The 62,500-nt window shown below is 43.4% G+C and overlaps 2 protein-coding genes across 3 annotated transcripts in view; both read right to left on the bottom strand.

Annotated features, from left to right (window-relative positions):
* Window positions 1-6,619, bottom strand: part of LOC143284108 (uncharacterized) — a 29,925-nt gene extending 23,306 nt beyond the window's left edge. For both annotated transcript variants that reach the window (XM_076590753.1, XM_076590754.1), the window contains exon 1: window positions 6,431-6,619. The gene's annotated coding sequence lies outside the window, so the exon portion shown is untranslated. The remainder of the gene's footprint in view (window positions 1-6,430) is intronic.
* Window positions 6,620-21,404: 14,785 nt separating this feature from the next.
* On the bottom strand, window positions 21,405-57,175 carry LOC143283873 (arylsulfatase J-like). The gene is made up of 9 exons (XM_076590253.1): window positions 57,029-57,175; window positions 38,306-38,427; window positions 37,352-37,587; window positions 36,852-37,035; window positions 35,024-35,138; window positions 34,007-34,241; window positions 26,874-27,023; window positions 21,968-22,064; window positions 21,405-21,669 (listed from the first exon to the last, which is right to left on the bottom strand). The coding sequence occupies exons 1-9, from the start codon at window positions 57,161-57,163 to the stop codon at window positions 21,405-21,407; spliced, it is 1,539 nt and encodes a 512-aa protein (XP_076446368.1). The 5' UTR covers window positions 57,164-57,175.
* Window positions 57,176-62,500: the final 5,325 nt, after the last annotated feature.

The following is a 62,500-nucleotide window of genomic DNA, read 5'->3' as shown; positions in this document are numbered from 1 at the left end:
GTACACCGTTTTATCTGTGACATACCTGTGACACACGCATACGTGTTCAAACACACACACACACACACACACACACACACACACACACACACACAAACAACGCCTGGTATAAGAAAAGAGGGAAGATCACATGTCAGCCGTCGCTTTCACCAACCAACTTGTGTGGCTTTCAAAACAGACCAAGTTTCTCACTGGTTTTGCTTTCTTTGTCAATGGAGTGTAAAAGTTATTCTGCAGATCTCTCGCTCTCTTTTTCTACCCCCCCCCCCCCTCCCCCTCTCTCTCTCTTTCTCTGTCTGTCTGTCTTTTTTCTCAAACAGTACTCTCTAGCATATGCTCTGTGCCTCTTTCTCTCTTTCTCGACCTGTCTGTCCCTGTCTCTCCCTCTCTCTTCTCTCCAGCATACTCATTAGTTTTGTGTTCGAATTTACACACACTTCGTGCGTGTGTGTATTCATTCGTGTGTGTGTGCGTGTGTGTGTGTGTGGGTATGTGCGTGCACACGCACGCATGTCCGTGTGTGTACGCGTGCATTTGTGTCGATCATATCGATTAGGAAAGAGTGTCCACACCTTACAATTGTATCGACTGGGAGAGAGAGTGTTCACCCCTTAGAATTGTATTGATTAGGAGAGAGAGTCCACATCTTACAACTGTATCGATTAGGAGAGAGTGTCCACACCTTACGAATATATCAATTAGGAGAGAGAGAGAGAGTCCACACCCTACAATTGTATCGACTATGGGAGAGAGTGTACACACCCTACAATTGTATCGATCAGGAGAGAGTGTTCACACCTGCACTGTATTGATTTGGAGAGAGTGCGCCCACACCTTACACTTGTATTGATTAGGGGAGAGAGTCCACACCTTACAATTATATCGATTAGGAGAGAGAGTCCACACCCTACAATTTTATCGAGAGAGAGAGAGAGAGAGAGAGAGAGAGAGAGAGAGAGAGAGAGAGAGAGATGGCAAAAAAACTTTCTTTCTTTATTCTTTTCTTTTTTTTCCGTTGGTTTCGCATCGTTTCGTCGTCTCCCCTCCCTGTCTTTATCCTCATCCCCACTTACCCCCCTCCCACCCCAACCACCCCCCTCTCTGACTGTCTCTGTCTCTCTTTCTCTCCAATTACCAAAACTCTCATTCGACGCTATATTCTACTTACTGTATTCATATATAACCCACCTACAAACATCCCAGAATGTCCAGCAGTATCTCTTCTCACCACCACCACCCTTCCCTCCTAGCCCCAACGTTTCGTTTGACGTTTACATCTAACCACAGCCGAAGATTCATTCAGCAGTAACACACCACACACTGACCACTCCTCTCTCCCTGAGGGTCAAGAGGCGTGACCGGTCAGACTGGCCACCAACTGTGACACACTGAAAGGATCGTCCACTTCGGCCCCCGCTCCCAATCCACCCACCCCACCCCATTCGCCCACCGCCCACACACACCCCACCCATTAAAATATGTGGCAGTATGTCAGTGAATGTAAACCTCGTATTTACTGATTTCATTTTTTTTCTTGTGTGTGTGTGTGTGTGTGTGTGTGTGTGTGTGTGTGTGTGTTTCTTTAGTTCCAGATTCAATGTAGTGTCAAAGATGCAAAAGGATCCATACCACGTTATGCAACAACTGGGTTATGTTTTTCAGTTTCAGATACTCAAGGAGACGTCCCTGCGTTCGGACAAATCCATACATGCTATAACACATCTGCTAGGCAGCATAACCCAACGCGCTTAGTCAGGCCTTGCGATTCTAAACACTGACTGGCATAAAACATCGATACAAACTGATATGAAATATACAAAGCAAACAAATTCAACTAAATACATGAAAACATGAAAAATAAAAGACACACAAAAGACAAAAAAATAATATATATATATATATATATATATATATATATATATATATATATATACAGATACACACACACACACACACACACACATATATATATATATATACATAGAGATACATAGAAAGAGATTATATATATATATATATATATATATATATATATATATATATATATATACGGGGAGAGAAAAAGAGAGAGAGAGTTGTAGGTAGGCAGATATGGGTATAAGGAGGCATATTGATACTGTACAAAGAAAGAAAATATGCTTTGGTATAGATTTCTTATTTACGTCAGATGACAATCAAACCGTTTCCAATGTTGTATAACATTCCAACGCACATTAGCTAAACTAAAATTCGTACAAACGACAAGAATATCAAAAAGCTACTGCAGTCAGTGAGTTATACTCTTTTTTCAAACACCATGACAGTCAAAAAGCGCTGACTCTTCACACACACACACACACACACACACACACACACACATACACACAAACGCGCGTGCGCGCGATGAAACTAAGTTTCAGCTTCAATTCCTCAAGGACGCGTCACTGCGTTCGGACAAATCCACATACGCTACACCACACCTGCTAGGCAGATGCCTGACCAGCAGCATAACTCAGCGCGCTTCGGCCTTGAGTGAATGCATACTTATTTGTGTACCTATCAGACTGGAGTGGATTTCTTCAACATTATTTTGCCAGAGGACAACACTCTCGTTGACATGGATTCTTTTTCACAGTGGACCTCGGTTTACCGTCTCATCCAAATGACTAGACGCTGTTTGATTTTCCAAGTCAAACTTGGGAGGCGAGAGCGGGATTCGAACCCAGACATTCACGGTCTCTGTGTACTGGCAGATGAGCGTCCTAACCATTCTATCACCTTTCTTCTAAACAAGTGAGTGGAATCAAATGTTCCACTGTTTGCCATGCGTTCCCCCGTTGGTTAAGAAGTATGCTACGGAAAGAGAAGCAAACACTAGCGCTGCAGGAACATAGCGAGGAGGGGTGTGTGGGGGGGCACAGTGTAGGCTCTCTGGTCAGTCAATATTGACCCTGGGGACACGGTCTCTACAATATCTCCACAGCACAGAGCCCGCACAACCATACACACGAGAAGGATGACAGCGCCACAAGTCGAGAAAACAATGTATGTATATATGATAGTCAGTCGTGTTCGACTATGACCATCAGAACAGCAGAAGAGGTAACTGCTGTCCCGACTATCTGGGCTAGAATTTGATAATAGTGGAGGGTGTCTTGCCAAAGTTACACACCCATTCTCTTGGCCAAGAGGGTTTTAGGGCTGTCGGCGTTGGGATGGTTCCCAAAGGCCAGCTAGCTCCCAAGGCTGCAGCTCTAAGAGCCTGTGCAATTTTACCCCAGTTTGCGTCAGTCTTTCACAAAAGACTAAGCTGTAAATGAATTCCCATTGCAATAGAGAAACCATTAATAATACAGCTCTCACTTTGCTGTTGGCCCAACTGTAAACTTATGCCAGTCTGTGATATAAGATGTTGAAACAATGACCGCAGTGTTTGCTCCAGGTGTATTGACATAGTCCGTTAAGTTCATCTCAGATGGAGCGACGAAGACAAGATACCAACGTGAAAAATGAAACAACAGCAACAACAACAACAACAACACATGTAATCATCATCATCATCATCATAATGATGGTGATGATGATGACAACAACAACAACAATAATAATAATAATAAATAATGAGAAGAAGCAAAAGAGGAAACAGAAGATGCAGAAAAAAAACATTCTTCTATTACTAGTAGTAGCACTACTACTCCTGCTGCTCCTGCTATTACCACTGCCACCACCACCACCACTACTTCTACTACTGCTACTAATGTATAGCGATGCTCACACCCCACAGGCACTGAGCCCTTGCCGTTTACACAAAGCAAAAAACAAAACAAAAAAAAAGACAAAATACCAACAAAGACGTACTCCTGAACATATAAGCATCAAGTCCACAATACAAGAACAATTGCGTGCACACATAGACACGTGAACAAAGCAAACACACACACACACACACAACAACAACAACAACAACAACAACAACAACAACAACACACAGATGGCAAAATGTGTTGGGAAGGATTTTCAAATTCTGAACTGGGGGGACTCAAGTGACACACTAAGAAGGGTGCTTTGTTCGATACTCGTATAAATGCGCCAAGATAGGAAACAGAACGCTAACCTTGTGTGATTTTTTGTTTCTTCGCGGAATTATCAGAGCTCTAGTGACCCAACAGCTGAGCGTAGTAATGTACGCGTTCCGGCAGCAGAAAACACAATCGCCATTATCACCACCTTTTTGTGATAAATACACTTTATATTCGAGGACAGTAACACCATCAGACTGGATATAGGATTGCAAACTAAAACGGGTTTTTTTTAGCGATGTTTAAGGGCAGACTGTTTTCTATGAGACAAGGAGAGGGGTGAGGTGTTCGGTCATTTGTGTATCGTCCCTCACATGTCACAGTCGAGAGCATATATATATGTTGTTTTTGTTTTTGTTTGTTTCATCCGTTTTTTAACAGCGGGTCCTCAATCTTTGAATGCTTTTTCCTGTATCAACTACAAAACATGTGGCGTTGTCCAAACAAACCTAACATAACCCATCAATACAACCACTGACGAAAAAAGCTTTACGAGGATCAAACGAAATGCTGTCATCACCCCCTACTCTCATTCCCTCTCCTGCCTCGTTATGATGGGTGTGTGTGTGAAGAAACAAGCCTTCAGACAAAGATCAAACGAAATGCTGTCAACACACACACCCTCATTCCCTCGCCTGGCCAGTTATCATCATCTTGATCACGATCGTTATCATTTTGTTTGGCGACTCGTCCATGACCAGTGTAACATCGTGACAATCAGGTTGTCATCACATCACATGGTCGTGTGTGTGTGTGTGTGTGTGTGTGTGTGTGTGGTCATGTGTGTGTGTGTGTGTGTGTGTGTGTGTGTGTGTGTGTGTGTGTGTGTGTGTGTGTGTGTGTGCCTGTGCCTACGTGCGTGTGTGTTTCTCCAAACCTTCGATGGAATCATATTGTCAGCCATGTCTTTATAAATGATCTGATAACGGGGTTGTATTCACAGCTAAATGGATCATCGTCACCATCATAGCAGCAGCAGCAGTGGAAGAAGTAGCAGTAGCAGCAGTAGCGGCTGTAACTGTAGCAGTAATATAGCATCGGCAGCAGGACGAGGAGCAGCAGCAGAAGTACTTATACGATTAAGGTTCGGTTCATATTCATCAAAAAAGTGATATCAGCTTCACGCTCATAACAAGCGACCATATCAGCCACAAGCAAACGACCAAAGCGATAAAATTATGTACAAATGTATCCCATAACAAGTGCAAAAGAATAGTAGAATGACAGTAAGCAAACACACATATACATTCTCACACACACACACACACACACACACACACACACACACACACACACACAGAGAAAGAGAGAGAGAGAGAGACACACACACACACACACACACACACACACACACACACACACACACCGACACTGACAGTTTTACAATCTAACATGCAACAAACGACAACCATTTATGGATTATTATTTCCGTTTACAGGCACTGGGGTAATAGATGATTTTTTTTTTAAACTGGGCATGAATTCCTAACTGATATATATTCATAAGCGCAATGTTTACCTGCTACAACAAATGACACACCTTGACTAGGTGATCATGATGATCTTCATGACAGGTCACAGATGATAGCAAGTTGTGCGATCTACACACACATTTGGCAGGCGCGTGCCAATGAACTGCCATTATAGCTTAATGACGACTGTGCCCTCGCTAAAACTAATCATAACCCCTGACAATCAGATCTAGTTTCAAGGTGCTAGAATGATCCATATACGCTACTACGCCACACCTGCTTACAAAAAGGGAGAAGATGCCTGGCCTACACTAAACCAAACGCGCTGGAAAGGCCAGCCCAGCAAACTCTGCGTTGATCAAGTCGTTAACATACAGTGAAATAAGACAGATAAAGAAATACGCGCACGCGCGTGCGTGTATGTGTGTGTGTATGTGGGGCGTGGGAGGTGGGGGTTGCGTGTACGTACATGTGTGTGTGTGTGTGTGTGTGTGTGTGTGTGTGTGTGTGTGTGTGTGTGTGTGTGTGTGTCTGTGTGGTGATACACCGGTAATCGAATGGCAAGAAAAGATATATAAAAAAAATCATGAGCTACAAGGACACATGTGTCACCCTACCTTTCAACAAACACAAAGCCGCTGGTAGATAACTGGTATTTTGAAATTCCTCTAAATCTACGAAAACTCAGTTCAGAAGATATTTGACCCCAGGCTAAGTGGTCCAAAGACAGATAAAAATAGAAATAAAATAACGAGAAGTTTACACATGGGTTATATCCTGACAAACTATGCTATGAATGGATACAAACTGTATTCGCCGTAGCCGAAACGTTGAGAAACAGCACACAAGTTAACATCAGAATGAAAACAAGTACTCAAACATGAATGAAGGCTTTCCTTACCTGACACAATGTGTCCTCACCGCAACGAGAAAAACAACATTAAAACTTGCACAACTCCGATTGTGATCACAGCATATTGAAAGACATGCCACGACGTCAGTTCGCGTTGTACAGTCCTTATTTTCTCTTTTTTTTTTCGTTCAGATTTGCGGGTGGGTAGCGTTCAACGACACACACCTCCAAACTCCGAGCACAGTCAGACCGGTTTTGTGTGCAAGGCAAACGCTGACGTCACGGGCCCCAAACACGAGCAGACGACTTCCTTTCAAAAGCCCGTCAATTGAAAGCACACACACTCACACACCCCGTGCTAGATTTTAAAACAATAAACGCAGTTGGCGACTTTTTTTTTAGATATCGTTTTCAGTTGTGCGAGTTCCAAACAACTGTCGATGAAAAAATATAATAAAAGATAAGACTCATGACAATCATTATTTTTTTTCAAAGCATTCCAAAAGACTCATGGCACGTTTCAAAACAGCACCCTTGTATTTAGTCTTACCGAAGAGGGGGTTTTTTTGTTTGTTTTTTAGGGGCTGGGGAGGGGTTGGCTTGCTGAGAAAATTGAAATAAAAATGGGTCAACCTGCCACCAGCGCTGCCGAGGCTATTGTGATACACACACGGTGTGCGTCGACCCGCGACCACCCGAGCTGAAAAATCGCCCTGTCTTGTTGACACGTTAGTCACACAGTGGGAGACACACGAAAAGTGGTAGAGGGGTGGGGGTGGGGTGGGGGGACAGGAGGGGGGGATGGTTGCCGGAGGGGGCTGTGGGGTTGGGGTAGGGGGGTGGAGAGGTGAAGGTGGTTGGCGTAGTGTTTTCTAAAGTTGTCGCCCGTTGTCTTTTACCTACATTTTTGTTTTTGTTTTGTTTGTTGTTATTGTTGTTGTTTTTTGTTTGGGATTTTTTGGTCATTTTCCCCTCTCAGTTGCATTTCTTTTAATTTCAATACAATAACCCCCACCCCCACCCCACCCGCCGCACACACACACACACACACACACACACACACACACACACACACACGCACGCACGCACGCACACACACACACACACACACATACACATGCATACACACACTCTCACACTCTCGCACGCACACACACACACACACACACACACACACACACACACACACACACACAGTGACTTTATTCTTCTTTCTTACTGCTCATTCGTTTTCTTCTGATATACCTATATTTTCCCCATGTCTGTCTGGATGAGAAAAAAGCACTATAATTATGGGCTATATGTTTTATTACCCCCAGTAAATACAAACTCATTCATGAAAATAATAAGAATTTCTTCTTTAGTTATCCCTCCCCACCCCCCACCCCTCTCTCTCTCTCTCTCTCTCTCTCTCTCTCTTTCTCTGTGCGAAGAGTAGGAAGAAGACACGGGAGAGGGGGGTGGGGAGTGTAAACGCATCAAAAGTATGCATGCTTCACACGGCCGTTTGGGTCTGTCTTCTTGGCCACACTGTCCAGAACCTCACGGGAACGTATTATGAGGGTATGGGCCTGGGCACACACACACACACACACACACACACACACAAACACGCGCACACACACACACAAACACACACACAAACACACACACACACAAGCCAACAAAGATATCCACACACACACGCAAGCTAAAAAAGACATTCACGCGCGCTCGCACACACGCATACACAAACACACACACACACACCAGAGAAGTCTGTAACCTCAAATCTTTCGCTCTATACATGATAACTATACCAACCACAAAGTGAGTCACCGCCACCTGTTCTCTACACGGCCGAAGTTTCAAGGAGGTAGTCAGGGCGTGCGGGCTGATCCATCTGCGCTATACTGCATCTGGAAAAGAAATGAAATAGATGAAAAATAAAAGGTGCAGATGCCTGGCCTTCGCATAAACAAAACGATCTGTAGAGGACTTGAGTTCGAACATTGGGTTAGAGATATATACGCCGGTAGCACTGCATAGCGTTCGTGTAAACTTCTCAATTGAGGACCAATATGTCAGTCATAACACAACGCACTGTTGAGGATCAGGTTGTCAGTCATAACCCAACGCACTGTTGAGGATCAGGTTGTCAGTCATAACCCAACGCACTGTTGAGGATCAGGTTGTCAGTCATAACCCAACGCACTGTTGAGGACCAGGTTGTCAGTCATAACCCAACACACCAGTGAGGCCTTGAGGATCAGGCTGTAAGTCATCACTTTGTATACATGATTTCGGCTTTGTTATTTTGGTTTTCTTATGTGAAACTGAAAACAGTTTTGTTCACTAAACGCAACCGCACCATTGAAACGTGACGTGTTTATAAAGAATGTACCATTTGCACGCTCAGTTGATGCCATACTGGTCTCTTTTCACTGAGGCTCAACACTGAATAGGTTAAACAGCCTAAATATCTATCTTTGAGCGTTAAACAGCAATCAATCAATCAACCGTTCAGCCCCCCACGCCCCTCCCACCAATCCACCCCCTCTGCCTGTCTTGTATATATATATATATATATATATCACAAGATCACGATGCTTGGTGAGGTGGCACACAGTTAAATTCTATATAGGACAAATATAGACATGCATAAGCCATTTAGCAAATTTGCACACACACACACATATATATATATATATATATATATATATATATATATCTGACGCAGCACACGAAAATCCGGCTACAGTCGAATCCAGCGATTCTTCGCTGTACAGAAAACAAGTCGTTAGGGTCAAAATCATCAAGATCGGGATTTTTTTTTTTTTTTTTTTTTTTTTTTTTAATAAATATCGCATTTTCGAAGTCTTATCTTTGCTGTCGGTAAGTATCTTTGCACAAAACACCCTGGAACTGTAATATTTTCAATGTTTTCAGGTGCATGCTGCGCTTGTCAAAACCATGTAGAAAAATAATGCACTCTTTTGTCCTATTTCATTTGCATGCTTAAAGCAACAAAGACGGAGAAATTCCAGTCTGCGAAGTCATAAATAAACATAAGCAGTGAACAGACATTGATCGTCTCCCCTAGACTTTCCGAATCAAGACATCGTATGAATGTAGTCGGATTTCAACGGTTTCACTGGCTACCCTCAGAAAGTTGCAACTTTAACCGGGTCCCATCGATTCTTCGAATTTAGCTAAGTTTCCGACTAAAAGTTCGAAAAAAATCAATTGTTATTGAAAGTTCAGGCTTTCTGTGGAATGTTTTAATTGATGTTATTTCATTCTGTGGTGTGTGTGACTCACAAAAGTTCATCAAAGGATCCATGTGTTCATGATATCGACGCAACGTGAACAAATATGGCGTTTTAGAAAACATCATCTGCAAAGCGGCTCGCAGCAATTCTCAACGAATCCCACCAGTTAGGTTGTGAAGTGAAAGCATGAGCTTTTGCACGCATGAACTGTGACTATCTGAACATATACAGGGAATAGGCATCTCGACATTTTCCTCGTTTGGCTACAAACAGCTATGAATGTAGGTTACCCTTCACGCACTGGCCGCATCGCTACAACTGCAGATCTAAATGTTGTCTTTCCTTTGAGCATCACTTTTGATTTTCAAACAATCAGTGTGTTGGAGTATTATGTATATTATTCGTTTCAGACACTTCGCTTAATAGATTTAGCCCTAAACATGCAATTTAGTTACAGTAAAACTAGGTGACTTTGACCGAAAAACCCGTTAACTTAAAATGTTTTGAAGACACATATACAATTTGTAGCCAGAGACAACTGAATGAAAATACGTGTTGCACGCATGTACTGTGATGCTGTCTGAACATTTTGAGGCACACAGATCTACCAGCACTTTCAGTCTTGAAATTAGGTCACTACACGCACTGACTACATTTCGGTGAGTACTGTTCTAAACAGTGTGTTTGTTTATCGCACTACTTGTGACCATCCACACAAATACTGTGCTGCTCTAGATCTGTATTAGCTACATTCATAAACACCCTGATTACCTAGAATCTAATTGATTTGTGTTGTAAAGTCCATCAGCCGCACGCTAGGACATTAATTAAATCTGTAATAAGGTCACAGCAAGATGTGATGGCCTTGACCAGCAAATCCATATTTAGGCCTGGAAGATATCTCTAATGCCTGAACAACAACATCTATTTTATTAGGTCGTGGTAACTGCGTATAATCATGCCATTGTAACTACCGAAACAGTTATTTTATGTGGGAAATACAGTAAGACCGTTCTCGTTTCAAATCATATTTGCTATGGTACGAAAAAGCACAAAAACTGAATGTTTAAAACAGTCCTCAGAAGTTTAAAAACTTGTAAATCTGCATTTACCTATCAACCAAGGACTTGTTCTTCCAGATTGTGCTCTAGTAACTGATTTTGACTGTAAACGACTGATCCAATAACACACTTTTTGTGTGCCGTTCAAGAGCTGCTGATGTGGGTGGAGTATTTTCCAATGTTTTCTTCTCTTTTTTTCTTTTTTTTTTTTTTTTTTTAGCAAGGAGGGGATGTCTGACTATGCTGATAACATGCAGACTGTTCAGAGAATCAAACAACAGGGGAACAAACTGCTCAACGATGTACTCAGCGACTTAGACCGGTTATCCATCATCAGGAAAGCATCAGTAGTCTGCTTACACAGTCCATGTGTTCCATGTTTTTCTTTTGCTTCTGCCAACAAGCAACGCCATGGTGTATGCGCGATTCCTGCTGAACAACAAAAAAATAAAAAGTGACAAAGGAAGGGATGGGGGAGTTAACAGTACTGATGTGAATCTGATGTATATCATATTTTGATCACTATCTGATACTAGTGTTTTTCGAACCCAGGTTGTGTGCTGCAAACGAAACGATTCTATCTTCAACAGCCCACATCCATCTTTATTGCATTGTTTTGAGATCATTATTAGATCTCGTTGGGTTACGCTGCTGGTCAGGCATCTGCTTGGCAGATGTTGTGTAGCGTATATGGATTTGTCAGAACGCAGTGACGCCTCCTTGAGCTACTGAAACTGAAACTATTAGATCTGTTCAAGTTTCAAACTTCCTCTTTGTCGCGACTTGCTGGCTTTACTAACGTGTAATTAAAATGACAAAAGAAAATTCTGGTGAAATATTTTCGGTTGTCACTCCGGGCAAGTCCATTTCTTTGCGATTGGCGGATCAAACGCGCATTTCCACTCCGAACAATACAACGGATTTGCCCTTGGCCGTATGTTTGTGTTTATGTGTGTGTGTGTGTGTGTGTGTGCGCGCGCGCGCGCGCGTGCGCGCATGCATTCGTGCGCACACTCACCATGTTTTTCACACTTTCAGGGAAAACACGTGCGCGCACGAACACACACACACACACACACACACACACACACACATTAACATCACTCAGATACACAAACATATCCACACAAACGCTCATAAACCACAAACGTACACGTAGACACACACGCACATATACACCCGGGCACACACGCGCACACACTCACACGTACACATGTGAGCATGCACAAAACACGCAAACGCGCACACATATGTACATGCGCGCGCGCACTCTTACTTCCTCAACCACTTTCACACATCCTTGTCAAGACGCTGGAGCTATTGGTAATGCTGCATACTAACGAAATGATCGTCACTTCAGTTGTACATTCAGTGGAATTGCGCTTCCAGGCTATAGAGACTAATAGTTGAGTCCATGTTCCAGGCTGATTTTACATCAGCTGATTGTGTGGCAATACATATGACTGCAGTTCGTAAACGTTAGTTTGATCTGGATCTAAGCCGAAGTTCCAAAGATTTATGCTTCAGCCTATAGGCGTGAAATATTTAAACATTCACTGTCGCCATCGGCTCTCTTGAGGCTATTCTGTCTGTATTGTATGACGTCACTCCTCCACTTGCCATTCTTGTCTTCGTTTGAGTACTGAGAGAAAATACGAATTTTCCTGTGCCTTTGTAATATCGAAATCTAGAATTTACTTAATTTCGAATCGCCTGACACCATACATATGTTCAAGAAAATTATTGTTTTAAAGTTACGGGCAGACAAATATGTGGGGTTTTTTATGTGGCTGAATAATCTGTATTCCATGACGTCACTCCTCCACTTGTCATACTCGTCTTCGATTGAGGAGTGCAGAGAGAAAATACGAATTTTCCTGTGCCTCTTTCATGTGGAAATTTAAAGTTTATTCAGTTCTGAATCTTTTCACACCACATAGATATTCAGGATAATTCTTGTTTTTTAAGTCATAGGCACACAGTAGGTGGCGGCAGTGAAAATTTAAATATTCATTACAATGACTGAAATGTGATTTTTGGCAAACAACAAGACAATATAACAAAAACAACAAAAAAGTAAGTGAATATCTTGATTGGTTCTGAAGATATTCCATTTTAAAGATGTGACGATGCGTACATGCTGTTAGTACTTAATATTTTCACAGTCATACTGTACTGTCCATGATGATACTGTTATGAAAACTCATATACTTCTAAAAACCATATGATAATAGCATATTGCACAAGAAAAAAATAGCACTTCAGCAGCAAAGAAACTGGAAAATATGCCTGTCAAAGTAGGGGGAAATAGAAAATCAAGACATGTCAATTTGCACGGAATAGCAACTTTGAAGGTCTACAACACTGAAAAGAATAGACAACTGCATTTCATAATAAAATATCTTGCAGAATACATCACAAAAAGTTAACTGAATTTTTTTCAGGCAGGATAATTTACTGAATTTTAAGTATCAGAGTCTCAAACTTTGAAAAATCTTCAATTTGACCAGCGGAAAAAAGACTGTTTATTGGGATAGCATGCTGCAAAGATGAATATTTCAGTAACTGTCACAAGTAGGACCGGGAAATTTTGTGTGTGTATTAAGTGAAATGTCAGCTTTCAAAATAAATTAAAATCAATCTTAAAACTTTCATCTAAAGTTGGCAGGAAAGGAATGATACCCGATTTCCTCATAAATAAGGGTGCACGTTGTGGATGAGACTTCTTCAAAATTTTTGTTTTTGAAAAAATATTGAAGTTACAGCCACAATAAGTTACCAGTGGTCTTGGCTGATCAGCTTCTGCAAAATAACTGCAAAATTTTAAACAAATGCAACTTGAGAGCATTGTACAGAATGGGTAGGTTGATGGGGCATTCCACGACAAAGGTTCCCAAGAGGGAGCAAATATTACTTAAGTTGCTAGCAAAAATGACAGATATATGAATCTGTTTTCTTTCAGCTCTCTAGCTTTTTCTTCCATCCATGAACCCAGTCATGCATTTCATTGTAGAAGAACCACAATAAATAAGAAATAAAAGGTGGATGATGCATCTTTATTTCTTCACAAAATGGCATTTGATTCACAAGAGAGAAAATGCACACCAAAAAATATCTTTTTTGGCACTCACAGGTTTCCTGGCATCTGCAATAACATACTGCTCGCTACCTGAGCTGTTCATACTGGCCTTTTTGGATCATTGAATAGGTCTTGCATGCCCTGCCATGAGCAGCCCTTTCTGCAACATGTTAGATACACAGATCAGCTCATAAGAAAGAACAAAAGTTATATTAAATTTAAAACATACAACCAAAAACAGAGCTCTCAGTTTAATATATGTTTAGGATTTTGTCAATTTCTGTGTGTTTTGAGTGGGAGGAAAACACTGTGATAACAGAATTATAAAATGGCATACTGACAGGTAAGTATGCATTCAACAGCAACACAAAATTCACTGCACTGAACTATTTGGCTGCATTTACCTTTCACACAATAACTCAAATTGCAGCAATAACTTATGCTTTGGCAACTGAGGCTGAAGTTTTGGGGGTCTGTCCTTTCCAGTTGCTGACAAGAGCTTTGCCATCTACATGTACTGTTCAACTTATGTGTCTTTGTTGCATGCGATTATGTACTCAAATATTTCCACTTCAGGGTACTACATTTCATGATTGAGATGAATGTATTACTAAATGTCTTAGGTATATATGATTACTAAATATTGAATATTTTATTGTTAATATGCACATCAATCTTAGTATCTTATTCTTTGATATATATTTTGTGTACTCACCTTTATTTGTGTGTGTGTATGTGAGAATGCATGTCTTATATATATATATATATATATATATATATATATATATATATATATATCATCAAAGTGAATATTTCATTCACAATATGTTTATGGTATTTTGCATTTTATCATTTCATGAATTATCTCTTTGTTTCCTGTTTCATGCAGTCGAGATGCATAGCATATCATGGGTTACATGAACACACACACACGTTATACTCTTAATTGCTGGATCCCAGATAGTGTTATATAGTTTGACTTAACCTGATGTGCAGCTTAGGCTATGGGTATTATTGTACTGATTTTCTTTTTACTAATTTTAGTTTGTTAAAAATTGGTGTTAATTTTTTTAAGAAACAGGATGTTGACTGCACTGTTCAAATTAATCATATATCTCTTCACATTACACTTTTTTCATGCTCAGACATACATACACATACTCACAAGCATACATGTGCAAATGCAAACTTGCGCTCTCTCTCTCTCTCTCACACACACACACACACACACACCTACTCCACTGACAGGAAAGAAATGGGGGAGGGGATGACTGGAGGGAGGAGGTGGTGGGTCAGCAGTCAGGGATTCTAAGCCGGAGCAAGTGGTCAATGATTTGGCTCAGTGCCAAGTTTGCCACAACCATTGACAACCCCCTCCCCTCTACTTACCATTGGTGGATGATACTCAGAGACAAGTGAGGGGAATGATTATACAACTTTAGTAAATTATTAAAGTGAAGTTTGCAGAGGTGGGGGGGGGGGGTTAGTATGAATTGGTGTTCTTGTTCTTTTTGGAATGTGAGAGCATAGTAACTATCTGTCTGTATATATTAATATAAAGTTTCACAGCAATCGAAGCAGAAAGCAACTATAATATCAGACTATCAGACTTTACCGTGATGTTGAATGAAATGCTCATCTTACGGAAAAATAAACCACATTACATTTTTTTTTACTCACTTATTCAACACTCACCGAGTCTGTAGCAGACGACGCTAATGCTGTCCCGAGCACTTCCGGTTTTAGACCCAGGTAATATTTTGCTTACTAAAGCAAAAATCAATCGAATATTAGTAATTGGAATTCATGGGCTCTGTTTTAACATGTCCATTTTTCATTCTGTATCAATAGTTTTTGTGTGTTTTACTCAGAAAAAAATATATCGTGTTCCGATTGAAACACGGTGTCACGTTACGAAAACACTGATGAAATAGATCCAAGCTGCCCAGTTACTGACATCGATCAAAATCTTGATTCAAAAAATTTCAGCTCAATATTGTGCATGAAAGTGCTAAAGACATTTGTTTTCAAAAATATTATAAAACTTACCGATGAAACTTAAGATTTTCTGGAGAAACAATGCCATTTTTGTGTCAGATGAAGTGCCGCTCTCCTGTGTCGAATGTTGATTGGGCCGACGCAACTGACGAAGAGGGGTACCTGCTTTTGAATCGCTTGAGCAAATTGACCATGGATCAAAAATCTTAGTTTTGGATACCATTGAAATCAGTAGAAAATGCTCTTTACCGGTCATACAGTATCGCGTAGGGTCAGATTTCATTTTCGAACTGCGCGAGGCGTTGAAAGATAGCCGAAAAATTCCCATAACTTTGCGCTCAGATCTAACTACCCTACTTCGCCCAAGGCTTGGAAAAAAACACACGAAAGTTCTCCTTGAACTTTCGCCTTTCACGGCTCCCAGTTTTTCGAACGGTAACCAATGAATGAAAAACAACGGATGCGATTTTTTCCACTATGTGGTTGAAACTAACTGTGTCGCGCTCAGAAAGACCCCGGCCGCCATTGAACAAGGATCGCTATTTCGCGTTACAGTACACTTCTTTTTCTTCCATCCGCGAACTCATTACGCATTGTATAAAGCAAACACAATAAAAAATTTAAAATATGGATGATAAATAATTATTTCAGTTGGATAGTTTTTCACAAAATGAAATCAAATTTGAGAAAATGCACTTCAAAATTAGTCAATTTTTTAGGCGTTCATCGGCCATGAGGGCTGCCGCTACCTATACACAGTTATGTGTTGTTGTTTTTCAAGAGTAGATTTCTCTGTTTCTACTCCAAGGGCACACGAACTTAGAAAAAAAAAAAAAACAACCTATGACAGGAAAAATCTGCTTTCTGTTTTTATCATTTTAATCTGTGATTTTCAAACTCTTAAAGTGTATACAAATGTAAACAATGATAAATTCCGATTTTCGCCGGGTTTTCGCGTGCTGCGTCACACACACACACACACACACACACACACACACACATATATATATATATATATATATATATATATATATATATATATATATATAAAGAGAAAAATGAAAAACAAACACATAAATCTGTCAAATATTCCAAATTTTCGGAACGATCACGTTCCTTCCTCAACGGATAAGTTGTTTACATTTTACCAGGGTCATTCTTACGCATATGATATATGATAATAATATCTTCATCCCTCTCTCTCCCGTTCTGTTTATCTCGCTCATTGTCTCGTTTTGTCTGTCTCTTCACGGTGTTTGGTGTCAGCTGCCTTCTTCTTCTCCCACTGGGCGATTGTCAATTCACCAAAACGGGATTTGGATACGTTCGCATTCATTCGTTTCAGCGCACACAAACACTCACACAATTGGTCTGGAAAGCGGGTTATAATTGGAGTGTGAAGTGGTGGTGATTGTGGAGCGCGCGCGCACACACACACACACAGAGATCACATCACACACCGTAGAGGAGAGATTGAGGGTGAGAGGTGATGACATTCAGCAGAGCAGCTTTCGTTATTCCGGTGTTACACAGACTCCGTTTACCCCCTTTCACGGTTTTACCTATTGGTCATTCTGCACTAGCACTAGCCTCCCCCCCTATGGCCCTGCGGTCATTTGTGGATAGTCAAGATCCAGCTAACTGGCCACTACTGACTACTGCTGACCATTACAGATCACTTCTGACCACAGTTGACCCCCACCACCGAAAAAGGTTTACAGAACGCGGGCATTTTTATAGTTTGCAAAAGTAAAGACTTCTGGACCGGGTTTTACTATCCAGTTCAGTTCAGCTACTCAAAGGGGTATCACTGCGTTCGGACAAATCCGTTCTCGATACACCACATCTGCTAAGCAGATGCCTGACCAGCAGCGTAACCCAACGCGCTTAGTCATGCTTTGACGAGTACTGTCTACGAATCAGAAGTATCCAGCTTGCGATATGTTATCATCTGTTTTTCCATTGTGCATACTTCCTCATGCAGTATTGTTGTTGTTGTTGTTGTTTTTTTGTTGTTTTTTCTTTTCATCCATTTCAAAACTGACCACTGACTGGACCAGTATGGACCGCCACTCAACAGGGTATGAGGAAACAAGTATGGGTGTAGAGGGTCAAGGACAGAGGGGGTGGAGGTGGGGGTGTGGGGGGGGGGTGAGGGGGAGGACGGAGTGAGGTGAGGAGATGGTGAGGGTGATGGGACAGGAATGACAGCAGGGTTGTAGGAATGATGGGTTGGAAGGCTGGTGGCTTGGAATTTTTTTTTTTTTTTCTCTCTCTCTCTCCACATTTCATTTTATTCCTCGATTTGCTTATTTTATTTTTTTTATCTTCTTTTATTCTTATATTCATTTACTTGTTTACTCCAATTTACTTATTCTTTTTTATCTTCAAGGCCTTAGTGCGTTGAGTTATGCTGCTGGTAAGACATCTGCTTCGCAGATGTGGTGTAGCGTATATGGAGTTGTCCGAGTGCTGTGACGCCTCCTTGAGTAACTGGATTGAGCTGAACTGAACTGTGTGTGTGTGTATGTGTTGTGTATGTGTGTGTGTGTGTATGTGCGTGTGTGTCTGTGTGTGTGTATGTGTGTGTGTCTGTGTGTGTGTGTGTGTGTATGTGTTGTGTATGTGTGTGTGTGTGTGTGTGTGTGTGTGGCGTGGATCGGACGCAGCTGTCACTCACTTGTCAGTGGCAGGTGGCAGAGTGGTTAAGCCGCTTATCTGCCATTATAGTGTCTGTAAGGATCTGGGCTCAAATCCCAGTCTCGCCCTTTCTTCCAGGTTTGACTGGAAATCATACTGAGCGTCTTGTCATTCCAATCAGACGATAAACCGAGGTTCCGTGTGCAGCACGCACTTGGGTGCACGGGAAAAAGAACCCATGCCAACATAAGTGTTGTTGTTCTGGAAAATTATGTCTTGAAATACTTTGCTTGGTACACACACACACACACACACACACACACACACACACACACACAAATGATTTGTCCGAACATGGAAAACGTCTCCTGAGAAACTCAAACTCAAACTGCAAACCCAAACCCCGTTACAAGCTTAGCCTGCTTAGTCAATGTGATAACCATAAGCAGTTGACTTGTGCAGTGTTCAACAACAAGAGAACAGGACAATAGTCTGTTTACCTCCTTCATCCTCTTCTGCTGGCCAGTAGCACATGGGCGGCCAGCAGATATGTGTTCTGCTGCCTGTCCTGTGCTGTCTTGGCTGGTATAGCTTATGGTGGCTTTCTGAGGACCTGTCCTGTTGGGACTCCGCCCACGTGTAGCACACACACGGGAAACGAATCAGAATAATTTTCAAAGACGCGCTTCTGCCTTTGCGTCTGATCAGTGACGGAACTTAGTTGTGACGCAATCGTTTGATGCCAGTTCGAAAGCTTAACTTTCGCGTTTTTACATGAACTTCATTTTTTGTTCCACAACTCAGCATATAAGGATAGCCTAACTGTAATGTTTTAGAATCAGCCGGTCAAATTCCTAACCGAACATGTGCAGTAAATATTCCATCTTGTAGTAATGAAAACGTTGCGCTAGATCTGGCAAAATACATTGCCAAGCTTTGCAAATTAGAAAAAAAAGAAACTGGATTTAGTGACAAATGATTCAATGTAGATGACTGAAACAAGGTGGGACAGGCACAATAGCCCAGTGGTTAAAGAGTTGGACTTTCAATCTGAGGGTCCCGGGTTCGAATCTCTGTAACGACACCTAGTGGGTAAAGGGTGGAGATTTTATTACCATCTCCCAGGTCAACATGTATGCAGACCTGCTTGTGCCTGAACCCCCTTCGTATGTATATGCAAGCAGAAGATCAAGTACGCACGCTACAGATCCTGTAATCCATATCAGCGTTCAATGGATTATGGAAACAAGAACATACCCAGCATGCACACCCTGGAAACGCAGTATGGTTGTCTACATGGCAGTGTAAAAACGGCTCACTCGTATACATACAGTTGTGTGGTTTGAATGCTTTTGATGTTCATCATTCTCAGTTTGTTTTGCAATGGTTTGATTGCTTTATGTTGATCATTCTCAGTTTGTTTTGCTACTTCCTACGTGTAAAAATACATTGTACTTACACTGTTGAAAACCATGAATACGATGCCAAGGCATAATGAATGACGAACAACAGTGTGGACCCTGCACCATGGCAGATCTGGGTCAGGCGTTGGACGTGTGTGACCCAGTGTTCACCCGTGATCAGAGTTCGAGGCCCGACTCAGCATGGTGTTGTGTCCTTTGGAGAGGAACGTTCTCCGATTTCCCTCCATGCTCCAACGTGTGAACGGGAACCCGACTCGGCTGGTTAAAGCGGCGGAAGGGTAGGAGGATTGGGTCCTGCCTTCCTATGCCCACCTCTAGACACCAGTGGGTGTGAATTCACTGCCTCAGTGACTGTTGGCTCTGGGACGTGTGCCTTTTTTGTGTGTGTACATGTGCGCGCGTGTGAGAGAGTGAGTGAGTGAGAGAGCGAGCGGGAGAGAGAGCGAGAGCGAGCCAGCCACCAGCCAGACAGAGAGACAGATAAGCAGAAGGACACATTCGCCGTCCGACAGAATATTTTTCTCTCCCTCATTTTCCAAGCGTCGAGTAATAAGGATATAGGCAGATTGTGTCTGTAAGTAATCGATAACACCGTTCGCTTTTGAAAAAAAAGAAATCAAATACACAGTTTCCATTCTTCAGAAGAATTATGTTTTTATTACCATATTCAGAATTTAGAATACACTAACAAAGAAGCAAGCACATAATAATAATAATAATAATATTTATATAGCTCTGAAACAAAAAACGTTCTTCAGATGGATCGAACTTATGGAGGAGAACAGTCGAAGGCGAGAAGTGTAAATCCATTGTAAGGTTGTGATTAATTTGGTACATGGAGTATATCTTTCCTGAACGCTCAACTTCTTTTCGACCTAAAGACATATAAACCTGATGCAAAGGACAGGCACATGCTCTTTTTTTCTTCTTTGTTTCAAAAACTAACATTACGTGATGTAGCGTATGGTTCAATCCGTACGCTTCGACACCTCTTTGAAACTGGAACCGAAACTGGAACATAAGCCTCTGTGTTGTTTTCTTGTATTCGAAGTTTGGTGATGGGTTGGGTAAGGTGGAGGAAACTAGACGTTATGCAAGTAGTATAACAACCCTCAGAGAGTGCGCCAACGCTTCACACGACGGCAGAGGCACTGAACGGGGAAAGAAAATTGTGCATGCATTTGGTTTTTCTGGAAAAAAAAAAAGGATCAGAGTTGGTGTTAGTGAGGGTATTTATGATTCTAAATCACTCCCGGAAATGGTCATGGCGAGGCGGGGTAAAAACCAGGTCGTACATTACACCTGAATGTGGGAGTTAAAGCACACAGACCACAAAATAAGAAGAAGACGAAGAAGAAATTATTCTACAGCCACGTGAATGTGGGAGTTTTTAATTAAGCACACAGAACACAAAAGAAGAAGAAGAAGAAGACCAAGAAGAAGATATCATTCTAAAAGCCAGTCGTCAGACAAAAAGAGTTCAAAGCGGTCGGTTCTTGAGGAAGAAGCAGCTGTCAACAACACCATGTCCTTCCGGACCCGTGTGACACCAGAAGGAGAACGAGCCTTTCAGCCCGCGGAGCTGTGACTGCTTAAGTTCAGATTCTGTTCATCCAGGCAACACCACCCAGGGGAATTGGCGCCGGAGTAGTGATTGCTTCTGCCCATGGGGTTTTTGGGCCATTCAAGAGTGAAGGGGGTGAACTTGGGTGTCTCAGCGTCCAGCACCTCCCGCAGCTTCTTCAGGTAGCTCCCGAGCTTTATGTCGTCCTCGGCCAGGTCTAACAGGTTCTTGGTCTCCCCAGGGTCCTCGCGGACGTTGAAGAGCGCTTCGCTGGAAGAATGGAAGCGGTTGAACTCAGAGAGTGTTTCGTGCTGCCGTTCCTGATCATGATGGTCATGGTGATGATGATGATGATGATGTTGATGGTAATGATTTTTATACCAATACTAATAATGGTGCTGCTGCTGCTTCTACTACTACTACTACTCATATGGTATAATATGACATAACATAATATAATGTGTTTGTGAGTGTGTCTGTGTCTGTGTGTATATACATTCAGTTTTCCCTTCCCCTTCTTTCCCACCTCTGTCTGTCTGTCTGTCTGTTTTTCTCCCTGAGCACTTACTTAGATTTAAATCCGTCCACCGATGTAGCGATTCCATTCAGCAGCATGTCTGGGGGCGCTGGTGTGGCAGACAGCCCCTTGCTGTACCATCGGTTACCTGCCGCAGTATTCAGCAATCAGTGCTACATGATGAATGATGATAATGATGAATGATGTGGTTACTGACGGGCGCAATAGCCGAGGGATTTTAAAGAATTGAACTTTCCATCTCAGGGTCCTGGGCTCGATTCTCGGTAACGGCAGTGAGAGACCAAGCCCCATGTGCTTTACAAACACAGAGTCGTTTGAACAACAGGCTGCCTTCCTGGGTACAAGCGACTGACGGCTACCATTGGGCGCTCATCATTCGTTTCCTGTGTCATTAAGTCAGATTTCAGGCAGGCACGCACACATACACATTCATACAGACATGTAGCATTATACGTGCATGATTTTTTTGTTTGTTTGTTTATTTACCCAATGTAGTCGGGCCATCCTCCGTTTTCTGGGGTGTGCATGCTGGGTATGTTCTTTTTTCCATAACCCACCGAACGCTGACACGGATTACAGTATCTTTAACCCCTTCACTGCTAGTACGTTTTGCTATGGCCTATGCTGAGAAAATTTTCAGAAAAACAAGAAAAACACGCCAATGATTTTAATTTGCTTTTATTTCAAAAAGTACTGAAGATAAGTGCATAAAAGTATATATATCAAATGAAAGGAAAATGAACCAAGATTTTTTTTTTTTTTATACTCACATGTTCAAATAATGAGTCAATCTGACAGAAAAATTCAATAAAATGCATAAATAAAAAAAAATTGGGACTGTCATTCCATCATGTAGGTGCTACAATATCAACCAGGTTATCAACCTGTCTTTCTTGTGACTGTTGTGATCAACCACACACACTATCAAGGCTGAGCAACAGTGTCCAGGTGCATAAGACTCCAACACAGTCCACACAAAGAATGAAAAGGGTGTACTCACCCAGGATCTATCGCCACTAAAAACGCTGTGTGTGGTACTTGCAGAAACAGTCTTCAAGACATAGTGCTGGTTTGCTGGGGCAGTCTGGGCAGTAGAACCCCACATCCTTTCTTTGTCATTTCTTCCAGCAGACTCTGCACCTCCTTTGTGGCCAGGCCTTCTGTGGGGTAGGTGGGATGAAGTGTCATCCACACAAGACAAACAGCGTGGTCATCTTTAGCAGTGTCTTGGTCACCAAAAATCATGGCACTAATTACATCATTCTGAAGTCCAGGAGTGTACTGCTGTTGCCTGCTTTTTTTGTAGAGGATATGTGCATTCAGCATGGCAATTTGTAGAAAATGCACACACAGCTATCTGTACCACTTCAGGGTTTTCCTTGTGACATTGTAGGGCTGCAGCTGTTGGTCATGATGGTCCATGGGACCCATGTTTTTTGTTGTAATCCAGAATTGCTGGAGGCTTGTTTACTGCCCTTTGGTCTTGCTGCTGCTGGTCTTCAGCTGTAGGTTTGTGGCAAGTTGTCAACTCCAGATGGTCCAGGATGAACATCATGATCATCACCATGCTGCATACCTGAAACATATTGCATAAAAGACTAAGTTTGTTGGGTTTTTTTTAAACATATAAAAAGATCATGAAATGATACCATTTTATTTCTGTTTTCAGAAGCTGAAATACAAACACACACACACACCTACCCCACTCCCCCCACCCCAAACCCCCAAAACACACACACACTGAAACTGGTTCATGGTATGCCACACTCCCTTCATTCTCTCTTTCTCATACAAAACAAAATGACAACACACACACACACACACACACACACACACACACACACACACACACACTTCTACAAGTGTTGCATTTACAAAGTAATTTAGGCATACAATTCCGTATATCATTCTCTGATTTCAGTTTTATAAACATCATCTCTTCCCCCCCCCCCCCCCTCCCACCTCTCTCTCTCTCTCTCTCTCTCTCTCTCACTCACACACACACAACAACAACAACAATAACAACAAACCAAAAAGTAATATACACTCGGGAACGAACACACAGAAAGCTGCAGGCGAGCGACACACGCTGTCATCAACAATCAGCCAGCCAGCAAGCCACGCCCCCTTGGGCTGCGATGGTCAGACACAGTACCCACGTGACTGACTGACTCTCACTCACACACACTGATCAGTGACTGACGAAGCCACTTACCACAGCTAACACATTCAAAACACATACAATATAGTCATATTCATTGTTACAACAAACGGAAAGCAAATAATAAACTGACAAACCTCGTAAACACGCACCTGCATCTTGAATCAGCTGAGCTTGTCTGTCTTCAGTTTCGTCAAGCAACTCCACCTTCCGCCCCCCTCCACTGTCAAAATCATCGTCTTCGGCATCAACTTCACACAGTTCTATCTCATTGAGTCCATAATCTTCATCTCTACTGTTTGCATCGCGAAAGAATTCTTTCAATACAAGTGCAAGTGTTGGAGTTTGTATACGTTCAGCCATGGCTTTGCAAACACAACTTGAGCTTCGTACAAACTTGCAAAACTTTCGCCATAAATATGACAATACAATGAACTCAGGAGATAAAGAGCTCTCAGGGGAGCTAATTTAATGGTTAGCAGACTGTATTTTCTGTAATGCGGGACTCGAAACATAGAACGTTGTAACATGACGTACGGCGCACGTCAATACAACATTGGTGAGCGACATTTCATGACGTACGCCGTACGTCAACAGCGCAGTCAAGAGGTTAACGTGCGTTTTTGATCTTCTGCGTGCGTATACACACGAAGGGAGTTCAGGCACAAGCAATTCTGCACATATGTTGGCCTGTGAGATCGGAAAATCCCCACCTTTTTACCCACCAGACGCCGTTACCGAGATTCGAACCCAAGACCTTCAGATTGAAAGTCCAATGCTTTAACCACTCGGCTACTGCGCCAGTTGACATGACCTACACCAGCAATCAACATCCATCAATCAATGCTTCATGACCCACACCAGCAATCAACAACCATCAATCAATGCTACATGATCTGCACCAGCAATCAACAACCATCAATCAAGGCCTAAATGACCAACACCAGCAATCAACAACCATCAATCAATGCTACATGATCTGCACCAGCAATCAACAACCATCAATCAAGGCCTAAATGACCAACACCAGCAATCAACAACCATCAATCAAGGCCTAAATGACCTACACCAGCAATCAACAACCATCAATCAAGGCCTAAATGACCTACACCAGCAATCAACATCCATCAATCAAGGCCTAAATGACCTACACCAGCAATCAACAACCATCAATCAAGGCCTAAATGACCTGCATCAGCAATCAACAACCATCAATCAAGGCCTAAATGACCAACACCAGCAATCAACATCCATCAATCAATGCTACATGATCTGCACCAGCAATCAACAACCATCAATCAATGCTACATAACCTACACCAGCAATCAACAACCATCAATCAATGCTACATGAACTGCACCAGCAATCAACAACCATCAATCAAGGCCTAAATGACCCACACCAGCAATCAACAACCATCAATCAATGCTACATGAAATGCACCACCAATCAACAATCATCAATCAGTGCTAAATGACCTGCACCAGCAATCAACAACCATCAATCAAGGCCTAAATGACCTGCACCAGCAATCAACAACCATCAATCAAGGCCTAAATGACCAACACCAGCAATCAACAACCATCAATCAAGGCCTAAATGACCTACACCAGCAATCAACATCCATCAATCAAGGTCTAAATGACCTACACCAGCAATCAACATCCATCAATCAAGGCCTATATGACCTGCACCACCAATCAACAACCATCAATCAAGGCCTAAATGACCAACACCAGCAATCAACAACCATCAATCAAGGCCTAAATGACCTACACCAGCAATCAACATCCATCAATCAAGGTCTAAATGACCTACACCAGCAATCAACATCCATCAATCAAGGCCTAAATGACCTACACCAGCAATCAACATCCAACAATCAATGCTACATGACCTACACCAGCAATCAACAACCATCAATCAAGGTCTAAATGACCAACACCAGCAATCAACATCCATCAATCAATGCTACATGATCTGCACCAGCAATCAACAACCATCAATCAATGCTACATGACCTACACCAGCAATCAACAACCATCAATCAAGGCCTAAATGACCTGCACCAGCAATCAACAACCATCAATCAAGGCCTAAATGACCAACACCAGCAATCAACATCCATCAATCAATGCTACATGATCTGCACCAGCAATCAACAACCATCAATCAATGCTACATGACCTACACCAGCAATCAACAACCATCAATCAATGCTACATGAACTGCACCAGCAATCAACAACCATCAATGAAGGCCTAAATGACCCACACCAGCAATCAACAACCATCAATCAATGCTACATGAAATGCACCAGCAATCAACAATCATCAATCAAGGCCTAAATGACCTGCACCAGCAATCAACAATCATCAATCAGTGCTAAATGAACTGCACCAGCAATCAACAATCATCAATCAGTGCTAAATTACCTGCACCAGCAATCAGCATTCAACAATCATCAATCAAGCACTAGGTGACCTGCACCAACAATCAACAATCGTCAGTCAAGGGCTACACGAACTGTACCAGCAATCAACACATAAGAATCAGTGATAAAATACTTTTCATATGACTCCTCATTGACAGCTACGGGTGTGGGTAGAGGCTGAGAGAGAGAGAGAGGCAGAGAAAGAGAGAAAAATCTTGGGTGTGGGGAGGCAGAGAGAGAGAGGGGGGGGCCCGGGGGAGGAGAGGAAGGCATACGGACAGATCAGACAGGCATGGAGGCTGCTTTGGTGGAAGAAGCACAGGATGAAACAAGTCACCCACCTCTCTTATACTTGTAATCGTTGATGCGAACAGCAGCGCGGCCTTCATCAATGTTGTAGACCATTACCTCCCGTGCAGACGGCGTTATTCCATTGGTCAGTTTAGAGTACTGATCGATTGAGTCCATCTCGTGAAGGAGGGAAAAGTTACCTGTGGTATACGAAGATATACTTTTGTATCAAAAAAGACGGTCTATAGCCCCACTGGAATGGGGAATACACATGGAGAAATGAACGTCGAGTGGAGTGAGTAAATCACATTGATTGGTCATATCATACGCACAGACAGAGAAAAAAAGAGGGGGGGGGGGGGGGGGCTTGGAGGGGGGGGGGGGGGGGTCATAGATCATCATCATTACAATTTTCATTGCCATTGCCATCACTGTCAGCATCAGCGTCATCAAGTCATCATAACTACAGCATAACGTCATAGCGAATGCCTTGTTGCAGTTATTGTCATCGCGGCTGTCATCCTCGTCCTCACCAGAAATGATACCAAGGACGAGAGGGCAACGATAACAATAACAACAGCAGTGACGCTATCATCATCACCATCATCATCATCGTCGTCAATAACCACAACGACGAGAACAACAATACCGAAATCCATAACATCAAGACTGTAAACAACGTTCGACACTATTACCAACACCACCTATTACCAACACCACCTCGAGGAAGGTGGCAGAATGGTTAAGACGCTCAGCTGCCATTACATCGAGTCCATGAGGGTGTGGGTTCGAATTGCGCTCTCGCCCTTTCTCCCAAGTTTGGCTGTAAAATCAAACTGAACGTCAAGTCTTTCGGATGAGACGATAAACTGAGGTCCTGTGTGCAGCACGCACTTGGCGCACTGAAAAAAACTATGGCAACGAGAATTTTGTCATCTGGCAAAATTATATAAGTAGAAATCCACTCTGATAGGTGCACAAATACATAAGTATGCACTCAAGGCCTGACAAGCGTGTTGGGTTATGCTGCTGTCAGGCATCTGCCGAGCAGATGTGGTGTAGCGTATATGGATTACAGTGATGCCTCTCTGAGAAACTGAAACTGACAACACCACCACGACGATGGTGGAAGATGGCAGCTGTCAGTCAACTCTACTCGGGTCCACAGCCTGTTGTGCACGTGACTCTGTTTGTTGAGCACCAAGAATTTGATCTCTGACCGAGGAGGATATGCTGTGTACGAGGGACGCTCGAAACATGCCGCCATTCGGGCATACTGGTATAAAATGGACCAAGAACCAACCACAAGTGGACAGGTTGGGGGAATGGGGGGTGGGGAGTGGGGGGTATGTGACAGCTTTGCACTGTTTTCCGCCAGGAAGTCAAGAGTTGCTGCTGCAGTGTGTGTGCACTGGTATCATCGTGATACATCAGGAGACCCCGGGTGGCAGTGCGTGGACACTGTCTGCACCACTGCTCAAAATTAATGCTTTTAGATGGGCAGTGGTTGACAAGTCAGTCTGAGGTGAGTGTCTGAAGTCCTGCACTTTTTTTACAATCGGGTTCTCACCTGGGGAAAAACCCATGTGCTTTATTTCGGGACCACACTGAAAACCCCACGTGTCGTCTCCAGTTACAATGTCCCAAACGTGAATGGGTCTTCCCTCTTAAAATGTGTGCTGCAATAAACCTGTACCTTCTTTTGTTCATCATTCCAGTTATGAGGGACTGCAAAGGCACAACGGTTACCAACGCAAAGATGATCATGGAAAATAACATTGATACTTCCCAAACAAACACACACACACACACACACACACGCTTCCTGAAAGTGCCAAGTTTAGAGAATACAAAAAATATAAATATAACAGTAAATGCAGTTTGCATATAATTAGGCTTCATTTTTTTTTTTTTTGTGCCCATCCCATAGGTGCAATATTGTTTTAAACAAGATGACTGGAAAGAACTGAATTTTTCCTATTTTTATGCCTAATTGTGGTGTCAACTGACAAAGTATTTGCAGAGAAAATGTCAATGTTAAAGTTTACCACGGACACACACACACACACACACACACACACAGACAACCGAACACCGGGTTTAAACATAGACTCACTTTGTTTACACAAGTGAGTAAAAAATGAAGCCTAATTATATGCAAACTGCATTTACTGTTATATTTATATTTTTTGTATTCTCTAAACTTGGCACTTTGATCTGATATTCTGACCTAACAACAAGAGCAGTCATTAATATCATTTTTTGTTCAAACAGGAACTTCTTTTGCTAAGCATGGAAGTTTTATTTATTTTGCAAACGTTTTGGTGCAGATAGTAAAAAAAAAGGGAAATTACTGCCAAAGGGCTTAATGCCAAAGGACTTAATTTGCTTTAAACTGATCTTTCTCATCTCAAACATTATATTATGAAATTATACTCAATACATAAAAAGCTTGGATTTTTTTTTTTTTTTTTCTTCAAGTGTATCACAAGTGAGTCTTGAAGGCCTTGCCTCTCTTGTTTTCTTTTCTTTTTTGTCGTCTGGTCACAGTTTTCCTGGACACTGCTCTAACCAAGAAGCTCTGTCCAGTGTTGTTCTTGGCGTTGGATCTTCCACTGGTCTCCAGCTCACGTTACTTTAGACTACACGCCTCCTGGTACAGGCGACGGGCCCACCAACGTTTCTACTGACACTTGGTTCAGAGGGCCACTACTTCAGTCCGTCTTCAAGGGTTTCAACTTTACATGTTTGACAGTGATATTTCAATGATCAAAAAGGAAATAATTCAGTGCTTCAATTTCTTTTTGTTGTTGTTTGTTTTGTTTTCCTTTCCTCCTGAGGACTCCAGGTCAGTCAGATTTCACTCTTGACATTTGTGCTTCAGTAACCTTTATTTTATTTTATTTGTGTGTCTGTGCGTGTGTGAGAGATAATAATTGAAACTTGGTCAACTTCATATTCACATACACTCACATACTCGCACATATATATGATACACACTTGTGGAGAGTGAGAGAGATAGTGTTGGACTGAAATGATGCTTACCTGTGTTTAATGTTGGTTATCTGCGTTTTAGGCTGGTGGGAGTGGGGTTGAAATGATGTGCCCCCGAGTAAACCTGATGTGTTCATATAATAACTGACTGTGTGGCCACACCCATCAGTGTCCTTTGGATACTTTGTTGAAGGAAATAAGAGTTACTTATGTTGTTTTTCCCTCTCAATGTTTTTTTCATTATTTTTTTTTTCTTTTTATACATTCATACAATTACATAATTACGTACATTAAATGTGTTGTAAAAATATATTTCTGTGTGGGCTTGTTGATGTTATGGCGTCTGTAATGGGGTATTGGGGGTGGGGAGGGGGGGGGGGGTGCACGACGGCTTTAGTATGCTTTTGACAAATAGTGTAGATGTGGGGTACATTTTTAGCTAGTTTGTGTTGGGATCTGTTTAGCTGGGTCAGGGCTAAGGTTAGGGGGACAGGTGGGTAGGGTGTCGTGTGTTGTGTTATATGTGATTAACTGGTTCCATATTAGAGCAGTCATGAGGTATTTAGCATGTTTAATCTACGGTGATATTGCTCCATTGGCAAGTGTTTCAGGCAGCTGATGGTGGTCTACATGCAAAAGGGTTCAAGGTATACATGTTTAGACGCATTTGTCAACAGATGGTAATCGTTGTTGTTGGCTTTGAGTGCTCTATTGTTAACGCGTCTGTGGTCTGATGTGTTTCGGGATGTGTTGCTGATTCAATTGATAATTGATAGCATTTTAGTTTAGTTGGGTTTAACACTTGAATCATGCCATGGCGTAAACAGCCTGCGAGGCAAGGTACGTCAGGAACTCCTGTGAGGTCTCCAGAGCAGACCAAAGATTTTTTACTTTGGGTCAGAGATAAGCTGGATAAATCAAAGGTGAGCGAGGAGGAGGTGAAGAGTGAGGTAGCAGCAGAATGGCCAGTTTATGAGAAGTATGCTGCGACTGCAACTAAATTAGGTTTACCTGGAGAGGCCCTCTCCAGGTTCTTAAGGCTTCTAATGAAGGGAGAGAGGCAGGAACTCAGACTCCAGCACAAGGAAGAGGAACAGTTTAGACTCAGGACGAATTAGAACTGAAGTGCCAAGAGAAAGAGAGGGAGGAACGTAGGCTCCAGCGCAATGAAGAGGAAGTGTTTAGACTCCGAGAGAGGGAGGAACTTAGACTCTAGAGCAAGGAAGAAGAAGAGTTTAGTTTCAAAAAGGAGGAATTACAACTGAAGCACCAAGAGAGGGAGGGGGAACTTAGACTCCAGCACAAGGAAGAGGAAGAGCTTAGAAAAGAGGAATTAGAACTGGGACATCTGGAGAAAGAGGAAGTGTTGAGGCTCAAAAAAAGGAGAGATGAGGAAGAGTTAGAGCTGAAGCGTCAAGAGAGGGAGGAGTTTCAGTTTCAGTTTCAGTAGCTCAAGGAGGCGTCACTGCGTTCGGACAAATCCATATACGCTACACCACATCTGCCAAGCAGATGCCTGACCAGCAGCGTAACCCAACGCGCTTAGTCAGGCCTTGAGAAAAAAAAAAAAAGCTTACATAAATAAATACATAAATAATAATTATGATATAAAAAAAAAAGAAGCTTACATAAATAAATAAATAAATAAATAATAATTATGATATTAAAAAAGGTAGTAGTAATGAAAATAATGATAAAATAATAACAATAATAAATAATTAGTTAATTAAATAAGACAACAATGATGATAAATAAGCAAATAGATATAAAACATGAAGACACACATTCACACATACACCCACACATGCATAACAGATATGCCCCAAAAACGCAGTTTCACAGATATGAAAGCACAGTCAAATACATATAAACGTACATGAGCTCCAATACACACACACACACAGACACACACACAGACACACACACACACACACACACACACACCACAAATTACCCTGCACCTCCTCTACCCCCTCCTCCACACACTCATTTCTAGTCTATGTATCGCGGCTTCCACGGCACAGGCACACACACACACACACACACACACACACACACACACACACACACACACACAAACACGCACACGCACACACACACAGATGAACACTTACTTGTACAAGCACACACACACACACGCCCATATCTCCCACCCCCAACCCCACACACATATCTACAAAGATATATATATATATATATATATATATATATATATATATATATATATATATATATATATATATATATATATATATACGTTCCAATATCCTGTTGCTTCCACAGTGTAGGCATGCATACACTCACATACCTCATCCTCTACCTCACCTCCCTGCACCCCCACCTGCCCCTCATACACACACACACACACACATGCACGGAACTCTCCTGACACTTGTGTACACTTCTCTCACGCATGCACAAACGCACTCAAAAACACAGACCCACACATACACCCAAACACACACATACACACACGCACAGAGGCTGCCACTGACTGGCCGCAAGAGGGATGGAAAAAGATCTCTGATGCCAAGAACGTGGCGTCTAGTGTGTTGCTCAGTCTATTGTATTTGGAAAAGCCCACAGAGACTCTGTTTCGTTTTGAAGAAATTTGCGCAATGTTGGTTTGGAAATGATTCCGATATTTGTTTGATTTGCAAAGCATCGTGCTCTACCTTTCATGTTAGGCTTACGGCCGCTCCCTCTCTCTGCTTTTATTTCTTTGAGGCGATCGATGGTGTGATGGCCTTGTACCTGTTCTTTTTGATATTCTTTGACTTTTATGAGGATTTCCGATTTTCCAAGATGTAGGCCGCTCGTTGGTGTTGTGTTACCAGCAAGTCTGTCAGCTCGCTCATTTCCCTTAACTCCTGCATGTCCCGGGCAGTATGACCATGTGAGTTTTTTTTTTATCTGAAAGTTGCGCATTGCCTTATGCCACTCTGGGCTTCCCATTCCGTTTTCAATTTTCTGTATGAGGTTCATTGAATCGGTTAGAATCATGGCATGTTGGTTTCCGGGTGTATGGATGGACGATAGCCACTGGAGGGCATGTGTCACAGCTTCAACTTCCATCGTTAGGCTGGAGGTTGTGACTTTGTAGGCAGCATTCTTTTCCCGAACTGTTTTTCCATTTTGTTTCGCAGTGAATCCTCAACCGGATTGGTCTTTGGTGACTGAGCCATCTGTGTATATGATGCTGTCCTCTTCTTTACTGTTTTCTTCTATGAGTAGCTTCACTTCCGCATCAGTTTTGCCCTCTGGCCATTCCTGACAATGTCTTCCTAGAGTGGGTGAAATGGCTGTGTTGAATAGATGGTTGAGGTTTTCGGGGTTTTTCTCCCATTCTTTTGTTTCTTTCAGGTCTTGTAGTCGGTATACTAGCTGGATTGTGTCTTCTGCTTGCCCCATCCATGATCTTCCTCGTCCTAGACGGCTGCCTTTTGGTTCTTTGACTGTGTCATGCAGTGGGTTTTGAGGGTTTTCTAATGCTTTGAAGTAGGTCTTGACCTGTTCTAACTTGTTTCTGGCCTACACTGAAGGAAGGTCAAGCAGGTATCGCATGGTTTCTGTGGGCGTGTCTTTTGTTGTTCCAAGGATCAGCCTCATAGCTTCATTTTGAACTCTTTCTAATTTTAAGAGGTTGCTTTGAGACGGTGTTGTTAGCCCAAGGGAGGAGGATCAGGTATTCAAGAGGGAAGAGCTTAAACTTCGGGGAAGGGAGGTTGAAGCAAGTGAGAATAGGATTATTCATTTAGATCCTCTGGATGACATGGACGATGTTGATGCTTATCTGTCACACTTTGAGTGGGTGGCTACCCTCTGTCACTGGAGAGAGTCGTTGTGGCCAACCAGGCTTACTGCACAATTGAGAGATAAAAAAAGAAAAAAAAATATATATATATACATTCATACAATTACATGATTACGTATCAAATGCGTTGTAAAAAATCTGTTTCTGTGTGTGCTTGTTGGTGTTGTGGCGTTTGTAGTGGGGCATTGGGGGGGGGGGGGGAGTGAGGGGGGGGGGTGCACATTTGCTTTAGCACGCATTCGACAATGATGATGATGGTGGTGGTGGTGATGATGTTGGTGATGATGATAATGATGGTGAAGATTAACAAAAAGAACACACACAAAAAAGAACAAGAACCAGAGGATGATATATATAAACTTCCCATTCACGTACCCTGGCCCGCACTGTAGAGAGTCTTGTACCAGTCGGTGACGTGGATGAGGCCATCGTATTCCGTGCCCACCAGGTCAGGCTTCAGACCGTTGGGGTAGACAAAGATGGTACGTTGTCGGGTGCCACCCTCCCAGAAGGTGCCCTTGCCACCCCTCAGGGGCCAGTTGTAGCTTCCGTAGCCCAGTGGTCCTCCGTTGTCCGAGAGATAGAGTATCAGGGTGTCGTTTTCAATTCCCTAGACACATGGTGCTCATTGCGTAGTTGATTGTGTGTGTGTGTGTGTATTGTATTGTAAGAAGGAAGAGGAATTATAATTGCGTTGATATCTTTAACTTGTCCGCATAAGTCTTGTTCTTGACTATTTCTTATTGGGTGGAGCTTAGATAAGCCATACTTCATGCCCTTCCCATGCTGTCACAAGAGTAACTGGATATATTTGCCTTGTGCGTGCTGTGTGTGATGTTTCTGTTAGGTGTGGCGTTTGTGATGCACGTGAAGTTGGTGATTATGAGTTTTAGGGAGGTGAGAATGTGCATGTATGAACGCTTTACTGTTGTGCGGGCCGGGCTCTGGTGGAAACAGGATGTTTTCGAAGTGAGTTCCTGCCTTTTCCTCACTTTTCTATCTTCCTAACATTTTGTTTTCTCTTCTTTCGTTTATATTTTCTCTTTTATGTTCGTAGCCTGGGTTAGGTTATTGGCTCGTGTTGTTCACTTTATTGTTAAAGTTTCATTTCTTTTGTTATTTACGCCTCCAAGTGTTTATTTTGTGTCAAATCCTATGGTGCTCAGTGTAGCGATGCGCTCTCCCTGGGGAGAGCAGCCCGAATTTCATGCAGAGAAATCTGTTTGACAAAAAAGTGATACAATACAGTACAATATGTACTCTGAATATCAGGACAGGACATTGGAGAAGATTGTCCTGTGCATCCATGACTGTATTATACTGAACGACGTGTTTCAAGTGCAGGCAGCGTTTAATGAAATCAAAAACAAAAGAAAACGAAAACAAAGTAACCTTCTCTTTCAAAGTGGCTGTGATGTTGCCGATCCCTTCATCCATGGCGGCCACCATAGCGCAGTGGGTTCTTCGTAAATCCGATTGCACATGGCTGCAGTGGTTGTCTTCGTACCTGGGAAGATCAAGGTAATTATATTGATTTATCAAGATACACCCAAAACAAAGTCCATATTCCAGTCCTAGAATTGGCCTGTTTATTTTGCATATTAATCCATCAAGAAATTCATTTCTTTCTTCCATCTCTCTTTCATCTCTATTTTATCATGTGTTTTGCCTTTATTGTATGATGCTGTGTAGTGTAGATCTCAAAGAATTCTTTTTTTCTCTCTCTCTTCAGTCGAAAATAAGATCATATACTAAGTTCGAGTTGGTTTTGTTTCCATTTCATCTGATGAAGGCAGTTTTGGCGAAAATTTGCACTTGTATTTCTTTTGTGAGTTAAACCTGGCCTTCTAAAACGATCCTTTATCGTCTAACCCGTAACCCCTTTGAGGTCTGTGAAGGGCAGCCACCTCACTGACCACACACACACACACACACACACACACACACACACACACACACACACACAATGCATACACACATCTAAACATATATTTAAACTTACATACGTACATAGTAGCCCCCTCCGCACATATGTATACACTTGCACATTGGTAGTAGTAGTAGTACTAGTAGCAGCAGCGAAAGTAGTAGTACTAGTAGTGGTAGTATGAGTTGAAAACAAGCATGCATGCACACACACCACAGACACAAACACACACACACATACAATGCATACACACATCTAAACATATATTCAAACTTAAATACGTTCACAGTAGCCCCCTCCGCACATATGCATACACATACACATTGGTAGTAGTAGTACTAGTAGTAGCAGCAGTGTAAGTAGTAGTAGTATGAGTTAAAAACACGCACACACACACACACACACACACACACACACACACACACACACACACACACACACACACACACACACACACACACACACACACAGAGAGAGTTCACAGTGCTTTATATGATACGTTTTTGACACACAGTGAACACTTCAGAGTAGACGCAAAAATAACTCCCAAATAATTGTAACTAGCTTCAACTGGGATTTGTTTGCCTGCATAATGCCATTTTTCACATTTTTTTCAAGAAACCACCATTTAAAAAAACAACACTACTTTGGATTTGTCCATATTCAGTGTTAGACCCCACTTGGCACAGTAATGTTGAAGACATGTAATTTTCTTTTGCAAGTCGGCAACAGAATCAGAAACTAAAGGAATATCGTCTGCATACACCAACAAAAACACGCCAATGTGATCACTTAAGTCAATACTGTGTGCACTATATGAGTCAAGTTGGAGTTCCAATTCAGAAAGAAAAAACGAAGAACAACAAAGGACTCAAAATACACCCCTGCTTTACGTCAGACAAAAGAAATATATATATATCCCCCTCTATCATTAAAGATTCACTTCAAATTTCAAAGTCTAGCTGTAGTGCTCAAACTTGTCATATTGATAGGATCATCAAATTAGGAATTTACATTAACGAATGCCTAAAGATCATATCTGTATAACTGCAATGTTCCTTCCAATAATTTTGCAAAAAACATTCTTGTTTGTTTTGTGCGTGCTTGAATATGAAATCACTTAGAATGTCACATGGTTGCTATTGTCTACCCTTTGTTCATATGGGTCTAATGGCCTGTAAAAACTGAATTTTGTTGTTGTTGTTGTTGTATTTTTGTGTTTTGTTGTGTTGTTTGCACAGACACACACACACACACACACACACACACACACACACACACACACACACACACCAGGCAGGGGCTTCGTTAGGTTGGCGGGCGTTTTGGTATGCGAGGTAAATGAAGAATGGCTTGTTGCCCGTGTGATCTTTGATGATTTTCTGCACGCGTTGGGTGTGCAGGACAGTGGAGTAGGTTCCATTCAGCTCCCATGCCACTCGGTGGTTGTCTCGGAAATCGTAAGAACCTGATCTGGCTGGAATTGCAAAACAATCTTTTTATATTATTTTATTTTTTTCGTACAACATAAGTTGGTAGCTTCTCTGGAAAGCGATAGAAAAATGACAAACTGGAACAGCAGAAAAAAAATGATAGAATTAGCACATACGCTTTCGTTTTCTTTCTGGGCAACATTTACAAAACCTAGGGCAAAGCCTAACCAGCAGAATGTTTTAAAAGCTTTTACGGATCAGTCTGTACGCTCTGACACCTCCTTGAAATTGAAACCGAAACTGAGACCAGCAAAAACGTAAGACACACAAATACAAAACATTTCTTTTTCAACAACTTACAGGTGTGGTTGAAGTAGCCCTGGGCACCGCCGCCGTACAAGCCGTAGAAGGTATCGAACCCTCGGAACATGGGCGTCAGGTTCCAGTGACAGAAGCCCAGGTGCCACTTGCCCACCATGTGAGTCCTGTATCCAGCCTCCTTCATGGACTGGGGTAGCAGCTTCTGCTTCTCATCCAACCAGCGAAGGTAGGTACCTTTGATCTTGCCCACAGATAAACCCAGTCTGTAGGGGTACCTGAACCACAACCAACAATGATACTGATGAGAAGAAGGAAGGAGGAAGAGGAAGAAAAGTCGCCGTGGCAGAGTCGCTTTGGGGATGGATTTATGATCCAATGTTCACCAGTGACCAAGAGATCCAGGCCCCGTTTGGGCATGGTGTCGTGTTGTATTGTATCATATTACTCTTTTGTCACAACATATTTCTCTGTGTAAAAATTAGGATACTCTCTCCAGGAAAAACACGTTGCTACAGTGAGAGCACCACCCTTTTTGTATTTTTCGTCTGCCTGCAAGTGTATTTGTTTTCTATCAAAGTGGATTTTTCTGCACGATTTTGCAAGTCTTCTACAGCCGTGAGTTCTTTTACGTACGCTACGTGCAATGCTGCTCACGGGACCTCGGTTTATCATCTCATCCGAATAACTAGCGTCCTGACTACCACACAAGGTCTAGCAGATGGGAAGAAAATACTGGCGAGTGTGTGCAGAGATTATACCTCTTCCCAAGTAGACTCGTCACCACTATGCTAATACTCCACATTAATCATCATCTACTGCTACTAATACTGCTACTACTACTACTACTACTACTGCTTAAGATGATGATAATACAGCTATACTGTGCTTTCAAACGTCTAAAAGCGTTTTGTAATAACACGTCAGTCAGACACAAAGCAAACATAATATCTCCCTCAGACAAAAACAGAAGAAAAAAATGTTGGCAGCACTGACTTTCCAGTGAGCAGGGCGGCGCGGGTGGGTGTGCAGGTCTGCAGGGTGTAAGAATGGGTCAGCAGCAGGCCCCTCTTCCTCAGGTCCGTCAGGTGGGGCGTCCTCATGAAGGGGTCCACGTCCTGCCGCCACCACACAGCTGCTTAGGTCTAAGTCACTGTCTATGGACTCCCCAAGTCAGTACCATTAGAATTCCCAGTCAGTACCACTGGAGTTCCAAGTAACTGTCAGGGGACTCCCAAGTCAGTACCATTGGAATTCCCAGTCAGTACCACTGGAGTTCAAAGTAACTGTCAGGGGACTCCCAAGTCAGTACCATTGGAATTCCCAGTCAGTACCACTGGAGTTCAAAGTAACTGTCAGGAGACTCCCAAGTCAGTACCTTTGGAGTTCCAAGTCACTGTCTATGGACTCCCAAGTCAGTACCATTGGAGTTTCAAGTCAGTACCATTGGAGTTCCAAGGAACTGTCAGGGGACTCCCAAGTCAGTACCATTTGAGATCCAAGTAACTGTCAGGGGACTCCCAAGTCAGTACCATTGGAGTTCCAAGTCATTGTCAGGGGACTCCCAAGTCAGTACCACTGGAGTTCCAAGTAACTGTCAGGGGACTCCCAAGTCAGTACTACTGGAGTTCCAAGTAACTGTCAGGGGACTCCCAAGTCAGTACCATTGGAGTTCCAAGTCACTGTCAGGGGACTCCCAAGTCAGTACCATTGGAGTTTCAAGTCAGTACATTGGAGTTCCAAGTCACTGTCAGGGGACTCCTAAGTCAGTGCCATTGGAGTTCCAAGTCACTGTCAGGGGACTCCCAAGTCAGTGTCACTACAGTTCGAAGCCACAGTCTGGGGAATCCAAAGTCAGTACCATTGGAGTTTCTTCAAGTCAGTGCCTCTGGACATCCAAGTCCGTATCATTCGAGCTTCAGGTTGTTAACTATGGAATCCCAAGTCAGTATCAATGGAGTTCTAAGTCAGTATCTCTGGAGTACCAACTCAGTATCAATAGGGTTCCAAGTCAGTATCATTGGGGCCCCAAGGCAGTACGTATCAGAGTTCCAAGTCACTGTCTAGGGACTCCCAAGTCAGTGCCACTGGAGTTCCAAGTCAGTATCTCTGGAATTCCAAGTCAGCATTATTGGAGCTCCAAATCAGTATCTCTGCAGTTCCAAGTTAGAATCATTGGAGCTCCATGTCAGTATCTCTTGAGTCCCATGTCAACATCTAGGGATCCCCAAGTCAGTATCATTGGAATTCCAAGTTAGGGACCCCTGAGATATATGTGACCCTCCATCACGAAATGAGTCGCTTTGCACCTGACCAACTTTGCCGCTAGCGGCGATTTTAGGCGGGTGGGGGTCAGGTTGTCGATTTTCAGAATTTTGACTTCATAGTAAACTTTAGGCTTTCTCGTATCTCATATTGAAGTATCAAGGCATAATTTTGTCTTCTTTTGCCTTAAAAGTGTGCTTGAAATACCTAACCCATCATTCTAATCGCCTATGACGTCGCAAAATCGATCAACTTTGACAAGCTTGCCCTCCCCAATATCATGGAATCGACCGGTCGAATCACACATGGTTTTAAAGGTCAAGGCCGTCTCTTTCAATCTCTGTCCTTCTCATTGTTTAAGTTTTAAACTACAAGCCAATCGACGCATTCAAAATAAAGATACACTACGTAAACAATGCGTCACTATGAAGGAAAAGCCCCTCTGTCATTGGCCGAGAGAGACCACATGACGAAACCAGCCATTCAGCACGTTAGCTTTAATAAACATGGTCGCAGTGTACGGAAGCACGCATTTCAAGAGAGACTTGGCAATTTCCTGACAAGATACACTTGCATTGCACACATTTTGCCATTAAGTGAAGCAGACGACATTTATGAGTTTCTAACCTGGTACTTCATTGATGGAACTGACCACTCCAACCAAGCTGATGGTCTTGAAATCGATCTCGGTGAATACGAAGGCGACGCTGATTTCGAAAGCAGATGACGCAGGATTGTCGATCAGCTTTCATCAACAATAATTGCTATGAATTTTGATGTAGATGACGAATCAACATTTGCACTACATACAGACAGGTTGGAAGCCTTCGCCTGAAATTGCCGAAATCAACATGCGCCAGGTGCCATCAGTGGTGTAACTGATATGGAAACAGTGAAACTGACTTGCTGCACTGAAGTGAGAGAATTGTGTTCGGATCTCACAATTCACACAAGGAAAATGCAAGCAAAGTGACTAGGGGGCTGGATATAGCTCAAGTGTCTGAAGGTAAGCATTCAGTTTTTACCCACATTGACAAATATTGAAATGTAATGGTATAATCAATTGATAATAATTTAGCAATGATTGACTCAAGACTGATTTATTGCCTCTACATTGGTATTGAAATTCATTGTTTGACATGTGGAATAAAAATGATTAAAAGAATAAAGTGAATCTGGGGAAATTAGAGTGAATTAAGACACACACACACACACACACACACACAGACACACACACAATGTGTATACATGTCACGCTCACACACACACACGGCCCCTTCACAGTTTAACCATTCCATGTAACTGAGCATGGGGAGGTGCAAGGGCATGACATTATGAACAGTTTTCAGTTTCACAGAATTTGCTTCAATGGATATTTTATGCGTATGTGTGTCAGGTTTGTGTGTCTTCTTCTTCTTCTGCGTTCACTCGTATGCACACGAGTGGGCTTTTACGTGTATGACCGTTTTTACCCCGCCATGTAGGCAGCCATACTCCGTTTTCGGGGGTGTGCATGCTGGGTATGTTGTTTCCATAACCCACCGAACGCTGACATGGATTACAGGATCTTTAACGTGCGTATTTGATCTTCTGCTTGCATATACACACGAAGGGGGTTCAGGCACTAGCAGGTCTGCACATATGTTGACCTGGGAGATCGTAAAAATCTCCACCCTTTACCCACCAGGCGCCGTCACCGTGATTCGAACCCGGGACCCTCAGATTGACAGTCCAACGCTTTAACCACTCGGCTATTGCGCCCGTCGAGGTTTGTGTGTGTTTCTTTCTGTGTGTGTGTGTGTGTGTGAGTGTGAGTGTGTGTGTGTGTGTGTGTGTGTGTGTGTGTGTGTGTGTGTGTGTGTGTGTTGTCTTGAGGTAAATAAATACAGAGTTGTGTCAACAGTGTGGTTCGTCCGTCGGGATCGACGAGGACCATCTAGTCATCCTGGGGGTGGGTGGGTTGGGCTCTGTGGGTGCGCAGATGACTGGTCAGGCCAATCCGCGCACGGAAGGTTCTGACGCAGTGTGGACGGGGGATGGTGGCGGCTGTCGGGGACTTGCTGGCACTGCTTTTCTTGGCCTGTCTGCTTTGCTCTGCTGCAGCGATTCTGTTGGCCTCACAGGATTTGGCGCCTTTGTGGACAGCTGAACGCCACTTTGGTCTGTCCATTGCATTCAGCTCCCATGTGTCGTGGCTGATACTGAAGGCCTTCAGAGAAGCTTTCAAAGTGTCTTTGAAGTGCTTCTTTTGGCCTCCATGGGAGCGCTTGCCATGTTGGAGTTCGCCATACAGCAGTTTCTTGGAGACCCGGTGGTCTGGCATGCGAACTACATGGCCTGCCCAGCACAGCTGGGCCTGCATCAAGATGGTGTAGATGCTGGGCAAGTTTGCACGAGTGAGCACCTCTGTGTCAGGGATCTTCTCTTGCCACTTTATGCCGAGATGTTTTCTGAAGCTGGTGGTGTAGAAGTGGTTCAGCTTTTTGGCGTGGCGTTTGTAGACCGTCCATAATTCACATCCATAGAGCAGTGTGGTGAGAACTATGGCCTTGTATACTTTGAGCTTCGTCTCCAGGGTGATGCCTCTCCTGTTCCAAACGTTCTTATGGAGTCTGCCGAAGGCAGCTCTGGCAAGTCTGGCATTCACCTCGTCGTCGATGACAACTGTGCGAGAGAGTGTACTGCCCAGGTATGTGAACTTGTCCACCGCGTTCAGTCGTTGCCCGTTGATGAAGATGTTTGGTTCAACGTAAGGCTTTCCTGGAGCTGGCTGGTGCATCACCTCAGTCTTCTTTGTGCTGATTGTGAGGCCAAAGTTGTCACAGGCAGCAGAGAACTTGACACTGTGTTGCATGTCAGCTTCGGAGGCAGCGTTGAGAGCGCAGTCATCAGCAAACAGGAATTCGTTGACGGTGTCTGTCCTCACCTTGGTTTTTGCTTGAAGCCTCCTGAGGTTAAAGAGTGAGCCATCTGTGCGGTACCTGATGCCAATGCCTACATCAGCGTCTCTGAAGGCATCTGTCAGCATGGCTGAAAACATGAGAATGAACAGGGTGGGGGCAAGAACATACCCTTGCTTGACTCCGTTGGAGACAGGGAATGGTTCTGAAGTCTCTCCGTTGTCTTGGACTCGGGCCAGCATCCCATCGTGTAGTTGCTGTATGATGGTGATGAACTTTCTGGGACATCTGTACTTCGCCATGATTCTCCAAAGGCCATCTCTGCTAACAGTATCGAAGGCCTTGGTCAGATCGACATAGGTGGAGAAAAGGTTGGCGTTCTGTTCCTGACACTTTTCCTGGAGCTGCCTGGCAGCAAACACCATGTCGATAGTCCCGCTTTCTTTCCGGAAGCCACACTGGCTCTATGGTAGGAGACCTTGCTCAAGGTGCGCTATGAGACGGTTGAGTAGCACTCTGGCCAGAGTCTTGCCTGCGACAGACAGCAGGGATATTCCACGATGGTTGTCACAGGCCTGACGATTTCCTTTGCTCTTGTACAGGTGTATGATGGAAGCGGCTTTGAAGTCCTGTGGAACTGCCTCATGCTGCCAGATGAGCTGGAACAGCTGATGAAGCTTCTCAGTCAGCGCCATACCACCTTCTTTGTAGACCTCAGCTGGAATGGAGTCTTAGCCAGGGGCTTTGCCATTGGATAGCAGACGGATAGTTTTCTGGGTCTCCTCCAAAGTTGGAATGGCATCCAACGACTCACTGACTGGCACCTGGGGGAGTCGGTCGATGGCTTCATCATTGATGGTGGAGGGGTGGTTCAGTACACTGTCAAAGTGTTCAGCCCATCTCTCAAGGATCCTGTCCTTGTCAGTGATCAGTGTAGAACCATCAGCACTGAGAAGTGGAGCAGATCCGGAGGTGGTGGGACCGTAGACTTCTTTCAGGCCATTATGGAAGTTCTTCATGTCGTTCCTGTCTGCAAAGCCCTGGATCTCAACAGCTTTGTTGCTCAACCAGGAATCCTGCATCTGCCGCAGCTTCAGCTGGATGGTGCTGCGTGCGCTCTTCAGTATGTCTTTCTTTGACTGTGACTTGGGATCTTCAATGTGGGCTCTGTAGGCTTGGCGTTTGTCTTCTAGCAGCTGCTTGATCTCGGTGCAGTTCTCATCAAACCAGTCTTTGTGCTTCCTGACAAAAGGCCCCAGGCACTCCATGGCAGTGTTGTACACTGTCTCATGCTGTGCGCCCCATGCTGCCTCCACATTCTGGTTGTCCAGCACGGTGGACTCAAGGCGTTCCTCCAGGGTGTCAGCAAAGCTCTGATGTTGCCTAGCTCCAGCTTGTTGACATTCAGGCGTTTGAGTGCTTTCATGCCCTGAGGCCGTCTCTTGGGCTGGATGTGGAGGTTGAGCTTGGAGACGATAAGGCGGTGGTCTGTCCAGCACTCGGTGCCGCACATGGCCCTCGTGACTCGTACGTCCTGCCTGTCCCTCTTCCTGACGATGACAAAGTCGATGAGATGCCAATGCCCAGAGCGAAGATGCATCCATGACGTCCTGTTACGGGTAGGGAGGCAGAAGATGGTGTTTGTGATAAGAAGGTCGTGTTCAGCACATGTCTGGAGAAGTAGTTGGCCATTGACTGTTACAGTTACCAACCCCATGCTTCCCAATCACTCCTTCCCAGGAGGTGCTGTCACAACTCTCGGGTTAAAGTCACCAAGAATGATGAGCTTGTCTGCGTTGGGAACAGTGGTGATGACAGCGTTCAGGTCCTCATAGAACTTGTCCTTGATCTCATCTGGGTTGGTCATGGTGGGCGCGTAGGTGCTGACAATGGTGGTAAACTTCTTCCCGTTGCATATAGGGAGTTTCATCGTCATCAGGCGATCATTCACTACTTTCGGGTGGCCAGTCAGCTTGCCAATGAGGGTTGTCTTCACTGCAAAGCCAACTCCAGCCTCACGTCTCTCTTCAGGTCCGCGACCACTCCCAAAGAAGGTGTAGCCTGCGCCTCGCTCACAGAGTTCGCCTTCTTCTGCCAGTCTGGTCTCACTTAAGGCAGCGATGTTGATGTTGTACCTGGCTAATTCACTCGCAATGAGTGCTGTGCGTCTCTGTGTTCTGGCTGAGTCGCCTCTGTCCAGAGCATACGCACGTTCCATGTGGCAATGGTCAATGGGGTGCTCCTTGTTTTCTTCTTTCTTTCCTTTGTGTGTCGACCGCTTGAGTAGGGTCCCCGTCAGTCGCGGTATGCTGACTAGGGTGGTGTGGAGCAGGCAATGTTTAGGGCACCTTTTCTAGCCCCTTCCTCATGCCATGGAGGTGAGCAGTGCTGTCCTGAAGAGGGCTGCTCAGTCGCTCAGGGGGCTGCCGATCTCCACCACTGCTCCAGTCGGTGAAAAACGACCCTATGGCCTGAGCCGCCTGTGTGCAGGTCTGCAGCTACGACTGCCAGTGTACCCACGCCTGTCACTTCGTCGCTCGCCTGTCGCCACAGGGCTTGGGGAAAATGATGGTATGGGATGAAGGATGACTGATGACTTGTGCGATGACTTTGTTTATAGTGAGGAGTTGCGCACCGTCGACCTCACTCTTGTCCGAGACCATCTGTATCCAGTGGCAAGACGAGGTCAAGACGACTGGAGATGGAAACGGATGCAGTGGATGACCAGGATGTCCTATGTGTCTCATCCTGCCCTCAGCACTCCACAGTGCTCTGCTGCAACCGCCTTCCTCTCCGTTGAACCATGAAGGTTTCTTCCGCAGAGTCCGCCGGATCCAGTCTTCACATGCTTGGGTAGACAAGCCCTAACTCACCGAGGGTTTGAGACCCATCAGCTACCCTCACCTAGTTTAGCCAACCTGTCAAAGCCGTTGCCCGGGGATTGGGCGCTGCCGCATGCTAGCAGCTTCTAGGACCCATAGGTGAGAGCTGGGTGCCGGTGGGGACCAACAGAGGACGAACCACTCCCGGAAGAGCGTGACAAGCCCCCCCTCTAGAGGTACTACCCTCCCGTGCACCCCCTAACCCCTGTCAACAGTAAATACTAACAGTATTACTAATTGTTAATTTCTTTTTCAGCCCTGAAAGATATGATGGTACTTTATATGCCTGCCTGTTCACCAGTTCTGAGATCACTGCTGGTAAGTCATGTCATTAGGAGGAGAGGCAACACCACCACATTAACTACACTGTCAACTAAATTATTGTCTGCTGGTGAACTATCTATGAGAGTGATTTGTGGTCAAGTGTTAATGTACTTTGATTTAGAGTATAAATTTACCATTAAGTGTGCAAACTTAGTTTCTTTTTACAAACTGAATAGATGTACATGTATGGAATTGTAAAGTTTTGAACAGACATTTACATAAAATTAATATCAGTGTGCATGTGCTTGACATGCCACTATGCAAAAAGTAACTTAATGCACATGCACACTGATACTTATAGTGATACAGCATTGATCATCATATCATTTCATACTTTTATTATCAGTAAGCTGCATCTGGAATATATATATATATATATATATATATATATATATATATATATATATATATATATATATATATATACATATGTGTGTGTGTGTGTGTGTGTGTGTGTGTGTGTTTATTTTCTGATAAAATACATAAAAGTATAAGTCCTGTGTAAAGAATGAAAGCTGTGATGTCGATATACAAAACTGAAATTACTGTTATTTAATCTAACATTATTAGCATTGATGAATACACTTCAGAACATATAGAAAATAATTCAAAACAAAGAAAATTAAAAGAGATTAAGAAGTATTACATAAACTTTCAGGATAAACCATGCATTTTTGGAACATACTGATACCACCGGTGGAGAAAAAAGAGTGGAGGAAGAAGGTTCAACATCAACACCATCCACCTTGATGACTAACACTTTGAACCACAAAAATTGATTACCTGTGCCACATATCTGCACTTTTTTCTTTTTTTTTTAGCAGATTGAGTGTTTGACTGATGATGTGTGTCTTTATTGTGTGAAGTATGGGTTTTGGCAAGTAGGTTTTCTTTGCAGATGAAGTGTTTGAAGTGTTCATTTGGATTATGAAGTGTATTTTATTTGATGCTATGCTGAGATAAAATGCACGTGAACCTGTACCTTTTGTGTGAGCAATTTTGTTGTATGGATCTTTTTTGTTACGTTGCATGGATTGTGGTAATATCACAAGCACAGTAATCAGTGAGCACACTCAATTACAACAATTACATGATTCGGCATCATGATTTAGCATTTCCCCCCTTTAATCTGGCATAAATGTTTAGTACACATACTATACAATGCAAAAGTTTCATTGTAATTGAAACACAAACACCACAAAACCAATCTTAAAACTCGAAGATTTTAGTCATGATGAGCTGATTAAAACGTAAGTATACTTACGCCTCAGTCGCAATTCTTTCCAAAAAAAAAACAAAAACAAAAAAACAACAATAACAAACTTATTTGAATAAAATCAAGTACACTCAATATTTTTCTTTCAAACTTTGTGCAATTGTGGATATTGCCACTAAGTAGGCTTATAAGTGTGCCAAATTTCATGAACATATCTTGGTTAGAAATATGTGGTTGCTATGAACATGTTCCAAAACTTCAGCCTTGATTTCAGTTTGTTACTTTCGCGACTTTAGAACTTAAAATCGCAATAACTTTTCACAGAATGGTCCGATTTACAAGCTGTAAAGCTCTTTTATTGCACATTTATGATATACCAATAACTAAAAATCGACCTCTGGTGCAAAGCGACTCATTTCGTGGTGGAGGGTCACATACTATTGAACTTCAAGTTGGTGTCATTGGAGTTTCAAGTCAACATTTAGGGACCCCAGAGAAGTATCATTGGAGTTCCAAGTCAGTATCATTGGGGTTCCAAGGCAGTAGGGAGAGTATATGCTTTTGACAGGAACATTTCCCTCTTGCAGAGCGACAAAAAAGTTCATATGACGTTATGGGCTTTTGTGGGTGTGCACTGCCTTTCTTTGGACAACTTTCCACCAGAGTTCGATCAGATCATTTTACTTGCACAGACTGACCAAACAAAAACTATGTCGTCAAAAAGGTCTTTAGAACTCAAGACATATACAGCATTTTAAAAGAAAGCAACGCAGTAAGTTTGTCACTTTGAAATCTTTTTTTCAATTTTTTTATTAATTTTTTTTTAAAGATTCCTCCTATGGAGATCTGGCGTAAACAAATGACAGAAAGTAGATCACATTATCAGCTTGGAACCATTGCCTTGAAACGGAATATATATAATAGATCTTGTCAATAATTGTCAAAAACAACAATTTCCCCTTTTGTCGCGTGCAAGTTTTCAACCAAAAGTTATGGCCAACTCTCACGCTCTCACATTTATCCAAACAAAAGCCCGAAATAAACAATTACAAAACATTTACTCCAAATACACAGATCAGACGCAATACAATAGGACACCGATACTAAAAGATGACACCACAAAGTCTGTTCGCTTTACTCTTCAGCAGGAGGAACACTCAAAATCATTTCCCCTTCCGTCACCCTTTTCTACGACAGTTTCTTTTTTTCCAGTAACACTCAACTTAGGAGGGGCGGAGGTGTGGGGGTGGGGGGTGGAGAAACTGGCACCACACAGTTCGTTGTCCTGGAAGGTGGACTCTGGTGTAGCGCTTTGGGGAAACACGTCCACCAGCGACGCTCGAGCTCCCCAGGCGGAAGACGGCCACTCAACAAGCGGGATGAAGTCTGGTCTCCACAGAGGGAGAGTGGAGTTCCCTAGACAAAAACCTAGAATCCGCGGCTTAGTTCTAGTGAATTATCCACAATCGTATCAACTGCCGCCCACCATTTCGGGGTGGAAGGGGAATCACAATGGCACTACATTACATTATCATGGGCAGTCTCATTCACTCCCCTTAAATCCCATCATGGTTTACAGGTAAAGCAATATAATTGAACGGTTTTCCAGTCTCTTTCTACAAAATATTAATTCAGCCGACAGCTGAAAATTTAGTATTCTGGTTTCACTCCAATTTAACAATTATTTCCTGAAATAATTTACAAATCTACTGAAAATAATCCCCCAAACAAAAAAGGCTAGACCTGTATTTCACTGTTTCCACATTCAAAAACTGGGAGAATGGACCAAGTAATTCTAGCACATCAAACAGAATGCATGAGGTAATTTGAAATTGTAAATTTAGAGTGAAAATAATGCCGAATTAGAGAACAAGGATCAAACACTCAAGCAAAAAACGACATGTCAGTTTCAAGTAAACTGGTAACGTTCCAGACTAGGAAATATCTAAGACGAAAATGAGAGATTAAGCACATGTAACGTCAGACAGTACAAATTCAGGTAACCAACACATGAAGAGCAAAACCGCCTAGTAAAACAGGTACGTACATTTTCGAACGGTTGTACAACAAATACTACAAACTGCAAGATCATTTTACCAATGCAACGACTCTAAAATAAATGAATAAATACCTCAACGGTTTCTGAACTCCGGCCAAAATACCGCTGAGCGTCCCTCTCTATTGGACCCTAAACTGTTGTAGACTTGGCCAAGAGTCTTGCTCCACTGACTAACAGTGCTGGTTTTCCAAACGAAGAAAACTTCCCATAGCTCACAAATCAGAAATCCGTACGTCATGCTTTCCAGTGCAACACGTGCATTCCATATACTTCCTAAGCTAAAGGGAGCATGCAGGAGAGCTACAAGGAGAGTGGCTCTACCATAACTGGCAGCGTTCACACACGCACACACAACCCTCCTTGTCCGTGACAAGAGCCCCCTGGTTGAGCACGAATATCCGTCTGCACGGCTACAAAGGGGAAACAATTATTCTGCAGATGCCCAACTCAAATATAGTCGGCACCAGCATACAGTCTGGCAGGGATCACTCGAACTGAAGGAGTAAGACTAAGAGCAAACTCCACCTCAGCAGCCTTTGGTTTGCAACTTTTGTTGTCTGCAAGTACCGCAGAGGTTGATGATCAGTCTCGAGCACGAACTGCTGACCGTACAAAAACTGCTGGAATTTGTAGCCCACACTACTGCTAAGCACTCCTCAATCATAGAGTAGTGACTTTCAGTTCCAGACAACTTCATGCTGGCAAAAGCGACAGGGTGCAGTATACCTTCCTTCTCCTGCAGGAGCACCGCCCCCAGACCACGGTCTGAGGCGTCAGTTCGTAACACGAACTGGCAGGACAGATCTGGCAGTTGCAACACTGGCCTAGAAACCAGACGATCCTTCAAAGTTTTGAAGGCCCGATCACACTCTGGAGTCCAAACAATGTTGTTTGGAGCACCTCTCCTGGTGAGGTCAGTCAGGGGAAGTGCTATGGCAGAGAAATTAGGGATAAACTTATGGTCGTAGCCTACCAGGCCCAAGAAGGCTCGCACTTGCGTCTTAGTCTCAGGAACTGGTGCTTTCATAACTTTCTCCACCTTGTCCATTTCCGGCAGGATTTGACCATGCCATACAACATGTCCCAGAAAACTCAGTTCCTCGAACCCAATGAAGCACTTCTTTGGACGGACTGACAAATTTGCTTCCTCCAATCACTGGAAAACTGCCTCCATAGCAGAGAGATGTTCTTCCCATGTTTTGGATGCAATCATGATGTCCATAAAGTTATGTACATCTTTCATGCCTATGGGATCCAGCAAGGCTCATCATCCTTGAGAAAGCTGCTGCTGCATTCTTCAAGCCGAAGGGCATCACAGAGAACTGGAACTGTCCAATGGGAGTTGTGAAAGCGGTCATAGGCCGGATGTCTTCTCTGACCGGAATTTGCCAGTAACCTTTGCTGAGGTCCCGCTTGCTAAAGTACCGGGCTTTACCAAAAAGAGAAAAGATGCTCTACATCAGGTAGAGGTTCCGCATCAAAGACGGTGACGTTATTCAAACGTTGATAGTCAACGCAGAACCGGATCTTTCCGTCATTCTTGCATACGAGAACTACCGACGCATTGTACGGAGATGCAGCAGGCTCTATCACCCCAAGCGTCTTCATGGTCTCTACCTCTTGCTTGACGATCTCCACTTTGGCATGGGGCAAAGGGTACTGTTTTACTTGCACCAGCTTTGCTGTCTCTACGGTCATGTCAAACACTGCCAAGTTCGTCTGCAACGGTACATCCATGACCTTCTCGTGCCAATGAGCAATGGTCAAAACTTCCTCCTTCTGTTTGTCATTCAGACCTGGGTCCAAAGTTCAAGTCAGCTGTTGTTTCCTCAGCCACCAGACTGGGCACAGGCAACTGTCAGCGATAGAAGTTGGCACAGTCTCCTCTACGTCAGCAACAGCCACCATCGGAACTTCACAAGAAGCAGAGTCCACCTGTCTTTCCACATACCTCTTCATCAGATTCGCATGGTACAATTTGTCCTGCCCTCCCATCCAAATCTTATAGCCAGCTTCTCCCTTCCTCTCCAACACCTCGAAGGGACCCTGCCAACACAGCTGTAATTTGTTGTGTCTCTGGGGCAAAAGCAGCAGTACTGTCACCAGGGGAGAATGCACGATTCTGAGACTTCCTGTTAAAAACCTCAGCATGTCTCTGAGAAGCCGCAGCCAAATTTCTGTGTGCTAACTCACAGGTTTCCTCGATACGGTTCCTCAAGTCTACTACGTACTCTGCAGTAGTACGAACTTCAGAAGTGTGTTCATCTGTCCACATCTGGCATAAGACAAAGGCCCTCATACTGTTCTTCCGTACAGGAGCTCAAATGGTGAGAGTCGCTTCCCAGTAGGCAAAGAGTAGTGCAGGGATATACTGATCCCACTGCTTTGGTTTCTCCTGAGTAAGCTTCTGCAACGCAGTCTTCAGAACGCCGTTGTACCGCTCTACCAGCCCATTTCCTTGAGCATGGTAAGGAGTTGTTGCCAACCCACGGATGGACAACAATCTCTCCATCTGCTTCATTACGTCGCTCATGAACTGGGTTCCGCGATCAGTTAGAATCTCAGATGGCACACCAACTCGAGTCCAGACCTCCCATAGCGCTTCAGCATCCGTGGTAGCTTCTACGGCCTTAAGAGGAACGGCCTCAGGGTACCGGGTGGCGTAATCCACAACCACCAAGATATAGCGGTTCCCTGACCCTGACGCAGGAGTAATCGGCCCAACAAGGTCAACTGCTACCCACTCGAAAGGAGTGTCGATCAGAGGCATCTTCCCTGGAGGTACTCTCTGAGGTTTTGGTGAGACATTTTTGCATTGGTCACAGGATGAAACAAATCGGCGAACGTCCGCACACATACCAGGCCAGAAAAACTGTTTCCAAATCCTGTCCAGAGTCTTCTTTCCTCCTTGATGACCCCCCATGGGTGGTTCATGAGCCAGTTTCATTACTCCCTGTCTAAGCTGTGCGGGGACCACAACTTGACTGTACTCAGTCTTCGCCTGACGGTACTCACGGTACAGACTACTCTTCCTCCACCTGAAGGACACCTCGCCTGTACGACCAGAAACCCTAACGTCTCTATGATTGGCTGCCTCCCGCAAAGACTTCAATCCAGGATCACCTTTCTGTAGTTCCTTCAACTGCTCTAGCGTCACTGTCTCGAGACCTGGAGATGCCACTCGCAAAGAAGGTTGCCTCTTCTCCTCTGCTGCCTGAGCACAAGTGACTACAGAGATTTCCTTGGGTGTACCATACAGGGGCAAAACTTTTAGATCTTCTAACCAAGCATGATTCCCAACTATTAAATCAACCACTGGAGTCTCCATAACTACAGCCTCAACCTGACCCGTGAAAAACGGACTGTCTATCCTAACCACAGCAATAGGATAGTGCCGCTTGATGTCTTTCTCGGCCATAGAAACCTCAAGTTGCCTGCCAGTGAGTTGAAAATCAGATATGAGAGACTTCTTCACGACACAGACATGAGACCCTGTATCACGCAGTCCTGGTACTGGCTTGCCTTCTACCACGACCTGACTGTGTGGATCGTATTCCTGCTCTCTACATGGCGTGCAGAGAGTAGGCACCTGAACGGATTGCCTGGCCTCTATCCCATGACGCTGTACTGCGCCCGCCGATTCCCCTTTCCTGGGACAGGCTCTAGCCAAGTGCTTAGATGACTGACAGATGAAACAAGTCTTAACGGAAGAATTCCCAGACTCGCTCTTAGTTCCACCCACCTAGGACTTATCCTGCCCTCCTGAAGCATTACCACTAACACTTACCGGATGAAGAAACTTCCACCTCTGAGCCATGAAGTAAACTTCAGCTGATGCGACAGCTTCCTCTGGAGACTGTGGCTGCTTCTCCACCACGTAGGCGGCCATGTCAGCTTGCAAAGATTGTAAGAACTGCTCAAGGAGAATCAATTGTTTCAGATCAGGAATCTTAGATTGCTCATGCCACTGCTTTAAGTTGTCCTGCAACCTGGCACTAAAGTGCACAAAAGTTTCGTTGTCTTTTCTTTTACAATTCCTGAAACGACGACGATACGTCTCTGCATTCAATTGGTAACGAGGTAAAAGTTGCTCCTTCAGCTCACTGTAGTCACCCGCGTCAGCGTCGCTCAGGTTGTTGTACACATCCTCGGCCTTACCAGTGAGACGAGTAGAAACTAGTCGCCCAGGTGCTCTTCCATCCGTACAGAGTAGCCACACACTCAACCTCATCAGTCAAGACGAAATGTCACCCTTACTCTCATCGAACTTTGGAAGGTTGGGGCGAAATCCACGGTCGTCGTCAGTGTCAGACTCTCCCCTCTACCTGATCCATAATCATACTGTTGCCATAATTCTTCCCTTTCTTCTCCCCCTGCAGAACCTCAAGCCGGAGGCAATGCTCTTCACACTGTTGGTGTTGCTCCTCCTCCCATTCCAGCTGCCTTTGATGAGCTGTTTCCTCTAACTCACTTTTCACTGCAGCTTCATCCTCAAGCATTTGACCAGCAACAAACTCAGCAACTTGCTCCCTTGGAACCTCTAACTCAGCAGCGAAACTGCGCCACCGTGAAATATGATCCTGCCTACTTTCTGTCATGACGCTAAGCTTGCAGCCAGAACGAAGCTCCATGCAATCAATGAATGACCAGTACCATACACTAATGAAGTAATGTACAAATGTATACTGACTGGTAACCTGCAGACCCAAGTCCACTCCAGACACCTACAGCTACCTGCCAATTCATTGCGATAGTGTAATTAAGATTGGGAGATGGGAGTGAGAAGTGAACGAGGAGAGTGGCCAGTCACAAAAATGAATTCAGATACTACTATCTAAGAAAGGATCCTGGCAGGCTCGCCAATTGTCGCGTGCAACTTTTCAACCAAAAGTTATGGCCAACTCTCTCACGCTCTCACATTTATCCAAACAAAAGCCCGAAATAAGCAAATACAAAACACAAATCAGACGCGATACAATAGGACACTGACACCACAAAGAAGAAGTCTGTTGGCTTTACTCTTCAGCAGGAGGAATACTCAATCATTTCCCCTTCCGTCACCCTTTTCTACGACAGTTTGTCTTTTTTTTCAGTAACACTCAACTTCGGAGGGGCGGAGGTGCGGGGGTGGGGGGTGGAGAAACTGGCACCATACAGTTCGTTGTCCTGGAAGGTGGACTCTGGTGTAGCGCTTTGGGGAAACACGTCCACCAGCGACGCTCGAGCTCCCCAGGTGGAAGACGGCCACTCAACAAGCGGGATGAGTCTCCACAGAGGGAGAGTGGAGTTCCCTAGACAAAATCCTAGAATCCGCGGCTTAGTTCTAGTGAATTATCCACAATCGTATCAACTGCCGCCCACCATTTCGGGGTGGAAGGGGAATCACAATGGCACTACATTACATTATCATGGACAGTCTCATTCACTCCCCTTAAATGCCATCACGGTTGACAGGTAAAGCAATGTATATGAACGGTTTTCCAGTCTCTACAAAATATTAATTCAACCAACAGCTGAAATATTCAGGTTTAACTCCAATTTAACAATTATTTCCTGAAATAATTTACAAATCTACTGAAAATAATCCCCCAAACAAATGTAGGCTAGACCTGTATTTCACTGTTTCCACATTCAAAACTGGGAGAATGGACCAAGTAATTCAAGCACATCAAACAGAATGCATGAGGTAATTTGAAATTGTAAATTTAGAGTGAAAATAATGCCGAATTAGAGAACAAGGATCAAACACTCAAGCAAAAAACGACATGTCAGTTTCAAGTAAACTGGTAACGTTCCAGACTAGGAAATATCTAAGACGAAATGAGAGATTAAGCACATGTAACGTCAGACAGTACGAATTCAGGTAACAACACACGAAGAGAAAAACCGCCTAGTAAAACAGGTACGTACATTTTCGAACGGTTGTACAACAAATACTACAAACTGCAAGATCATTTTACCAATGCAACGACTCTAGAATAAAAGAATAAATACCTCAACAGTTTCTGAACTCCGGCCAAAATACCGGCTGAGCGTCCCTCTCTATAGGACCCTACACTGTTGTAGACCTGGCCAAGTGTCTTGCTCCACTGACTAACGGTGCTGGTTTTCCAAACGAAGAAAACTTCCCATAGCTATCAAATCAGAAATCTGTACGTCATGCTTTCCAGTGCAACACGTGCATTCCATATACTTCCTAAGCTGCAAGGAGCACGCGGGAGAGCTACAAGGAGAGTGGGTCTACCATAATTGGCAGCGTTGACACACACGCACACACAACCCTTCTTGTCCGTGACACCTTCCCTCACTTTCACAAAGACATGAAAAAGTATGCGTGCTGTGGATAAAATGATGCTTCAAACTGGTATTTGGTGTGTCAAGACTCTCCGAAGTCGAAGGCAGATGATGCTGTGTTGAATTTTAAATAGATCTGTTCGAATACTTGAATGGCAGAGATTTGACAAGAAAACGCTGAAAGTGAACATGGAAGATTAAAACAAATAACTGGTGTAATTACAAAACGAAAAATATCTACTAGATGTTAGCATTTCTGTGACAAAAAAGAAAAAAAAGAAAACAAAAACAAAAACAAACAAAAAAACAACAACAAAAACACAACAACAAAACAACAACAACAACAACAACAACAAAACCTGGCAGTGGAGACGCGCACGCGCACGCAGTTATCGCTGAAAATAAACAGGGAATCCTGACGAAAATCCGATGAACGCGGATTTGCACTACCTCCGTATTATCAACAGAATTTCAAGTCAGTATCATTAGAGTTCCAGGTCAGTAGCTAGGACCGCAAAGTTATTATCTAGGGTCTCCCAAGTCAGTGTCATTGGATTTTCAAGTCAGTATCATTGGATTTTCAAGTCAGCATATTTGGAGTTTCAAGTCAGTAGTGTTGGAGTTCCAAGTCCGTATCACTGGAGCCCAAAGTCAGTATCATTGGAGCTCCAAATTACTATCAGCTTCAGCTTCCTGCCACAACGCTTACCAAGCCAGCATCAATGATCAGTCCCCATGGCGAAGTGGTCAGCCTGAAGGACTAACTACTGGGAAGACGTGGGTTCAAGCCCGAGCAGAGGTGGGTTGGTTTGGTCCCTATCTGGCTCTGAGATGACCAAGGAATGCATGCTTTCCTGGTCATCTTTATCTTCCTGTACACATGTGAAACGTGGACCCTCACGGCAGAGTTAGAAAACAGGATACAGGCCCCAGAAATGGGATGCTTTCGAAGACTTTAGGCATCGTCTATAAAGATCACATAATCAACGAGGATGTGGGGAACAGAATCATGCAATCCATCGGGCCATATGAAGACCTTACCACTGTGAAAAAATACTGAGCTGGTATGCGCACATCACAAGATCAACATGACTTGCAAAGACGATCCCGCAGGACATTTTACAAGGAGGGAGGAGAGGCACACAGAAAAAGAGATTGGAATACAACATCCCAGAATGGACAGAGAAGGACGGAGGAAGGTGGGTGACAGGTTATCTGTGGTGCCCCAACGGCCATCCAAAGGAACAAGTGAAGTGAAGTGAACCGCCTCGGACCCTGAGTTGAGAGGACAATGAACTCAAATGGGAAGACTGAGAACACACAGAGGAGAGTCAGCCACTTCTCGGAACGGACCCCCCTTGCAGCATCTTCATTCCCATCATTCTTCATCATCACCAAACTGTAGTAAAGAAAATGTCCCAATGTCCCAAATTCTGGGGCACAAAAACGGTAGGGAGGGTGGGGGTAAATCAGCGCAAATGACGATCCACAAGACCGTCAACACTGTCCACCACTGAAAACGAGGCCCAGAACACGACGTGAAAGCTGTTGGAACCAACAAGAAAAATAAAATTCAAACCCGAAAAAAGAAAAAACCCAAAGAGTCTGGAAAAGAAAGTGAAGCACTGTTGACACTCACACTGCAGCAATCACAACAACACGTGCCTTGGCTTGGTCACCCGATGATAAATATGAATAAAAACAAACAAAACATACAGAAAGAAAAAAAAATACATGCACACACACACACACCACACACACACACACACACACACACACCTGGTAGTCAGCGTTGCCGACGTCATCAGCCAAGATGACCAGAATGTGTGGTTTTTTCGCTTCAGCCCCTTTCTGCACCAGAGCCATGGTCACTGCCAGCAGCAATACGATGCTGAAGCCACCAAACCATCCCATCCTTTCCGCAACAAACCACCCCATCCTTTCTGCAACAAACAGCAACAAACACTCTTCCGTTCGCTTGCGCCCATCATCAGTTGTGTCAAACTTAATATCAACATTTCATTCCATATGGTAATTGTTTAAGCACCAACTGCTTCTTTTCTTTCTTTAAAAAAAATACTTTTATTTATTTATCAAACCATCTGAAAGAAAGAAAGACAGAAAAGAAAAAGTGAAATACACACAGCTACATGAATACATACTTACAGGATTGGTATGAAAATGAAGTAATTCATTTCTGTTTCACACAAACGTACATGCTCATCACCACAGCCAACCCTATTTAACACACACACACACACACACACACACACACACACACACACACACACAAACCCACACACACTCGCACACACATTCCCTAAAAAAACACACGGTTCCAATATGAACGTACATAAAACGTTTAACAAAAAGAATACAAAGTGTTAGACAAACAGCAAAAAATTAGTATGACTGTTTATTGACTCACTGTGTATCACAAGTGAGTATTGAATGCCTTGCCTCTCTTGTTTTTCATAGATGGTTGTTCGGATTTTTCTTAAACATGTTTTTATTCTTAATACTTTTTAAAGTGAATGGGAAATCATTCAACAAATTTCCGCCAGAGTACAGAAAAAGTGTGTGCATGTGTTTGTGTTTTGTGTGTGTGTGTGTGTGTGTGTGTGTGTGTGTGTGAAGGTCACTCTCTCTCTCTCTCTCTAATGATCATATATCTTGGTATGTGTGACGACGGGCGCAATAGCCGAATGGTTAAAGCGTTGGACTTTCAATCTTGGGGTCCTGGGTTCGAATCTCGGTAACGGCGCCTGATGGGTAAAGGATGGAGATTTTTCCGATCTCCCAAGTCAACAGATGTGCAGACCTGCTAGTGCCTGAACCCCCTTCGTGTGTATACGCAAGCAGAAGATCAAATACGCATGGTAAAGATCCTATAATCCATGTCAGCGTTCGGTGGGTTATGGAAACAAGAACATACCCAGCATGCACATCCCCGAAAACGGAGTATGGCTGCCTATATGGCGGGGTACAAGTAAAAGCCCACTCGTGTACATACGAGTGAACGTGGGAGTTGCAGCCCACGAACGAAGAAGAAGAAGAGGTATGTGTGACTATTAAACTGAGTATTCTTTTGGTAATGTGAGCATCTTGATATTCTATTTTTAGCTTGTAAACAAAAGCCACAATTATTACCATTTACTTTTCCCTTTTTTTTAAAAAATTACACTTGTTCCAAAGATTCTGTGTATTATACTAAGTTGTAGCCATTTCAGTTTTATGTCTTGTATTTTATGAATTTTATTAAAAGCCTTTTCTCAACATTATGTTTGTTCCAAATTTCTCAGACCATTTGTTACAATCATTAGGATGTGTATGATCGGATGTCAAAACATCGCAGTATGTCCGTGATCCCTTCTGAATGAGACGTTCTGACTGAAGATCTGTTTTTGATTTGGGCTCCCACTGACACGAAAATTTCATATTATGACATAAAAGTTGTTGTTAAAACAACAACAACAACAACAAAAAAAAAACACAACCCCGTTATTGTTACATTCAAGCAGTGCATAAACAGGTCCACATTTTTCTATTTCATTTAAAAATAGGAACATTGCAGTTGGACTACTTTTCCGTTTGCGTTTTGTAGTTCTGAACTTTATAAAACAATCTAATTTCAAAGTTTAATATACTTTCTTATATCTGGCATGTTTCAACCACCTTTCGTAATACATTTTGTTCCTGTATTTCTACTTATCTTGTGTCGTTTGTCATTCCATACGAACTGAAAACACGTTTTCTGACAATTATTTATTATTAAAAAAAATAATAATAAAAAAAAATAAAAAATCCGGAGGATTTGGAAGCAAAATCCATATTAAAGATTTGAATTTTTGACATCATTCGTAAACCATATTCCTAGTATCTTATTTTTTTCTGGATTCCATTTAATGTTTAACGAATTTTTCCACTTCCTAGCCATACAGCTTGTGTTTTTTGTGCATTCATGAAAAGACATTAAAACTTCCCAAATTCTTCTCAATGAATATATCTTTCAAGGGATAAACCATCCCCAATATCATCAACTGCTCATCATCAGCCATCATATTTTCAATAATTTCCTTTGCTGTCGGATCCTCAATGCTGTTATACTATCATGATCTGATTACGAGATCAGGTCAGGTCATTAGATCTGCTACTGGTAACCTGTAATCCAGTACAACCTGTTCAGGGTCGGGTTGCCGGCGACTAAACCGGCACTCCCACCGCTCCATTCCGGGACTGGTGAGGTGGGTGTCTAGACACCCTTACGGAATTAAAAACGAGATCCATAAAAGGGCGTCGGCTAAGGAGAGCCACCGACGGCCATCTAGCTCCACCGTGCTGTGTGCATGCCACATGCAGCTGGCCCCTGGGGTGTGTCTACCCATGCATGCGAAGTCTGGATCCGGCAGAATCTGCGGAAGAAACCTATCGGTTCAACGGAGAGGAAGGCGGTTTCAGCAACGCACTGTGGAGTGCAGAGAGCAAAATGAGACACCAAAAGGATATCTTGGTCATCCACTGCATCCGTGCTCATCCTCCAGTCGTCTCGACTTAGTCTTGCCACTGGAAATTAGGTGGACCCGGACGAGAGAGTGAGGTCGACGTTGCAAAAACTCCTCTTCACTTTAAACAAACTCATCGCGCAAGTCATCAGTCATCCTTAATGACATTTCATCCTTCATCCTTTCATCACCCCCACGTCCTGTGGCGGCAGGCGAGCGACGAAACGACAGGTGTGGATACACTGCAGTCGCAGCCGCGGACCTGCACGCAGGCGGCTCAGGCCATAGGGTCGTTCTTCATCAACAGGAGCAGCGATGGAGCTCAGCAGCCGTCTGAGCAGCCCTCTTTATTGCTCACCTCCCTGGCATGAGGAAGGGGCTAGAAAAGGTGCCCTAAAAATTGCCTGCTACATATCACCCTGGCCAGAATACCGCGGCTGGCGGGTCCCTACATCAGCGGTCGAAACAAAGAGAAAGAAAAGAAAAAAACATGGATCGTTCCTCTCACCATTGGTATTTGGAACATACGGACTCTCCTGGACAGAGATGACGTGGACAGACCCTAAAGGAGAACGGTGTTTGTTGCATCCGAGCTCGCCAGATACAACATCGACATCGCAGCCTTGAGTGAGACTCGGCTTGCAGGCGAAGGCGAACTCTATGAACGGGGATCTGAGCCGCATGACTTCCAAAATGGGAAGACCACACAGTCGAGTATCATCCACTTCGATACGCGTCTTTGGGTGTGTTGCTCTATTTCCTGACCAACACTGCAAGTGTCTGTGTCTCTCAGGCCCGGTTAACGTCGGGGTATCATCAAGGCAGGGAGTGTCAAGTACAGCCTTGTCACGTAGTCCAAAACCTAAATGGACCTCCATAGCAGCATCGTCATCCTCCCCCTCCTTCCGTGCTTGGGGTGAGTCCTGTAAGGACTTCATGGGGGAATGTCGTTGGAGGGACGTTGTGGCGGTCTCCACTCTGGGAGACAGGGGGTGGGGAGGAGACGCTCACTCATTCTTGCTCCGTGACTGAACCATTATTGTCGTCATCACGATACTTAAAACTAATATAAACACCTAAAAACCAAGCACATACATCACATTGCCCAAATAATACACAGCTATGATCACAGTACTTACCAAGAATCAGTCTCGATCTCACCTTCCCTCTCCCTCTCTTCCACACAACACTTGAACAATATAATAATATACATAGAAAACAAAAAATCAAGCACACACTCACACTCTTGCAGCCATCAGGAAGGGTGAAATTCAAAGAGGTATGTCTTCATTACTATTCTTCTTCTTCTTCTGATCAACATCATCATTATTACTACTTGTTCATTTATTTGTTTATTCATTATTAATTCATTTTTGTTTTGAAAGTTGCGACGCACTTCAGAGAGAAAGAGAGTTCCAGACAATGAGGACAAAGATACAGACTTCTTTTTTTTTTCTTTTTTTTTTTTACCAAAGGGCTCGAGGAAAAGCAAGGATATGTAAGCAGAAAGATGCCAAAAAAGAGTGTAGCATCCTAGGATGGTTTAGATGGAGAAGATCAGAGATATATGATGGCATATTACTGTGATACAGACACTGACATTATCCAGAAAGAGGCAATCACAAGGAAGCCAGTGACGAAACAAGGAAAAAAAAAGTCTTACCAATGGTCAGAACTGTATAGTTACCCGAGGAATGCAGGAGAGATGCTTTACCAAGGCTCCAGGAAAGTGATCCTGGGGACAGGCCCCAAACTGCGCCCTATTTATTACTGCCTGAAACCCGCGTCAGCTGCATTCGCTCCAAGCCAATAAAGCCACCAATTGCATTTCTTTTGTGACGGTGGATAAAGGATTGTGACAAGTGGGATTATTAGAATTTTTCAAACACGTCAATAATCACGCACCTATGCACGCACATACACAGACACAACTCACACGTACACACACATTTACACACGCACGCAGACATACACACATGATTATACACGCATGCGTGCGAACAGAAGCAGCACAGACACAGACACAGACACACACACACACACACAAGGTGTCCAAGATGGAAACTGAGGTTGAAGAGATGGAACCCAGGCAGAGGTGGAAACAAGGCAATGATGGAAACCATGCAGAGGAAATGGAAACAAGGTGCAAATGATGAAAACAAGAAGCAAGTGATGAAAACAAGGCAGAGAAAATGGAAAGAAAAAGTAGTGATGACAAGGAGGAGGAGGTGAAAACATGGTGAACGAGATAGAAACTTCCCTTTCCTTAGATGGGCATCTCAGTCTCTGCAATGAAGGCAGCTAGACCTTGAGTGGTGGTTTGGACGCTACACACACACACACACACACACACACACACACACACACACACAAGAGAGAGAGAGATTTATGATCCACATGGAAGCATTTGTAGTGTCATGGACACTAAGTCCCAACCCGAAAAACGTTAAACATATTTTAACATGTGGCATATCTTTAGGAACTGATAATGTGCGCACACACACACACCTTCAAACACACACACACACACGCACACACATACACTCCTGTGAACCACACTGACACGCAGTGAGGGGGTAATAGAGGGAAGGTAGCAGAGCAATTTCGCAAACCGGAATTGATTTTTGAGGCAATAACCACATTTTTGTGATACCTTGCCATCAGACGTTAGGAGGTGAAAAACAGGAATACAATTACTACCAAGAAAAGGGAGGAAAATAGAATTGCGACAGGTTTCATCTAAAAAATA

The sequence above is a fragment of the Babylonia areolata genome, chromosome 7, assembly GCF_041734735.1.
Source record: "Babylonia areolata isolate BAREFJ2019XMU chromosome 7, ASM4173473v1, whole genome shotgun sequence".
Classification (NCBI taxonomy): Eukaryota; Metazoa; Mollusca; class Gastropoda; order Neogastropoda; family Buccinidae; genus Babylonia; species Babylonia areolata.
The sequence above is the reverse complement of the archived record's forward strand: the minus strand, read 5'-3'. Positions and strand labels throughout refer to the sequence as shown.

Excerpts from the sequence above, each read along its gene's own strand:
- LOC143283873 (XM_076590253.1), bottom strand. The coding sequence starts at position 57,163 with ATGGGATGGTTTGGTGGCTTCAGCATCGTATTGCTGCTGGCAGTGACC. Across the intron at positions 35,139-36,851 it reads CCTAACGAAGCCCCTGCCTG|GTACGAAGACAACCACTGCA; the intron begins GTGTGTGTGTGT and ends TGATCTTCCCAG. Across the intron at positions 22,065-26,873 it reads CGATTACAAGTATAAGAGAG|GTAACCGATGGTACAGCAAG; the intron begins GTGGGTGACTTG and ends ATACTGCGGCAG.